This window comes from Rutidosis leptorrhynchoides, chromosome 9 (assembly GCF_046630445.1).
Source record: "Rutidosis leptorrhynchoides isolate AG116_Rl617_1_P2 chromosome 9, CSIRO_AGI_Rlap_v1, whole genome shotgun sequence".
Classification (NCBI taxonomy): Eukaryota; Viridiplantae; Streptophyta; class Magnoliopsida; order Asterales; family Asteraceae; genus Rutidosis; species Rutidosis leptorrhynchoides.
Window position 1 is genome coordinate 17294578 of NC_092341.1, and position 72089 is coordinate 17366666.

Genomic DNA, 72089 nt, shown 5'->3' on the forward strand with positions numbered 1-72089 from the left:
ACAAAGGACAATTAACCCATGGGCATAAAACTAAAATTAACACGTCAAACATCATGATTACGGAAGTTTAAATAAGCATAATTCTTTTATTTCATATTTAATTTCCTTTATTTTATATTTAATTGCACTTCTAATTATCGCACTTTTATTTATTGTTATTTAATCGCATTTTTAATTATCGTACTTTTTAATTATCGCACTTTTATTATTCGCAATTTCATTATCGTTATTTACTTTACGCTTTAATTTAAGTCTTGTATTTATTTTATATTTTACATTAGGTTTTAACTGCGACTAAAATCTTAAAATCGACAAACCGGTCATTAAACGGTAAAAACCCCCCTTTATAATAATAATATTACTTATATATATATTTGTATTTTTAATAAAAGTAAACTAATATAGTGTTGAGTTTTGTTTAAAGATTTCCCTGTGGAACGAACCGGACTTACTAAAAACTACACTACTGTACGATTAGGTACACTGCCTATAAGTGTTGTAGCAAGGTTTAAGTATATCCATTCTATAAATAAATAAATATCTTGTGTAAAATTGTATCGTATTTAATAGTTTTAAATAGTAAAATATAAACTATTTTATATACACCTCGCTTCACATCAAGTATTTTTGGCGCCGCTGCCGGGGACATTCGCCAAAGCGAAACGTTATAATTTTTAATTTTTAAGTTATAATTAGTTTTTGTAAAATTTATATTTTTAAAAAAATAAAAAAATATATAAAAAAAAAAGCTTTTAAAATCGAAAAAAAAAATATTTTAAGTATATTTTTAAGTTTTTCTTTTATTTTTACAAAATTATAAAGTATTTTAAGTTTATTTTTAAGTTTTTATTTTAATTATATATATATATTTTATTTAAATTTAAAACAGAAAAAAAAAAGAAAATAAAATATTAAATATTACGTGACCTGTCATTTGAACCAGTCCAATTGAACCAGTTCAGGGTATCCATGCGACTCGCATGACCCACCCTCTTAAATCATGCGACTCGCATGAGGGGTCTGACAGGGCCACAAACAAACCCTAAAAACGCATTTATTACGGAGTATAATATATTATTATTATTAATTAAACCATAATTTGATTTTATTATTATTAATTAAGTTTTTAGTTTAATTAATTTTAACTACTTTTAATTAGTTTTATTATATTTAAAACTTAATACTTTAATATAATTAATATAAAAATAATATTTTAATAAAAATTGTATTTTTTTATCACTTTTTATTTCTTTTAATATTTTGTCCCTTTTTAATCGTTGTAGCGTAATATTTATATTTTTCGCTCATATTTAATTTTAAACTTAGTTTTTGCTATAGTTATTTTTACTCCTAGATTTTTAGGCTTTGCCGTAGAACTCTCTTAAGTGCTTATTCCTTAGATTAAGTATTAGGTGCTTTAGAATTTTGCGACGCCTTTTTAAGTTTTAGTTTTTTTTTTTTTTAAGTTATTTCTATTTGGGATTTAGTTTTTCCTGTAAGCTTTAATATTTTTAGACCTTTTACTATGTACCAATTATCATTCCAATTAGTAATTTCAATTTGCGATTATAATTTTAAGTTAGTTGTAGTAATAAGGTTAGGTTAGTAAACTATTTTTAAGTTTTTATAAGTTTCTTTTATTTTTCCGTCACCTTTTATTTTTCAACCATTTTTCCTTTGTCGATTTTTTTTCGACGAACTCTTTTTCTCTCTTATTTCTCGCTATTCTAGTTTTTAGGACTTAGAATTTTTTCTACTTCTTATCTAAATTTCTTAAAATTACGAAAATTTATTTTAAGTGGTTAAATTGATAGACATCAAAATTTTCTGGTTCGTAGTAATAGTTGGATTTGTACGTGGACCGGGTTATTGGAGCCAAACAGTCCTCAATTATATTGAGACCAAACGAATCCTGCCCCTCTGCTGCATCTTTTGGCTATTCGAAACGTGGGCAAAATCAGAAAAGTCTATTGATTGGATAACTTATTATAATTTTTCTTTCCTTTTAAAAACTAATAGGATATTCAGTGAATGCACCGAGCAAGACGTTCATCACCTTTTGTACGTTCACCACCTGTAACTCGATCAAGACATCGTTTAACAAATATAACCGCCGTTGATTTTTCTTTAGAATCGTCATCCAGTAGACCAAGTACTTCAGTTCAAATTTCTGATAATCCATTTTTTTAACCCAACCTCACAATTGAGAATCCGGAAAATATTCAGGAACGGTTCATAGATCCTGAACCATTAAACTTTCCTCCGGAACCACCAATCATTCAAACAGAGATTGTTGAGGAACGAACTATTAAATCAGAATCATCTAGTGATACCGATTCAACAAATTCAATTATGGAGAATCTGGAACCTTTAAGTATGGAAGACCGAATGAGAGCTAAACGCACTGGCCAAGGTCACGCAATTACTCATCCAGACATTAATGCGCCAGATTATGAAATCAAAGGACAAATTCTACACATGGTGACTAATCAATGCCAATTTAGTGGTGCGCCGAAGGAAGATCCAAATGAACATCTACGTACCTTTAATAGGATCTGCAGACTATTTAAAATCCGAGAAGTGGAGGATGAACAGATATATCTCATGTTATTTCCCTGGACTTTAAAGGGAGAAGCCAAAGATTGGTTGGAATCGTTACCTGAAGGGGCGATTGATACATGGGATGTTTTAATTGACAAATTTCTTAAACAATTCTTTCCTGCATCAAAAGCCGTAAGACTTCAAGCAGAAATTGTTACGTTCACACAGAAGCCAAATGAAACTCTATATGAGGCGTGGACAAGATATGGAAAGTTGTTAAGAGGATGTCCGCAACATGGTTTAGACACCTGTCAAATAGTACAAATATTCTACCGAGGATGCGACATCACTACAAGAAAAGATATAGATATAGCAGCTGGTGGTTCTATTATGAAGAAAACCGAAACTGATGCTTACAAAATTATTGATAATACTGCTTCCCACTCACATGAGTGGCACCAAGAAAAATATATCATTAGATCATCTAAAGCAGCTAGAGCCGATTCTAGCCATGACTTAGATTCCATTTCCGCAAAGATAGATGCTTTCGAGAGACGAATGGAAAAGATGACTAAGGATATTCACTCTATACGAATTAGTTGTGAGCAGTGTGGAGGACCACATTTGACAAAAGATTGTCTCAGTATTGAATTAACAATGGAACAAAGAGAGAATATTTCATACATAAACCAAAGGCCTGGAAATAATTATCAGAATAATTATCAACCGCCAAGACCGATTTACAATCAAAACCAGAATTATAACCGAAATATTCCATACAACAACCAACAAGGTCCTAGCAATCAACAAGTATCCAATAATACTTATAATCAGCAAAGACCTAATTTTCAAAACAAACCACCACAACAAACCGATGATAAAAAGCCGAATTTAGAAGATATGATGACAAAGCTAGTTGAAACTCAAACGCAGTTTTTCACATCTCAAAAACAAACAAATGAACAAAATGCTCAAGCATTTAGAAATCAACAAGCTTCTATTCAAAATCTGGAACAAGAAGTAAGTAACCTAGCAAGGTTAATAGGTGAAAGAAAACCGGGAAGTCTACCTAGTGATACAAATGCTAACCCCCGGAATGAAACAGCTAAAGCCATTACCACAAGAAGTGGTACAACACTTAAATCACCTGAAATACCTGTAACTTCTGATGAAACTATTCCTACTCCACAAGAACCACAACCTGATCAAGATAAGGAAAAAGAACCGGTAGTTGAAAAGGTTAATGAAGATAACACAGTTAAGGATAAACCTTATGTTAAACCATACCAACCACCACTTCCTTACCCGAGTAAAATGAAGAAAGAAAAACTTGAAGCCGAGCAATCCAAATTTTTGGATATGTTTAAACAGATAAATGTAAATCTTCCTTTCATTGATGTGATTTCAGGAATGCCAAGATATGCTAAATTCTTGAAAGATCTAATCACGAATAGAAAGAAAATGGAAGAACTCTCAGCTGTTACTATGAATGCTAATTGTTCAGCAGTACTGTTGAATAAGATACCAGAAAAACTATCTGATCCAGGAAGTTTCACAATTCCATGTTTTCTGGGTAGTCTTAGTTCAATAGAAGCATTGGAAGACTTAGGTGCTAGTATAAATCTAATGCCGTATTCACTATACGCTAAACTAGACCTTGGAGAATTAAAACCAACCAGAATAAGCATACAACTAGCCGATAGATCAATAAAATATCCTAGAGGGATAATGGAAAACATGCTAGTTAAAGTTGGTACTTTAGTATTTCCAGTAGATTTTGTTGTTTTGGACATGGAAGAAGATTCTCAAGTTCCTCTCATATTAGGAAGACCATTCTTAAACACGGCTAAAGCAATGATAGACGTGTTCGGTAAGAAACTGACCCTAAGTATAGAGGATGAGAGTGTTACCTTTTCAGTGGATAGAACAATGCAACAACCACAATCTGCAGATGATACATGTTATTATATTCAAACTATAGATGCACATGCAGAATTATTAGAAGAATTTCCAGAATTACAAGGAACAGGAGAATGTTCTTTAGGAGAAGGTAATGAACCAATTGATGAAGCTGAAATGTTAGCTACACTTATAGCTAATGGATATGAACCAACAACAGAAGAAATTCAAATGCTAAAAGAAGAAGACAGATATCGATATAAATCATCGATAGAAGAACCTCCGAAATTAGAGTTAAAGCCACTTCCAAACCATTTGGAATACGCTTATTTACATGGTGAATCTGAATTACCTGTAATAATATCGTCTTCTCTTACTAAAAATGAGAAATCACAACTCATTTCTATGTTGAAAGCTCATAAACCAGCCATTGCATGGAAGATTCATGATATTAAAGGAATAAGTCCTTCGTATTGCACACATAAAATCCTTATGGAAGAAGGTCATAAAACTTATGTGCAACGCCAACGAAGACTAAATCCTAATATGCAAGATGTAGTTAAGAAAGAGATTATTAAACTGCTAGATGCAGGTTTGATATATCCAATTTCTGATAGTCCATGGGTAAGCCCAGTTCAATGCGTACCTAAGAAGGGTGGCATGACTGTCATCACAAATGAGAAAAATGAGCTTATTCCTACTAGGACTGTAACAGGATGGCGTGTATGTATTGATTATAGAAAATTAAATGACGCCACCAGAAAAGATCACTTTCCCTTACCTTTCATAGATCAAATGTTGGAAAGATTAGCCGGAAATACTTACTATTGTTTTCTAGATGGATTTTCCGGATATTTTCAAATTCCAATAGCACCCGAAGATCAAGAGAAAACCACATTCACGTGCCCTTATGGTACTTTTGCTTACAAACGCATGCCATTTGGACTTTGTAACGCCCCTGCAACCTTTCAAAGGTGTATGATGGCGATTTTTCATGACATGATAGAAGAATGCATGGAAGTTTTCATGGATGACTTTTCAGTCTTCGGTGATACATTTAAATCATGTCTAGTTAATCTGGAACGAATGCTAATTAGATGCGAAAAATCAAATCTAGTACTTAATTGGGAGAAATGCCATTTCATGGTTAAAGAAGGCATCGTTCTTGGACATAAAATTTCAAAAGAAGGAATTGAAGTGGATAGAGCTAAAGTAGATGTAATTGCTAAACTTCCACATCCCACAAATGTAAGAGGAGTTAGGAGTTTTCTAGGGCATGCCGGTTTTTACCGACGTTTCATAAAAGATTTTTCTAAAATTGCCACTCCTATGAATAAACTCCTAGAAAAGGATGCTCCATTCATCTTTTCAGATGAGTGTATCAAATCTTTTAATATTCTTAAAGAAAAACTCACTAATGCACCGATCATGATAACACCAAATTGGAGTCTACCATTTGAACTAATGTGCGATGCAAGTGATTTTGCAATGGGAGCCGTTTTAGGACAAAGGATTGAAAAACGATTTCAACCTATATATTATGCTAGTAAGACATTACAAGGAGCACAAACGAACTATACAACTACTGAAAAAGAACTCCTTGCTATTGTCTTTGCTTTTGACAAATTTCGATCATATCTCGTTCTAGCAAAAACGGTGGTCTATACCGACCATTCTGCTCTTAGATACCTATTTTCAAAACAAGATGCTAAACCAAGATTAATCCGTTGGATCTTACTCTTACAAGAGTTTGATATTGAAATCCGAGATAAAAAGGGAGCAGAAAATCTCGCCGCTGATCATCTTTCTCGTCTTGAAAATCCCGAATTAGAAGTTCTGAATGAATCGGCCATACAAGACAACTTTCCTGATGAATATCTATTGAAGATAGATTATAAAGAAATCCCATGGTTTGCAGACTATGCAAACTACTTAGTTTGTGGATTCCTTGAAAAAGGATTATCGTACCAAAGACGAAAGAAATTCTTCAGTGATATAAAACACTATTTCTGGGAAGATCCACATCTGTTTAAAAGTTGTCCCGATGGAATAATACGCCGATGTGTATTTGGAGATGAAGCTAGTAAAATTTTAAACCATTGTCACACAGGACCAACAGGAGGGCATTATGGGCCTCAACTAACAGCAAGAAAAGTTTATGAAGCTGGATTCTATTGGCCTACAATTTACAAAGACGCACACCTTCTTTGCAAATCCTGTGATGCATGTCAAAGGACCGGAAAAATAAGTCAACGTGATGAAATGCCACAAAATGTCATCCAAGTATGTGAAGTATTTGACATTTGGGGTATTGACTTTATGGGTCCATTTCCAAAATCTCATAATAATCTATATATACTCGTAGCCATTGATTATGTATCTAAATGGGCGGAAGCACAAGCTCTCCCAACTAACGATGCACGAGTTGTAGTCAACTTTTTAAAACGTCTTTTTGCAAGGTTTGGAACACCGAAAGCTTTAATAAGTGATCGGGGTACTCATTTCTGTAATAATCAACTTGAGAAAGTTCTTAAAAGATATGGAGTAACTCATAAAATATCCACCGCATATCATCCACAAACAAGTGGACAAGTTGAAAATACCAACCGAGCTTTAAAACGTATTCTAGAGAAAACCGTAGGAACAAATCCGAAGGAATGGTCCATTAAATTGGAAGATGCACTCTGGGCTTTTAGAACAGCCTACAAAACTCCAATTGGAACCACACCTTTTAGACTTGTTTATGGAAAAGCATGTCATCTTCCAGTAGAAATTGAACACAAAGCATTTTGGGTTTTGAAAACATGTAATCTTGATTTACATGAAGCCGGACGTCTACGATTAAGTCAACTAAACGAATTAGAAGAATTAAGACATGAAGCATACGAAAATTCGTTAATCTATAAAGAAAGAACGAAGAAATGGCATGATAAAAGAATCAGAAGTTCAAAAGAATTTAAAGAAGGAGACAGAGTTCTTCTTTTCAATTCACGATTCAAGCTATTTCCTGGAAAATTGAAATCAAGATGGTCTGGACCATTCATAGTAAAAAGAGTTTTCCCATACGGAACGATAGAATTGATAAATTCAAATGGGATTGAATTTAAAGTTAATGGTCACAGAGTTAAACATTACATACATGGTCCGATGGAAGTCGACAACAAAGTTAATCACAATTTCGACACCACAGCTAACTAAGTGTGGGGAGAATCAAGTCTTTAAAGGATAATATGTATTTCTGTTAGAGTTAGATTGTCTGTTTTCGTGTAGTTCTCGAAAATGGAACCCGAATGGTCTTTCCCTAGCAGACCCTAAAGAACTAGTCTTCTCCCCCCATTCTGAATTTTTATTTTTTTAGGTTTTTACGAAATGAAGACTGCCTGTGAACTAAACCATGGTCTAATGCTACACGCTTTGATCACTAAACGTAATAATGACATACTACCGAGCGAATTAGTATCAGTAATCAGAGAAAGAATGGACGGAGTTAGAAAAGGATCCAGATGCGAAGATAATAAGTTACAATTTGGTAAAGGAAAATCAAAATCCGCAGCGAAAAGAAGAGCACGACACCTAGAAAGATGTCACAAATGCGGAAAATGGTCACATGGAGGTAAATGTTCAAATAATCAAACCTATTCAAATACCGAATTTGTTACTTTATGCAGAGACGGACCGTTCATATGTTTAGAAGAAAAGACAATGAATGCTCGAGGTTACGCCTATGCAGCCATGGAAAACCAATTAAACCGACTATCTTATGAATATAATAGATCATATAACTAAGAAATCTATTTCACAGGTATGTCTGTACAGTTTTTATTTTTATTTTTATTTTTAACCTTTTGATAATAAACGCTAATTTGTTCGCTAAAAAGTATTAAATTGGTATTAAATAAAATTAGGTTTGGCGACCGAAATTATTGATATCATTCAAAAATTTATTACATCACTGCGAAATTTAACGTTTATTCTTAAGGTATAAATATCTTTAATCAATCAACCCAAAATATTTCAAAAATTCGTCATGAGTTAAATTAGGTCTTGGAACCGAAATTACTTTACCGAAAAGAGGGGCGCATATTTTTGATAATATTTGATTGATTAAAGTGGGATAAAAAGACAAAAAGATTTTTAAATTTATTTTTACCATGTTTTTAAAATTAATATTTAAATCTTAAGTTAATATTGTAACATTGTAAAAACAATATATTTAAAATTGTAAATATTTGAAAAATTAATATAAGTTTGGTGTGAATTTATAATATAAATTTTTAAAATAAGTTTGGTGTGAATTTATAATATGAATTTATAAATTAAGTCTGGTGTGAATTTTTAAAATATGAATTTTTAATTTTATGCATTTCAAATTTTAAGTTTGGTGTGATTTTTTTTTATATATATTAATTTTGAATTTTATAATTGTGTGAATTTAAAAACAAAAATTTACTCTATCTCATTAAGTTAAAAATATGATTTTTAAAATTCGTCGTAAGTTGAAGACTAGGTCTTTGAACCGAAATTGCTTTACCCGAAGGAGGGACGAGAACTTTTATTATCATTATTTTTAATCTTATTGATTTAAAGTATGCCAAAAACATTAAAAAAAAAAAAAAAAAAAAACCCAAAAATCTTAGCTTTTAAAACAATCGCTACAAAAAGACAAATTTTAAAATTTTGTCGAGGGACGGACTAGGGCATCGTCCCGAAACGACCTCGTCTTAAAAAGAAACAAAAATTTTAAAATTTTATTAAATTTTATGTTTTAAAAGCTTAAGGTTTTAAAAAAAAAAAAAAAAAAAAATATATATATATATATATATATACCTGGAAAATACCCCCATGCGAGTCGCATGGGGATGGGCAGGAAACCATGCGACTCGCATGGCTACAAAAAACTGGACAGGATCAAAATTCCAGTCGACCTGCTTCTTTCTCACAATAAACACACATACACAAACACGAAAACCTCCCAAACTCTCTCAATTTTTCACCAATTTTCACCAAATTTCTTGCAAAAATTTCACAATAATCATGCCTAGATTCAGTAGTCTCAACCCCTTCAGGAGAAAGGTAAAGATTTCACCCTTAATCTCTTTAAATTCGAATTTTTGTGTTCTTGAGCTAGAAATTTTATATTTTGATTTTGTTAAATTTAGGTGTAATTAGAGCTAAATTGTTGTTATATTATGCATGTATATCCTAGATAGAAGCTATTTAACATGAATTGAAGCTAAAAACTTCAAATTTTTAAGAATCTAGGGTTTGTGTTCTTGAGCAATTTGGGGCTTTTTGATATAAACAGGTTATGGCCGATTTTTGTCATGAATTGTTGCTAAATTAAGTAGTGTAACATGTTTAGGTAGTTAATTGATCCAAACTTTGAGCCTAAACATGTTTTTGAGAATTAAAGTGGACTTTTTAAGTCTAAAAATTCATGAACTTGGATAATTTGATATAAAGGCCATTTGAAACTTGTTTCATTGCTAGTAGTGATTATTTTGGCATGTTATTTGAGATAAATGCTTATGAACTTGATGTACATTTTTCGTATATGCTTATTTTGACAAAGTGTAGACTTGACAAAAATATGAAAAGGAGCACTAGTTTGATTTGAATGCCATGTAACAAGTGTTTAATTGTTATAATAATTATTGTTGACATGTTTAAGAGTTTAAATGTGATAAAACATGGTACACATTTTCGTATGTAAAAGTATATAATTGTTATTTTTAGGAAAATATGTATAAAATGTGTTATGAATTGAACATGTCATCATAATTGTTTCAAGTTATTATTTTGCTAACACTAATGCATATTTGGATGCACAAATTTTGTGTTTAATGTGTTTTGCAGAGAAATACAGATACGGACGGTGCATCATCATCCAGGCAACCAGAGCCCGAACCGGAAATGTTTCATGAACAAGAACAACATATGCAACAAGAAGAAGAAGAACATGAGGAGCAACATATTCCTTATCACGATCAAGATCAATTATTCATGAATCAGTTTCGTCAATTCGCTCCACATCAAATGATTCTGAGCTTAGACATTAATGAAGATCAGTTACACCCAAATCTAAGATTTGATCGATGTTGGATAGAGTATCCAGATTATCAAAAGAACATGCACATTCTCTACTTTAAGGTTGTTGAAATGCCAAGGGCAATTGACTGGATACCTTTGGAAACAGTAGACCTTGCCGAACCGATTCGGGAATTATTGGTGCAAAGGTATGGTAATTCTCAGTTTAACGATTGGATGCGCCTATTTTCAATTCGTAGAACCATATATAGGGAATGGTGTATAGAATTACTTAGTACTATTAAGTTAAACAGTGATGTTAGGAGGATAGATGATAGAAGCTTTATTAGATTTCTGTTAGGTGGACGCATGTACAGAATGTCCATGATAGATTTAGCTAGGGCCTTACAGATTTACACCCCTGCTGAACTTTTGAGCCCCGACTGTAATAGCCTGATTGCCCAAGGAGAAAGGGTAGATAGGGAATTTGATATTAACGCTGTCTGGAGGCGTATGTCCCACTTTAATGAATTTCACGCCAGTGGAAATCATACATACTTAGATATAGACAGAGCTGAACTCCGGGTGATTCATAGATTCTTAGCAAACACAATTACACAAAGGGGAAGAAATAAGGAGAAATTGACCGTAAACGATTTGTTCTACCTCAAGTGTATTAGAGACCCGAGGAGTTTCGTTAACATTCCCTATTGTGTTGGTTATTATCTCGCTAATGTAGTTTCGGGGATGAAATCGGGGAGTATTATAGGTGGTGGTATTTTCATTACTCTCATTGGAGAGTATGTAGGTGTAGATAAGCACCAAGGGGGTCCAATGAACGAAATAGAGGACGGAGGTGAAACTATAAGTTCAAACCTTTATCACGGTGCAAGGGTATTATTGATGAGACGTGGTCGGGTATATCGATACGAGGGACCTCAGCGACAGGTAGAGAGAGGTTCAGATGACGAGATGGAAGAGGCGAACAACATTATAGGAGTTGTTCGGGAGACTGCTCTTGATTTAGGCGTTCGTATGGAGGATGAATACATGACGAACTATGATAGGCATATGCAGTACGAGGCATGGCAACGTCGGAATGACTACGAGCATTCCCGGCAACGAGAGCATGGCCGATGGGATTATCATCAGCGCCAAATTATAAGCCAGTTGCAGCCTGGCGAGATGTATTATCCGACCCGACCCGCATACTATCCCTCACATCAGCCAGAAATGAGACCACCCTATGATTCATATGATTATGACGCAGCATACCAGTTCACCTATAATCAGCCATGGAACCCGGACGCGAACATGAATTGGGATCCATATCCTAATTTTCCTCCTAACCCACCTCCTGATCAGTAGAGATAAGTTGGTAATTTATATTTTTATTATTTTAAACACTTAACATTTTAATTACGTTTATGTAATGTTTGATATTTCTATTATTATTGTGTACTAATATTTTTCTTATAGTTTGAAAGTGGGATGCCAAAGTTCCATTTCAAACTGCATGTATGATTATATTTGTATTGTATGTATTTTATGTTATGTACACAACAGGGTAAAACAACGCATTTTCAAAGACTGGCATTAAGTTCAGCAAAAGCAACTAATTTTGACGACAAGATGCAAAATATATGAGAAATAACAACAAGACGGAATGAACAAATGATGTGCACCATTTATCATTCAGCAAACAAACGACAATATATTTGGAAACTTTGGTAAAAATTTAATCATTTTCACACAAATCACCCTCAATAATTTAAATTGTTACTGATTTCTTGCAAATGAGGGCATTGCAAGATCTTAAGTGTGGGAAGGGGTTAAATTCTTTCGGATTTTAAAATTTTTATATTAAACACTTGGTTACCATTAAAAATACTAGTAAAGCAGTAGTTGTATTAGAATCTAGTGCTCTCTGATAAAAAAAGAACAGCCCTAGTCTTATATACTGACTACCCAATTCTAGTAAAATTTTTCAAAATTTTCAATTAAATGAATTCAAAATCATGTTTATACATATTTATGAACGATAAAACTAGGTTTTAACACCGAAATTATTGTTATCTCAGAAAGAACATAAATTAAGAAACAAACTAAAATGTCAAAATTCATTTAAAATGGAATAGAGGACGATAAAAAGAAAAAAAAAAAAAAAAAGCCAAGTGTGGGAAAATTTACCAAGTTATCTTAAACATATGTCACATATATCTGTAACAAATAACTGAAAATACTTTTGCTTTGAACTAAACTAAACTGTTTTACCCAATGAAAGAAAAGAAGAGATGGATCTACACGATGAATCAATTCCATCATTAAAAGGAAGTAAAGTCTTCCGAAAAAGACACGCGCTTCTTGATTTAGGTCATGAAGTTGTCGTTCAGACCAGCTGTAGGTTGACGAAAAATCTAGAAAAGTCATCACTAAAATCAGCAGGAAATCCACGGACCTCAGCATTAAACAGGGTCGCCAAGTGGTCAGATTTATCCTAACCATGAGAAGGATTTATCTCGTACAATGGGGGGCACCGTGCAAATTAGCTTGATAAGACTAATGAATCAGATCCCCAGAAAGGATAATCTCTTTAAAGATTAAAAATCAGCTTTTAAGACTGATATTACTCAATCCTAGAGATTGACCTTAAAGATTGAGAATTACAAACTCATGGAATTCGATGATATCTAAACTCGAGCTTGAACGAGAAAATATTTTGATCAAAAATTATAAACCGATTTGTTTTCTGAAAACCCATTTTCAATGCGTTCATTACCATTGAACGTAAAATCCTAGGAATTCACCTGGAATTCATTAGGTCACCTGAACTAAATCGGGTGTCAACCGTAAGAACGGTGGTTGCATAGCATGGTCAAAGACAGGACCTTGTGCCAGACCGAAAAATTATAAGGGTGAGCTTTACTATTGCTCCTACCAAGGATAGTAATTGCGTCCGACACGTTATAGACCATAATCAAAAGCATGTCACGGGACATTGCCTTAACAGTTGCTTGTTCAACGCTTTCCTTTACAACCGGACGGTAGTTTACCGAAAGGTAATATACGGAATAAGTAAACTGGACGTGTTGCTTTCCTAATACAAGGTTAGCAAGTGGGTGACACAAAACCGCAAGTTTTGAGCTAAAATTTTCAAATCTGAAACCCACCAAACCCACAAAAATATTTTGCAAACACCGGTAAAGGGTTATTCCGGAAACTTATCTAGGGTAAAAACTAGATTTCGAAAGATCAAATGTTTTCATAAAGATCCAATTTCCTTAATGGATCTAAATTTTTATAGTCATGTGGGACTGTAAACCATATCGTTACTACCATTGTTTATACCGCCGTATAGAAATCACTGATGTACAAAGTGTGAAGAATAAAGAAGTGATTCTAGTATTTCAAGACAATATTGCTTGAGGACAAGCAACGCTCAAGTGTGGGAATATTTGATAATGCTAAAAACGAACATATATTTCATAGCATTATTCCTTAAGAAAGACAAGATTTTAGTTGGTAATGTTCGTTTTACAAGCGATATCCGTTTAAATTTTAAAAAGAGAAGATAAAAGGCAGATTCGACAAATTGAAGACAAAAAGGTCCAAAGAGCTAAAAAGTACAAGATACAATTAAAAAGGTTCAAAATATTGATGAGGAACGTCTCAAAATGACAAGAGTACAAGTTACAAGACGCAAAGTACACGATATAAAATAATACGCGAAGACGTCCGAAAATCCGGAACCGGGACCTGAGCCAAGAAGAAACGCCCGACGCAACGGACCAAAAATATCTAGTCTACTATGCACAAGAATATAATATAATATATATATAATTATATATAATTATATATTATATATTATTATTATTATATTACGTCGGCAAGAAGAAAACAAAGCAATTTGGCTGGATCCAGGGTGGCCATGCGACTCGCATGGCCAGAGGCACAAATCCATGCGAGTCGCATGGAGTGAAAATGTTGGTCAGGTCCTATATAAAGCCAGTTTTCTGCCGAGTAAAAGGGACATAATTTTAATCTCTCTCAATATATACGATATATATATATATAATTTATATTTTAATTTTAATTTTAATCCTAATAATAAGGGTATGTTAGCGAATGTTGTAAGGGTGTAAGTCGAAATTCTGTCCGTGTAACGCTACGCTATTTTTAATCATTGTAAGTTATGTTCAACCTTTTTATATTAATGTCTCGTAGCTAAGTTATTATTATGCTTATTTAAAACGAAGTAATCATGATGTTAGGCTAATTACTAAAATTGGGTAATTGGGCTTTGTACCATAATTGGGGTTTGGACAAAAGAACGACACTTGTGGAAACTAGACTATGGGCTATTAATGGGCTTTATATTTGTTTAACTAAATGAAAGTTTGTTAATGTTAATATAAAGATTTACAATTGGGCGTCCCTATAAATTACCATATACACTCAATCGGACACGATGGGCGGGGTATTTATATGTACGAGTAATCGTTCATTTAACCGGACACGGGAATGGATTAATAGCCACTAGAATAATTAAAACAGGGGTGAAATTACATTCAAGGGTAATTGGTGTAATTGTTAACAAAGTAGTAAAACCTTGGTTTACACGCAGTCGATAACCTGGTGTATTCATTAAACAAAGTATTAAAACCTTGTTACAATTCGAATCCCCAATTAGTTGGAATATTTAACTTCGGGTATAATAATAATTTGACAAGGACACTTGCAATTTATATTTATGACTGATGGACTGTTATGGACAAAAACCAGACGGACATATTGAATAATCCAGGACAAAGGACAATTAACCCATGGGCATAAAACTAAAATCAACACGTCAAACATCATGATTACGGAAGTTTAAATAAGCATAATTCTTTTATTTCATATTTAATTTCCTTTATTTTATATTTAATTGCACTTCTAATTATCGCACTTTTATTTATTGTTATTTAATCGCATTTTTAATTATCGTACTTTTTAATTATCGCACTTTTATTATTCGCAATTTCATTATCGTTATTTACTTTACGCTTTAATTTAAGTCTTGTATTTATTTTATATTTTACATTAGGTTTTAACTGCGACTAAAATCTTAAAATCGACAAACCGGTCATTAAACGGTAAAAACCCCCCTTTATAATAATAATATTACTTATATATATATTTGTATTTTTAATAAAAGTAAACTAATATAGTGTTGAGCTTTGTTTAAAGATTTCCCTGTGGAACGAACCGGACTTACTAAAAACTACACTACTGTACGATTAGGTACACTGCCTATAAGTGTTGTAGCAAGGTTTAAGTATATCCATTCTATAAATAAATAAATATCTTGTGTAAAATTGTATCGTATTTAATAGTTTTTCCTAGTAAAATATAAACTATTTTATATACACCTCGCTTCACATCACTTCCACGTGCATATCTAAAAATATCATAACTGGATGAGGTATATCTTGTTTGTAATAGTTATCAACATCCTGTTGTTCCGCATTCTCAGAAGGAGCAATGCGAGCTTGGGATGAAGATTCACCCCTTTCAGTCATTTTCCTTGAGTAATTCCTTGATAGCATCCTTCTCAACATGATTTTAGTAAAAAATGTGATGATTTTTGGTGAAAAATTTCGATTTTGGGAGTGTTTTTTTGGGTTTTATCGCAGTAAATTGAGTTGTGTGTGTTGGGGACTGATCTGTTCATTCAGTTATATTTTTTTCTGTATTTTACATACTCCGCGAGTCGCGGTGATTTTCCCCTTCAAACTCCGCGAGTCGCAGAGTTTAATTTTTTTTTATTTTTTTTTAAAAGGTTTATTTTTTTAATGTTTTTGGCATACTTTAATTCAATAAGATTAAAAATAATGATAATAAAAGTTCTCGTCCCTCCCTCGGGTAAAGCAATTTCAGTTCAAAGACCTAGTCTTCAACTCACGACGAATTTTAAAAATCATATTTTTAACTTAGCGAAATAAAGTAAATTTTTTGTTTTTAAATTCACACCAAACTTAAATTTAAAATGCATAAAATTAAAAATTCATATTATTAAAAATTAAAAATTCACACCAAACTTATATTATATTTTTGTTTTTATACATACAAACTTATATTAAAAATATTAATTTTTCAAATATTTACAATTTTAAATATATTAATTTTAAAAATTGCACAATATTAATTTAAGATTTATATATTAATTTTAAAAACATGGTAAAAATAAAATTAAAAATCTTTTTGTCTTTTATCCCACTTTAATCAATCAAATATTATCAAAAATATACGCCCCTCTTTTCGGTAAAGTAATTTCGGTTCATTGACCTAATTTAACTCATGACGAATTTTTGAAATATTTTGGGTTGATTGATTAAAGATATTTATACCTTAAGAATAAACGGTAAATTTCGCAGTGATGTAATAAATTTTTGAATGATATCAATAATTTCGGTCGCAAGACCTAATTTCATCGAATACCAATTTAATACTTTATAGCGAACAAATTAGCGTTTATTATCAAAAGGTTAAAAATAAAAATAAAAACTGTACAAACTTACCTGTGAAATATATTTCTTAGTGATATGCTCTAGCCCACTCATAAGATAGTCGGACTTACTGATTTTCCATGGCTACATAGGCGTAACCTCGAGCATTTAATGTTTTTTCTTCTAAACATATGAACGGTCCATCTCTGCATAAAGTAACAAATTCGGTGTTTGAATAGATTTGATTATTTGAACATTTACCTTCGTGTGACCATTTTCCGCATTTGTGACATTTTTCAAGGTGTCGTGCTCTCCTTTTCGCTGCGGATTTTGATTTTCTTTTACCAAATTGTAACTTATTATCTTCGCATCTGGATTCTTTTCTTACTCCGTCCAATTTACCTCTGATTAATGATACTATTTCACTCGGAAGTGTGTCATTATTACATTTAGTGATCAAAGCGTGTAGCATTAGACCATGGTTTAGTTCACAGGAAGTCTTCATTTCGAAAAACCTAAAAAAAAAAATAAAAATTCAGAATGGGGGGAGAAGACTAGTTCTTTAGGGTCTGCTAGGGAAAGACCATTCGGGTACCATTTTCGAGAACTACACGAAAACAGAAAATCTAACTCTAACAAAAATACATATTATCCTTTAAAGACTTGATTCTCCCCACACTTAGTTAGCTGTGGTATCGAAATTGTGATTAACTTCGTTGTTGACTTCCATCGGACTATCTATGTAGTGTTTAACTCTGTGATCATTAACTTTAAATTCAATCCCATTTGAATTTATTAATTCTACTGTTCCGTATGGGAAAACTCTTTTGACTATAAATGGTCCAGACCATCTTGATTTCAATTTTCCAGGAAATAGCTTGAATTGTGAATTGAAAAGAAGAACTTTATCTCCTTCTTTAAATTCTTTTGAACTTCTGATTCTTTTATCATGCCATTTCTTCGTTCTTTCCTTATAGATTAACGAATTTTCGTATGCTTCATCTCTTAATTCTTCTAATTCGTTTAATTGACTTAACCGTAGACGTCCAGCTTCATGTAAATCAAGATTACATGTCTTCAAAGCCCAAAATGCTTTGTGTTCAATTTCTACTGGAAGATGACATGCTTTTCCATAAACGAGTCTAAAAGGTGTGGTTTCAATTGGAGTTTTGTAGGCTATTCTAAAAGCCCAGAGTGCATCCTCCAACTTAATGGACCATTCCTTCGGATTTGATCCTACGGTTTTCTCTAAAATACGTTTTAAAGCTCGGTTGGTATTTTCAACTTGTCCACTTGTTTGTGGATGATATGCGGTGGAGATTTTATGAGTTACTCCATATCTTTTAAGAACTTTCTCAAGTTGAATATTACAAAAATGAGTTCCCCGATCACTTATTAAAGCTTTCGGTGTTCCAAACCTTGCAAAAAGACGTTTTAAAAAGTTGACTACAACATGTGCATCGTTAGTTGGGAGAGCTTGTGCTTCCGCCCATTTAGATACATAATCAATGGCTACGAGAATATATAGATTATTATGAGATTTTGGAAATGGACCCATAAAGTCAATACCCCAAATGTCAAATACTTCACATACTTGAATGACATTTTGTGGCATTTCATCACGTTGACTTATTTTTCCGGCCCTTTGACAAGCATCACAGGATTTGCAAAGAAGGTGCGCGTCTTTGTAAATTGTAGGCCAATAGAATCCAGTATCGTAGACTTTTCTTGCTGTGAGTTGAGGCCCATAATGCCCTCCTGTTGGTCCTGTGTGACAATGGTTTAAGATTTTACTAGCTTCATCTCCAAATACACATCGGCGTATTATTCCATCTGGACAACTTTTAAACAAATGTGGATCTTCCCAGAAATAGTGTTTTATATCACTGAAGAATTTCTTTCGTTTTTGGTACGACAATCCTTTTTCAAGGAATCCACATACTAAGTAGTTTGCATAGTCTGCAAACCATGGAATTTCATTATAATCTATCTTCAATAGATATTCATCAGGAAAGTTGTCTTGTATGGCCGATTCATTTAGAACTTCTAATTCAGGATTTTCAAGACGAGAAAGATGATCAGCGGCGAGATTTTATGCTCCTCTTTTATCTCGGATTTCAATATTGAATTCTTGTAAGAGTAAGATCCAACGGATTAATCTTGGTTTGGCATCTTGTTTCGAAAATAGGTATCTAAGAGCAGAATGGTCGGTATAGACCACCGTTTTAGCTAGAACGAGATATGAACGAAATTTGTCAAAAGCAGAGACAATAGCAAGGAGTTCTTTTTCAGTAGTTGTGTAGTTCGTTTGTGCTCCTAGTAACGTCTTACTAGCATAATATATAGGTTGAAATCGTTTTTCAATCCTTTGTCCTAAAACGGCTCCCATTGCAAAATCACTTGCATCGCACATAAGTTCAAACAGTAGATTCCAATTTGGTGTTATCATGATCGGCGCATTGGTGAGTTTTTCTTTAAGAATATTAAAATATTTAATGCATTCATCTGAAAAGATGAATGGAGCATCCTTTTCTAGGAGTTTATTCATAGGAGTGGCAATTTTAGAAAAATCTTTTATGAAACGTCAGTAAAAATCGGCATGCCCTAGAAAACTCCTAACTCCTCTAACATTGGTGGGATGTGGAAGTTTAGCGATTACATCTACTTTAGCTCTATCCACTTCGATTCCTTCCTTTGAAATTTTATGACCAAGAACAATGCCTTTCTTTAACCATGAAATGACATTTCTCCCAATTAAGTACTAGATTTGATTGTTCACATCTAATAAGCATTCGTTCAAGATTAGCTAGACATGATTCAAATGTATCACCGAAGACTGAAAAGTCATCCATGAAAACTTCCATGCATTCTTCTATCATGTCGTGAAAAATTGCCATCATGCACCTTTGAAAGGTTGCAGGGGCGTTACAAAGTCCAAATGGCATGCGTTTGTAAGAAAAAGTACCATAAGGGCACGTGAATGTGGTTTTTTCTTGGTCCTCGGGTGCTATTGGAATTTGAAAATATCCGGAAAAACCATCTAGAAAATAATAGTAACTGTTTTCGGCTAACCTTTTCAACATTTGATCAATGAAAGGTAAGGGAAAGTGATCTTTTTTGTGGCGTCATTTAATTTTCTATAATCAATACACACACGCCATCCTGTTACAGTCCTAGTAGGAATAAACTCATTTTTCTCATTTGTAATGACAGTCATGCCACCCTTCTTAGGCACGCATTGAACTGGGCTTACCCATGGACTATCAGAAATAGGATAAATTAAACCTGAATCTAGCAGTTTAATAATTTCTTTCTTAACAACATCTTGCATATTAGGATTTAGTCTTCGTTGGCATTGCACATACGTTTTATGACCTTCTTCCATAAGGATTTTATGTGTGCAATACGAAGGACTTATTCCTTTAATATCATGAATCTTCCATGCAATGGCTGGTTTATGAGCTTTCAACACAGAAATGAGTTGTGATTTCTCATTTTCAGTAAGAGAAGACGATATTATTACAGGTAATTCAGATTCACCATGTAAATAAGCGTATTCCAAATGGTTTGGAAGTGGCTTTAACTCTAATTTCGGAGGTTCTTCTATCGATGATTTGTATTGATATCTGTATTCTTCTTTTAGCATTTGAATTTCTTCTGTTGTTGGTTCATATCCATTAGCTATAAGTGTAGCTAACATTTCAGCTTCATCAATTGGTTCATTACCTTCTCCTAAAGAACATTCTCCTGTTCCTTGTAATTCTGGAAATTCTTCTAACAATTCTGCATGTGAATCTATAGTTTGAATATAATAACATGTATCATCTGCAGATTGCGGTTGTTGCATTGCTTTATCAACTGAAAAGGTAACACTCTCATCCTCTATACTTAGGGTCAGTTTCTTACCGAACACGTCTATCATTGCTTTAGCTGTGTTTAAGAATGGTCTTCCTAATATGAGAGGAACTTGAGAATCTTCTTCCATGTCCAGAACAACAAAATCTACTGGAAATACTAAAGTTCCAACTTTAACTAGCATGTTCTCCATTATCCCTCTGGGATATTTTATTGATCGATCGGCTAGTTGTATACTTATTCGTGTTGGTTTCAATTCTCCAAGGTCTAGTTTAGTGTATAGTGAATACGGCATTAAATTTATACTAGCACCTAAGTCTGTCAATGCTTCTATTGAACTAAGACTACCCAGAAAACATGGAATTGTGAAACTTCCTGGATCTGATAGTTTTTCTGGTATCTTATTCAATAGCACTGCTGAACAATTAGCATTCATAGTAACAGCCGAGAGTTCTTCCATTTTCTTTCTATTTGTGATTAGATATTTCAAGAATTTAGCATATCTAGGCATTCCTGAAATTACATCAATGAAAGGAAGATTTACATTTATCTGTTTAAACATATCCAAGAATTTGGATTGCTCGGCTTCAAGTTTCTCTTTCTTCATTTTACTCGGGTAAGGAAGTGGTGGTTGGTATAGTTTAACATAAGGTTTAGCTTTAACTGTGTTATCTTCATTAACCTTTTCAACTACCGGTTCTTTTTCCTTATTTTGTTCAGATTGTGGTTCTTGTGAAGTAGGAATAGCTTCATCAGAAGTTACAGGTATTTCAGGTGGTTTAAGTGTAATACCACTTCTTGTGGTAATGGCTTTAGCTGTTTCATTCCGGGGGTTAGCATTTGTATCACTAGGTAGACTTCCCGGTTTTCTTTCACCTATTAACCTTGCTAGGTTACTTACTTCTTGTTCCAAATTTTGAATAGAAGCTTGTTGATTTCTAAATGCTTGAGCATTTTGTTCATTAGTTTGTTTCTGAGATGTAAAAAACTGTGTTTGAGTTTCAACTAGCTTCGTCATCATATCTTCTAAATTTGGCTTTTTATCATCGGTTTGTGGTTTGTTTTGAAAATTAGGTCTTTGCTGATTGTAAGTATTATTGGATACTTGTTGATTACTAGGACCTTGTTGGTTGTTGTATGGAATATTTCGGTTATAATTCTGGTTTTGATTGTAAATTGGTCTTGGCGGTTGATAATTATTCTGATAACTATTTCCAGGCCTTTGGTTTATGTATGAAATATTCTCTCTTTGTTCCATTGTTAGTTCAATACTGAGACAATCTTATGTCAAATGTGGTCCTCCACACTGCTCACAACTAATTCGTATTGAGTGTATATCCTTAGTCATCTTTTCCATTCGTCTCTCGACAGCATCTATCTTTGCTGAAATGGAATCTAAGTCATGGCTAGAATCGGCTCTAGCTGCTTTAGATGATCTAACGATATCTTTTTCTTGGTGCCACTCATGTGAGTGGGAAGCAGTGTTATCAATAATTTTGTATGCATCAGTTTCAGTTTTCTTCATAATAGAAACACCAGCTGCTATATCTATGTCTTTCTTTGTAGTGATGCCGCATCCTTGGTAGAATATTTGTACTATTTGACAAGTGTCTAAACCATGTTGCGGACATCCTCTTAATAACTTTCCAAATCTTGTCCACGCCTCATATAGAGTTTCATTCGGTTTCTGTGCGAACGTAACAATTTCTCCTTGAAGTCTTACGGCTTTAGATTCCGGAAAGAATTGTTTAAGAAATTTTTCAACTATAACGTCCCATGTATCAATCGCCCCTTCAGGTAACGATTCCAACCAATCTTTGGCTTCTCCCTTTAAAGTCCAGGGAAATAACATGAGATATATCTGTTCATCTTCAACTTCTCTTATTTTAAATAGTGTGCAGATCCTATTAAAGGTACGAAGATGTTCATTTGGATCTTCCTTCGGCGCACTACTAAATTGGCATTGATTAGTCACCATATGTAGAATTTGTCCTTTGATTTCATAATCTGGCGCATTAATGTCTGGATGAGTAATTGCGTGACCTTGGCCAGTGCGTTTAGCTCTCATTCGGTCTTCCATACTTAGAGGTTCCAGATTTTCCATGATTGAATTTGTTGAATCTGAATCACTAGAGGATTCTGATTTAATGGTTCATTCTTCAACAATCTCTGTTTGAATGATTGGTGGTTCCGGAGAAAAAATTAATGGTTTATGATCTATGAATTGTCCCTGAATATTCTCCGGATTCTCAATTGTGAGGTCGGGTTCAAAAAATGGATTATTGAAAATTTGAATTGGAGTACTTAGTCGACTGGATGACGATTCTAAAGAAAAATCAACGGCGACAATATTTGCTAGATGTCTTGATCGAGTTACAGGTGGTGAACGTACAAAAGGTGGTGAACATCTTGCTCGGTGCATTCACTGAATATCCTATTAGTTTTTAAAAGGAAAGAAAAATTATATAAGTTATCCAATTAATAGACTTTTCTGATTTTGCCCACGTTTCGAATAGCCAAAAGATGCAGCAGAGGGGCAGGATTCGTTTGGTCTCAATATAATTGAGTACTGTTTGGCTCCAATAACCCGGTCCACGTACAAATCCAACTATTACTACGAACCAGAAAATTTTGATGTCTATCAATTTAACCTCTTAAAATAAATTTTCGTAATTTTAAGAAATTTAGATAAGAAGTAGAATAAAAATCTATGTCCTAAAACTAGAATGGCGAGAAATAAGAAAGAAAAAGATTGTGCGTCGAAAAAGGTCGAAAAAGAAAAGGGTTGAAAAATAAAAGGCGTTGAAAAATAAGAAAGAAAAAGAGTGACTTATAAAACTTAAAAACACTCGACTATCCCAACCTTATTACTATCACTAACTTAAAATTAAAATTACAAATTGAGATTACTAATTGGAGTGATAATTGATACATAGGTAAAAGGCGTCGAAAAATAAAAATAAGAAAGTAGCGCGTCGAAACTTAAAAAGGAATTAAAAACTAAAAAATTAAAAGTTGCGTCTAAAAATATTAAAGCTTAAAAGAAAAATTATATCCCAAATGGCAATAACTTAAAAAGGTACCAAAACTTAAAAAATGGCGTCGCAAAATTCTAAAGCACCTAAATCTTAGTCTAAAAAGAAAGCACTTAAGGGATTTTACGGCAAAGCCTAAAAATCTAGAAATAAAAATAAGCTACGGCAAAAACTAAATTTAACACTAACTACGAACAATAAAAATACAAATATTACGATTAAATAATTAAAAAGAAACAAATATAAAAAGAAGCTAAAAATGATAAGATTACAATTTTTATAGAAATATTATTTTTATATTTATTTTATAAAAGCCTTAATTTTTATATATATTAAAACTAATTATAATTAATTATACTAATTAAATTATAACTTAAACTAATTAATATTAATTAAAAACTTAAACTAAATTATAATAATAATAAAACTAATTAGGGTTAAAATAATAATAATAATTAATTACTCCGTATTAAATGCAGATTAGGGTTCTGGACACGCGTGTCAGGGTGGCTCCGCGAGTCGCGGGGAACCCAGGTCAAAAACTCCGCGGGTCGCGAAGGGTGCAGTTTCAGTTCAGAAACAGGTCAAGTTTCGACAGGTTTCGGTTTTTTTTTTTCTGTTTTAATAATTAAATAAAATATTTATATAAATTAAATAAAAACTTATGTTTTAAAAACTAAAATAAAAATAGAAATACTTTATAATTTTATAAAAATCTTAAAAATAGATTTATATATATATATTTTTTTCGGTTTTAATTTTTTATATTTTTGATATTTAAAAAAATGTATTTTTACAAAAAACTAAATAAAACTTAATAAAAATCTTTTTTTTTTATGTGTGGCGTTTCGCTTCGGCGTTCTCTGGCAGCGGCGCCAAAAATACTTGATGTTACAGCTAAGGGGTATAAAATACTATTAAATTTTACACGAAAATAACTATTGAATACGATACAATTTTACACAAGATATTTATTTATTTATAGAATGGATATACTTAAACCTTACTACAACACTTATAGTCAGTGTACCTAATCGTACAGTAGTGTAGTTTTTAGTAAGTCCGGTTCGTTCCACAGGGAAAAATCTTTAAACAAAGCTTAACGCTATATTAGTTTTAATTTATAAAAATACAAATATATAAATAAGTAATATTATTATTATAAAGGGGGGTTTTTACCATTTAATGACCGGTTTGTCGATTTTAAAACTTTAGTCGCAGTTAAAACCTAATGTAAAATATTAAAAATAAATATAACTTAATTTAAAGGGTAAAGTAAATAACGATAATGAAATTGCGATAATTAAAAAGTACGATAATTAAAAGTGCAATTAAATACAATGACAATAAATAAAAGTGCGATAATTAGAAGTGCAATTATATGTAAAATAAAGGAAATTAAATATGAAATAAAATAATTATGCTTATTTAAACTTCCGTAATCATGATGTTTGACGTGTTGATTTTAGTTTTATGCCCATGGGTTAATTGTCCTTTGTCCTGGATTATTCAATATGTCCGTCTGGTTTTTGTCCATAACAGTCCATCAGTCATAAATATAAAATGCGAGTATCCTCGTCAAATTATCCTTATACCCGAAGTCAAATATTCCAACTAATTGGGGACTTAAACTGTAACAAGGTTTTAATACTTTGTTTAATAATTACACCAGGATATCGACTGCGTGTAATCCAAGGTTTAATACTTTGTTAACAATTACGCCAAGTGTCCTTGTACATAATTTCACCCCTGTTTTAATAATTCCATAGACTATTAATTCATTCCCGTGTCCGGTTAAATGAACGATTATTCGTACATATAAATACCCCGCCCATCGTGTCCGATCGAGTGTATATGGTTATTTATAGGGACGTCCAATTGTAAATCTTTATATTAAAATTAACAAACTATCATTTAGTTAAACAAATATAAAGCCCATTAATAGCCCATAGTCTAATTTCCACAAGTGTCGTTCTTTTGTCCAAACCCCAATTATGGTACAAAGCCCAATTACCCAATTTTAGTAATTAGCCCAACATCATGATTACTTCGTTTTAAATAAGCATAATAATAACTTAGCTACGAGACATTAATGTAAAAAGGTTGAACATAACTTATAATGATTAAAAATAGCGTAGCGTTACACGGACAGAATTTTGACTTACACCCTTACAACATTCGCTAACATACCCTTATTATTAGAATTAAAATTAAAATTAAAATTAAAATATAAATATATATATATTACGTATGAATGAGGAGAAGAAAAAAGATGATTAAAAACGATCAAAATGCGTTGGCTTTTATAGGCAGTTTTGTCCAGGGTCTCTCCGCGACTCGCGGTCCTTTTGTATTACAAACTCCGCAACTCGCGGAGTTCGTAAAACCAGCTCACACAAGTTTGGATCCTAGTCTGCCGACGGTTTTAATATATAAATATAATATAAATATAATATATATAATTAATTATATATTATATTATATTTATATACATAGTTAACTTGTAATTTTTAGTCCGTTGCGTCGAGCGTTGAGAGTTGACTCTGGTCCCGGTTCCGGATTTTCGAACGTCTTTGCGTACAATTTAATATCTTGTACTTTACGTTTTGAATCTTGTACTCTTGTAATTCTGAGACGTTTCTTATCAATAATTGGAACCACTTTGATTGTATTTTGTACTTTTGAGCTTTTTGGTCGTTTGCGTCTTCAATTCGTCGAATCTATATTTTGTCTTCACCTTTTATTATTTAACCGAATATCACTTGTAAATAGAACAATTGCAACTAAAAGCTTGTCTTTCTTGAGGAATAATGCTATGAAATATATGTTCGTTTTTAGCATTATCAATACTCGTGAGGAGCCACCTCCCATTCATGAAATTTCAGGGGTTAGTGAATACGAAGACGTTTTTTCGGATGAATTACCGGGTGTTCGGGCCGAAAGACAAGTTGAATTTCGCATTGAGTTGGTTCCGGGAGCTACTCTCATTGCTAAAACTCCTTATCGTTTAGCACCGACAGAAATGCAAGAGTTGTTAAATCAAACCCAAGAGTTGCTTAAAAAGGGTTTTATTCGACCAAGTGCTTCGCCGTGGGGCGCTCCGGTTTTATTCGTGAAGAAGAAGGATGGTAGTATGCGGATGTGCATCGATTATCGGGAGTTGAACAAAGTGACGATAAAGAATCGCTATCCATTGCCTAGGATTGACGATTTGTTTGATCAACTCCAAGGTGCAACGTATTTCTCTAAAATCGACCTATGGTCCGGCTATCACCAAATGCGGGTCCGTGAGGAAGATATTGAGAAAACGGCTTTTCGAACACGTTATGGGCATTTTGAGTTTGTGGTAATGCATTTTGGTCTTACGAATGCACCGGCAGCATTCATGGATCTTATGAACCGAGTGTGCCAATCTATGTTGGACAAGTCGGTAATTGTGTTCATTGACGACATACTTGTTTATTCAAAGAGTATGAAGGAACATGAACATCATTTGCAGAGTGTGTTGAAGACGTTGCGGAAGGAGAAGTTGTATGCTAAATTCTCCAAATGTGAATTTTGGCTAAGGGAAGTTCAATTCCTTGGTCATATTGTGAACGAAGACGGTATTCAAGTAGATTCGGGGAAGATTGAGACGGTGAAGAGTTGGGGACAACCGACTACGCCTACAGAAATCCGAAGTTTTCTCGGATTAGCCGGTTATTATCGTCGGTTTATCCAAGACTTTTCTAAAATTGCTTCTCCATTGACGAAATTGACGAGAAAGAACGCGAGGTTTAATTGGGAGAACGAGCAAGAAATTGCTTTTCAATGGTTAAAAGAGAAGTTGTGTCAAGCTCCTGTTTTAGTATTGCCGGAAGGTGTAGAAGACATGACAGTTTATTGTGATGCTTCTTTAAATGGGATCGGGTGTGTTCTAATGCAAAGAGGTAAAGTCATCGCGTATGCCTCTCGACAATTAAAGGAACACGAAACGAGATATCCGACTCATGATCTTGAGTTGGCGGCGGTTGTTCATGCGTTGAAAATTTGGCGCCATTACTTGTATGGTGTCAAGTGTGAAGAGACCCGTCCTAATCCATCTGGACGAAGTCCATACCGATTATAAACGAATTACAACAGTTGATTACATCGCGAGGTATTTGACCTCTATATGATACATTTTACAAACATTGCATTCGTTTTTAAAAGACAAACTTTCTTTACATTGAAAGTTGACAGGCATGCATGCTATCTCATAATATATCCAAACTATAAACGACTTAATAATATTCTTGATGAACTCAACGACTCGAATGCAACGTCTTTTGAAATATGTCATGAATGATTCCAAGTAATATCTTTAAAATGAGCAAATGCACAGCGGAAGATTTCTTTCATACCTGAGAATAAACATGCTTTAAAGTGTCAACCAAAAGGTTGGTGAGTTCATTAGTTTAACATAAATAATCATTTTCATCATTTTAATAGACCACAAGATTTTCATTTCTCATAAATATACGTCCCATGCATAGAGACAAAAATATTATTCATATAGATTGAACACCTGGTAACCGACGTTAACTTAATGCATAGAATATCCCCAAAATAGAACCTCTCATCTGTATAATAATCTCGAAGTACTAAAGCATTCGTACCCCGAATGGGACTTGTCAAGGTCCATAGATCTATCTTTAGGATTCGTGTCAATCAGGGGCCATTTCCCTAAATTCTTAGGTTACCAGACTTGAAGGGCGATATTCAGTTTAATAATCCAACCATAGAATGTAATTTTAAGTACTTGTGTCTATTTCGTAAAACAGTTATAAAAGCAGCGCATGTATTCTCAGCCCAAAAATATAAAGGGTAAAAAAAGGCAAATGAAACTCACCTAATGTATTTTGTAGTAAAAATACATATGACTATATTGAACAATGCAGGGTTGGCCTCGGATTCACGAACCTATATCATTTATATATATATTAACACATATAATGGTAATCGAAAAAATTTATATATTATTAATGATTTAATTGTTATTCTAATTATGTGTTTCATTAATAATTTAATTAACTCTATTTATTTTATATACATTAGATAAAAATATTAATATAGTTATGTTATATGTAATAATTATATTTTACATATATAATAGTTGTTGTAATAGTAATAATAATACTAATGGTAGTATTAATAATACAAATAATGATAATAATAATAATAATAATAATAATAATAATAATAATATTATTATTAAAAATAATTGTTTAATGTAATAATGATGATGATAATAATAATAATGATAATAATAGTAATAACAATAATATATAAGTAATAAATATTACTACCTTTAACTAAAATAAGTGGACTTAATATGAGTCCAATAATATTAATACTTGAAGCCCAACTAGAATAACTCAATTAGTCCAACTAGCAAATTCATTTGTAAATCTACTTCATTAGTTAACAGCCCAACAGCAGTCCATTATCGGTTTTTAAGTAGCAGCCCAATTCAGTGTTTTTAATTTAACAGTCCAACAGGCCCAAGTTTTCAAGACATATTTTAAAAAAAATTCGCAGTCTCCTAAATTCGAACCCATGACCTCTCTTTAAACACAAACACCCCTAACCATTTAAGCTATTTTGTTTTTCTGAAATAACTCACACATTAATATTTTTTAACCATTAAATCGGTTTTCTGCTTTTTCTACAAACTTCGATCATCATCATTAATAACACAGTCCATTATCATGTTTTATCATTCGTTATAATCATCATCATAATCATGTTTCAGTGATCATCACCGCCATTATCCTCTATACATCAATCGAAATTTCTAATCATAATTATTATAATTTAATAACACTATGAATAATAATAATAAGAATAATTAATAATAGCTATAATAATAATTATACCTTTATTTAAACATCAAGTGGAGTGGTAGGGTTAGTAGGTGTCGCCCATAAAGCAAGAGAAAAGGAGCACGCACCAGCAATTTTAAAACCAAAACAACTTGACGAGTGGTCTTTGATTTTTATAGCTATTCGAAAACAATAAATCGGTGATCAAACAACAGTAATTGTAAGTTTTAATCCGGGTTTGATGGTGATAAGCGTGGTAGTGATGATTAAAAGGTAGCAGGTGAGGGTGGTTTTTGCAGAGATGGTGATCATGGTTCATCAGTTATAAGTAGTTAAAAGATGGAGAGATTGTGGGTGGGTTTCAAAGGTTCATAACTGAAATAGAAACAGAATTAACATGGCAGCAGGTTTTGCAGTTGTTGGGGTGGTTTGGGTTTGCGTTTTACTCGACCAAAACAGAAAAAAAAAATATAAGCAGCATAGTTCAAGGTGGATTTCGATGGTGGAGTTTGGCTGGTAGTTCATGGTGGTATGGTGAGGTGGTTGTGGGTTTGTTGGTGGGTTTGATGACGGGTTTTGGTGATGTTTTATGGTTCTCGAACAAAGCAGCAATTGAATAGTAATAAACCGAACCTAAACAAGTGTGTGCGTGTTTGTGGGTTTAAACAGAGGCAGCAAGCAGTAGTATGAGAGCAAAGGGTAATAGATAAATGGTCTTCGGTTAATAAACAGGTTCGAACAGTAGCAAAGATAGTTTTGATGAAGACGATGGTGATCGTTGTTAATAGTTATGGTGGTCTAGTGTTTTATGATTTGAATAGGGTGGTGTGTTATTGGGTGGATCGAGGTATCAGAAAACAGAAATAGGGACGGTAGGCTGGGTTCATCTCCATCATCATATTATAATCATCATTGTATCATAACCATCCGTTTATCATCGTTCGTTCAACATCATTAATTATCATATCCACTTTGTATCTAGCTAAAACACTTTGCTAACTGAGAAGGGATATATGTTATTTAATATGTCAACAGTAGTTGAGGATATAAACTAATCAAGTCGATCCACAAGTTCTAAGAAGAGAAGTTATCTTATGTAAACCGTTACGGGTCAAAGACGGTGTCCTACATAATGGTAGAAGGTTGAACGATAGCCTAGTCTTCCCTTGAAGATTATTATATGGAAGTATCAAATGGTCCAGTTGTAGTTTTGCTATGATATACCATTTGTTTATTGTTACCATTATAATCACTTACAAACAGTTTTCTGAATTAAAGATGCCAGAAGGTGATGTTTATGATGATATGAATGTTATATGGTAATAGATGAAAATGATGATAGTTGAAGGTGATATTCGGTTTGATGGGTACCGGATAAAAATATAAATAGTTGCATATGTACAAATTATTATTAATATGATGGTGGAAGGTGTTGGTTAGAAGCAGAATGAAAGATACAGAAAGAAGAAAGTGTGGATGGTGGGTTATCAAAAAGATGGTGATTGAATGCATGTATCATATAGATTATCTATATATATATATATATATATATATATATATATATATATATATATATATATATATATATATATATATATATATATATATATATATATATATATATATATATAATTTAATTATATTATAAGGCAAGTTGGGGATGAATCAAACTAGAACCCGTGACATATGTTTCCAAAGTGCATAGTAACAAATAGTTCAGCAGCCGGATTCTCTTGGATTATATTACCGACAGTTTTATTTCGAATAGTATATCGTGGTCCGTTGATAAAAAATGGCGCATAAAAGTACACGGAAAAATCCCAAATTTTTAAATTAAATATCTTTATTTATTTTAGTCATTATGGTATAAAATTCAGTCATCAACTATTAAATAAAAATTACATTAATTATTCACTCCCAACCCCAAGTAAAATATGCTAAATGTAAAAATTAACAATTAGCTCCTAAATATAATTTTAATAAGCCTACGATTTATATCACTCATTTTCGGATCACCGTTTATTTTTAAATAATATTAGTTCGTATTTTACTCATGTGATATCCATCGAATGGCAATTGAGTGTAACAGTCGTTTACTAAATAGATTCGAAATCACAAAATATATACTTAATATACTTTATTTATATAGATATGTTTTTAAATAATAATTATCTTAATATCATATTTTTATTTTATTTTATATTTACTAAGCTTTAATATAATATTTCAAATTATATTTCAATTTGTTATTATATATATATTCATATGTTTAAATATTTATGTATCTATTTACAAATAGTGGTTCGTAAATCGTCGGAACTAGTCGAAGGTCAAATGAATTCATGAGAACAATTCAAAATCTTTGAGACTCACGTTACAGAATTTGCCTATCGTATCGAAACCAAATAAGATTTAGGTTTAAATTTGGTCGGAAATTCCCGGGTCATCACAAAGTGTACGATTTATTCGGATCACTTGAGTTTGAAACACCTTTTCGATCAACGAGATTTAAATTATCGTCAACGTAGATGGATGGATGTGGTGAAAGACTATGATTGTGAAATACTTTATTATCCGGGTAAGGCAAGTGTGGTCGCGGATGTGTTAAGTCGGAAGAGTCAACATCCGGTGATACGAGTAGGATCGTTACGCATGATTATTACTAATGATTTTCTTGTAAAGCTTGGCGAGACTCAAATTGAAGCTTTTGTTAACAATAACCATGAGGAACGAATCGTGGGACAAACGGAGTCTATTACCTTAGGTCCACATGGTTTGTTATCTTTTCAGGGACGAGTGTGGGTGCCTAAAATGGGTTATAATCGACGAGTGCTACTTGATGAAGCACATAAGTCAAAGTATTCTATTCATCCGGGCGCGACGAAAATGTATTTTGATTTAAGGAAGGAGTATTGGTGGCCGGGCATGAAACGTGATGTTGTTAAGTATGTTGAGCAATGCGTCACGTGTTTGCAAGTTAAAGCTGAACACTAAAATCCGTATGGTAAATTACAACCGTTAGAAATCCCGAAGTGGAAATGGGAGCACATTACCATGTATTTCATCACAAAGTTACCTAAAACGGCGAGAACCCAATTTGATTCGATTTGGGTGATAGTTGATCGATTGATAAAAAGTGCTTTGTTTCTTCCCATTCGGGAAGCGATATCGAGACATGGGGTTCCTATATCTATTATTTCGGATCGAGATACCCGTTTTACATCTCGGTTTTGGGAAAAGTTTCATGAAGATATGGGTACACAATTGAAATTGAGCACGGCGTACCATCCTCAAACGGACGGTCAAACCGAACGTACGAATCAAACTTTGGAGGATATGTTGCATTATTGATTTCAGTGGTAGTTGGTATGAGCACTTAGTGGAATTCTCGTACAATAATAGTTATCTTACTAGTATTGGGATGCCACCCTATGAGGTGCTTTATGGGCGGAGGTGTCGAACTCCGATTTGTTGGGGCGAAGTGGGTCAAAGAGAAATCGGGAGCACCGATTTGGTTTTAGAGACAAATAGTAAGATTGAGATGATTCGGACTCACTTGAAAGCGGCTCAAGATAGACAAAAGTCGTATGCCGACAAATGTAGGCGATTGATTGAGTTCCAAGAGGGTGACATGGTGATGCTTAAGGTTTTGCCATGGAAAGGTATTATTCGGTTTCGAAAACGGGGAAAGTTTGCTGCTCGGTTTATTGGGCCATTTAAAATTTTAGCTCGTGTTGGTAAAGTCGCGTATCGTTTGGAATTACCTGAAGAGCTTGCGGGGATCCATAATACATTTCATGTTTCCCATCTCTGTAAGTGTCTTGTGAATGATTCATCTTGGGTACCTTTAGACGAGATTGAGTTAAACAATAAGTTAGAGTATGTTGAGGAGCCGATTGCTATACTCGATGAGAAGGTCAAGCGGTTGAGAAATAAAGAAGTGAGAACTTATAAAGTTTAATGGCGCTGCAGTAAAGGTTCCGAGTTCACTTGGGAGCCCGAAGAGTTTGTGTTGGTGTATCTTCCCTCTTGTCATGCGGCTTGGATTGCGAGGACGCAATCCGGTTCAAGTGGGGGAGAGTTGTAAGAACCAGTTTTCCTCAGTTGTTTGGGACGCCATCCAAATGTGTGGGACGCCGTCCAAGTGTGAAGGACTGGACGCCGTCCATTAATTTGGACGCCGTCCAGATGGGCTGGCAGACAAGCTGTTTTGCTTTTAAATATTCAAAGGGGGTAGTTTGGTCTTTTCACTTGTTGAACGAATTTAAGGCCACTAGATCAGATTGGAGTGAGTAATTACTCCATTTTCAACCACCACCTCCTATCCATTTAAATTCTAGAGAGAGAAAAAGGTGTTAGTGTGAGAAAGCTCAATCCAAAGAGGAAGAAGCTAGTTTCGGGCCAAAGTGCGTGTTTTAAAGTTGTTCATCTACTTCCTAGCTATGTTGTGATAGTGGTGGTAAGTCCTAAACCTAATTTCCTCATTTTAAGTTGTTATGGGTTAGGGTTTGGGCTATAGATGAACATAAAACCCATATTTGATAATTTTGGGTGTTCTTGGGTAAGATTGAGTCATGAAGACTCAATAGTAACTAACCTAGGGTTTCAAAGTGTAAATTGGTGTTTGTGAGTTCTAAATTGGTTAGTTAACTACTAGCACATCTAGATGTGAAGTAAGTGGATGTTATTTGGGTATTTGGTGACCAAATGGGTGTGTGAACCTTGAAATGGGTCAAATGGGTCTTTGATGACCTAAGTTGTCTAAATATGTGTGAAAATACGATAAGCTTGTGTTAATGAATAATTTAAGACCCGAAACTTGCTAGTGTTAGGGTTTTAGCGAAGTTGACCTAATATGATTATTAAGAGTGCAAATGGGTTGAAATTGCACAATGAGTCAAAAGGATACAAGGATGGCGAGTGAGTTGATCAACCAACTCGATTGTGTGATTGATTATATACATTATATATATAGGTACGTCGCATTGAAGGTTGCGAGTTTGATCATCTCACCGAAGACGTTAAGGTGAGTGGAATAATTATATATGTATGTATATGATTTATTTACTTGTGGGGTATGGGTTAAAGTTCGATGTTGACGATACCATATCCTAGAGTATATTTTTGGTTGATGAGGGTTAAAGTTCGATGTTGACGATACCTCATGTATGGATTTAAAGTTCGGTGTTGATGAAGCCATACACTATTGTAGTGATATTTGATGAGGGTTTAAGTTCGATGTTGACGATACCTCATATGTGGGATTAAGTTCGATGTTGACAATACCACATTTATTAGGACGAATGGGAATTAAGTTCGATGTTGACGATACCATTCGTTGGGCTAGCCTTGGGATTTGAGTACTAATGGATGTTGTGAACATCAATGTTTATGTATTCGTGTTGTAGCATGTTGTGTTGTTGTGTTATATGCTATTGTTGTACTAGCTTTGTTATCGTGGTTTTAGCGTTATACATTATAAAGGTATGCTAATTATGTTGCTAGTATGTATGCGGATTTTGGTGTAAGTGATTGCATGTAAGTAAGTTATATATGTATATGTATAATTATTGCATTCACTAAGCTTTAGCTTACCCTCTCGTTGTTTACCTTTTTAGGCTCCGGCGTGGACAAAGGAAAAGGTATTCGGTTGGATTAGTGGTCGCCCGCTTATTTTGATAGGGGATGCTTTTGGGTTAGCTTTTGGAAGTTCGGCCAAGATTTGGGTAGTTTAACCCCAAAAACCATGCTCTATGTGTCGTTTGGAATTTAAACTATGATGGTCGAAACTTGTATTTTGAACGAATTTCGTAAAACGGTACATTGTGGGTCCGGTGTTGTAAAACTCGTTTTGATGATGAAAATCTCGTAGTTTTACTTATTATAACACGTTGTGAAAGGGTTTTCATTTAAGAGTATCGGGAAGCGGGATTTCCGCTCGTGTAATTTGGAACCCGAGATCAAAATCTGACAGTTCATTGGGACGCCGTCCCAATTGTTTGGATGTCGTCCAAGTCTCCAGTACTGGACGCCGTCCAGGAATCTGGACGCCGTCCAGATGTACTTGTCCAGAATTTTTTTTTTTTTTGGTGTGTTTTTGATATAACGAGGTCGGGTCGTTACAATTTTTTATAAGTGGAAATGAAGAATATGTAAGATATTGTGTGAAAAAAAAATGAAAGAATGTATGTGTTTATATAGAAAAAAAAAAGAAAAAAAATTAAAATGTCAACGGATATATTTCAAACGGATATATTCCTCACCAATCACAGCAAGACACGTCACTCTCACGCCCTCACTCTTCTGCCATTTTTGAAGACAAACGCCCCTCGAGAAACGCCCACAAATGCTTCATTCCTGGCGTTTGTGGGACGTTTAAGGCCATATAGGCGACACTGGTGAAAGGACCCATTCATACCGATTATAAACGATTCACAATAGTTGATTTCATCGCGAGGTATTTGACCTCTAAATGATACATTTTACAAACATTGCATTCGTTTTTGAAAGACAAACTTTCATTACATCGAAAGTTGACGGCATGCATACCATTTCATAATATATCCAACTATAAATGACTTAATAATATTCTTGATGAACTCAACGACTCGAATGCAACGTCTTTTGAAATATGCCATGAATGACTCCAAGTAATATCTCTAAAATGAGCAAATGCACAGCGGAAGATTTCTTTCATACCTGAGAATAAACATGCTTTAAAGTGTCAACCAAAAGGTTAGTGAGTTCATAGGTTTATCATAAACAATAAAATTCATCATTTTGATAGCACAAGATTTAAATACAGTACACTTATCTCGTGTACCAAACCATTTTTCATAATGCTTAGCAAAGTAGGTTCGTATGCTTTTCTCCCCCGTAGGTTGCCTCGTGATTTTTAAATAACCGTACACATATCTCGTGCACAAAAATAATACACATAACCTGTGTATAAAAATCATTATCTCGATACATAACATTCAATTTGATTTCATTGCTCAACATGGTAACCGACCTTAACATATAATGCTCATCAATAATATCCCCAAAACAGAACATCTCGTCTGTATAATATATAAACTTCGAAGTACTAAAAACCACGCCCACTAGCTCTTTCATCTAGTGAATATTCTGGGTGGGGGTGTTAAACCCGGTAGCTACCTTTAGGATTTGCGTGAATTAGGGCCATACCCGTTTCTAATTCTTAGGTTACCAAGCAATAATAATCAGGGGAAAATATTCACAATAATTAGTGGCAATTATAACGTCTAACTAATTCAATAATAATCCACAGAACTTCTGTCTGCATAATAATTCATTCGAGGCTAGAGAGAACAAGTTTTGAGCTTTGATTCGTCGATTTTGGTTGAAATTTGAGGGTTTTGAGGTGAGGTGGTGGTGCGACGGTGAAGGGGACAGAGGGAGAAGAAGAAGCTCAAAAGAGAAAAAGAAGAGGAAAGGAAAGAAGAAAGGAAAAAGAAGTGGCCCGTGTGGCTTGCGGGCTTATTTCCCCGATCCGTCTTGCACTATTTTTAAGTTTTTATGATTTTAAAATTTAAAGGGTTTTAAGAAAAGATAAATGAAATAAAACCTCGGATTTTAATCCGGTTATTTTTATATTATTTTGTTTTTATATTTTCTAAGATATATCACTTAACATTTTACGCTCGTGCTTCTGTAAATCTCCGATATCGTCCATAAGTTTAACCAAAGCCCTTTTTACTTTCTTAGTATTTGAAATTCCGTCCCTTGGCCCAGTATCTCTATAATTTAGTTCAAAAAGAAGTTTTGCCACTGTGTCTTGAAATAAAAGATCTTCCGCACAGTCAGGATCACCGATAGTAAATTTAAAGTTTGAAGATATTTCTCGAATGATCTTCCTTTGCGGGTTTGTAAACGGAAATTTTGTCATAGTGAGGATTTGCACGAGTTCCGAATATACTTCCTTTCTTTTTGCGAAGAAATTCTGATGTATTCTTTTCTCGGTAGAATCCGGAAAAGCTTCAATTAATCTTTTGATGAGAAATGAGGCTGGATCAAAGTAAAAGAAATCTCGGTTTCCGTAGGTTGAAATAGGGTTAGGTGTCTTGCTTTCAATCTAAAATTCTAATTCAGAGATCATTGTCGAGACGTAACGGTTTATATGAATTGGAGAAATTTCCTTATTGGTGAAATGAGGGAGAAAAGCGACGAATGACTCTAAATTTAATTTGAAATTAATTTTTGCATCCCGATACTTGACGAAAAGGTCATCCCCACATTCTTTTAACAGTTTGTGAAGAGAACGAGTCTGAGAACGCAGCTCTTTTAACAGATTGATTTGAAATGTTGAAAATGGGAAGTCTGAGGAATAGAGGTGCCTAACGAATTCTCTATAGACGTCTAACCTTCTGCTAGGATTTAACAGATTTCCAATAAACGGGGCTTTTGTTTTATCAGGGTTTCGTATCTCTTTAGGATTAAATTCGAACAAGTCTGGATAGTTGAAAATAGTTGGATATTCTTCCCTTATCTCATCTTCCATTATCAGGAGTTTGTTAAGACTGAGCCTCCCTTTTGGATCGTGAAGAGGGTCGAATCCTGGTGTATTTGAGTAAAACTTGTCCAAAAGCAATGAAATCTGTAAGTCAGATGAAATTATCCGGCTTCTTGGACTACAAGAATCAAGAACTAAGTCTTGATGAGATTCATCAGGGTTTAGATTTGTTTTAGGTTTATAAAGAAAAACTTCTCCGGTTTCCGAAGTCGTGGGAGAGCAACTGCCATTCGCACTTTCTTCGTAGACGGTTAAGTTTGAACTGGAAACTACAAAAATTAAAACCATAATTAATATTTTTGTTTTTATAATTTGAAAAGGGTTTACTGTAATTGCGACTTTAAATCCTATACCGACAAACTCTCTGCTTGTTAAGCATGTGTGATTCTTGTCAATTTATCTTTTGAAACAAGTGGCCAGGCAGACAACGGAGAGGCAGGATCCTTTTGGTTCCAATATAATTGGAGACTGTTCGGAAAATCCAATAACCAAGTCCGTGTATAATTGTATTTCTTAGACACCACTCAAGAATCTCAGATATCTTGATAGAATCAGCAATTACCTTAACAGACAGAAAATAAGTCCCCGGCAGCGGCGCCAAAAACTCTACTTACTCTCGTGATATGGCCGAAACGGACCATTTTATTTTCGCAGTGTCTTCAGGCCGCTGCACGTCATAATCAGCTACCACGAGGGCAAGTAGTGGGTTGTTTTATCATTTATATTTAGCTGGGGTTCCAAGTTATGACTCACCTACTTGTCTTCCTTTTAACGAGTAAGTGGTAAATATAACTCAGGTACGTATTTTTGTATGTTTTTTCAGTAATGTGGGACAAAAGTGCCTATATAGTTAACCCTAGTGACAAGAGGTGATAGATTTAAGATTAACTAGATAAAATAATAATTAGCCAATAAAAGTAAAGATAGGTATGAAGAATAGAATTCTGAAGGGGAATTATCGCAAGAGTTTAACTTCCTAGGATAAACACTAAACCTCAATCAGCTGGGCTGTGAACCTAACTGATTTGTCACTAAGAGTTTAGGCTTTGAAGATTCTGGCTAAGACAGGTATCCCTACTCCCAACGTTAACCTGAAAGGTTTGAACGACCTTGTGGATGGAATCCTAGGTACATGAACAAAGTGGTTTACCCAATAAAGGAACGTCTCAGCTTTTCTTAATCCTAGTTGGTCTGACTAAAGCAATATCCTAACACTAAATCACTATGCTATGCCTCAACATTAACAGATGTGCAATCTTAGATATCCTAAGGTACTGTTAATTGGGATAGAAGTCTCTCCTTTTGTGATCACTTATTCAACCCCGGATCATCTTACAATATCTCAAGAACATTGCTTCTGACGCGAATCATGCTTCTGAGTAAGCTAGTGTTCACTGAACTCTCTATTGCTAACTCTAACCACAATCTAAATGGGCAGCTCTTCTATGATGAACAAATGGTTGTTCATACGTAGGTACTATATCCCTAATGTGACGTTAAGCACACATAACTACTTACCTCATATCCTAGGGTTGATCAGGTCCTAATACTAGGTTATAGCCACGTGAATAAGCAGAAAGGGTGATCCGTAAATTAAACTTCTAAACCGTCAAGGTTTTAGCATAACCATATGATAAGTTTCAGATAAAATATTCAACACATAATAAACAATTGTAACAGATAGATAATCATGTAAGATGAAAGTAACTCAAGATAATAACTTTATTAAATTAAGGAAAGCGTTCACCGTTTACAGACGAGATCTGGACCATTACAAGTGCTGACAACCTCTAGCCAGCTCCTATTACAATCTTCGGCGTTCGCCTCCGGGTACTTAATTTCCCGCTCGGAGATGAGAAGGCCTTGAAAGCTCTAGTGGGAGAAAGTGTATTGTAGTGAGAGAGTGAAGAGAGGTGTGTGTTGGAATGAATGACAAAGACCCTTTAGATAGACTTGAAAATTGCCAAATACGCCTGGCAGGCCGTTTGGCAGGCCGTATGGCAGGCCGTATTGCTGGCAGGCCGTTTGGTGGCTCGTGTGGTGGAACGTATCTGGCAGGCCGTTTCCATACTGGCAGGCCGTATGGCAGGCCGTATGGCAGGCCGTATGGCAGGCCGTATGGCTTGCTGGTCAGCCTTGATTTCCTGGATCGTAACTTGATTTCTTGTCTTTCACCGTTTTCGCTCTAGAATCTCGTTTTAGCTCCGTTTCTCTTGATTCTTTTTGCATTGTCTTTGTAATTACTTTACCTACAATTTTAACCGAAAAAGCGATTATTTTGCCGACAAAGCTTTGAACTTTATGCTTTTGGGACTCAATATCGGGGGTAAAAACGTGACTTTTTTGCCGATATCAAATATCACACACTTAGACTTTGCTTGTCCTCAAGCAAACTTCCGAACTTAAAACAGTAAGGACGTTAATTCGCAGAGATCAAGCTGTTTTGTTCCGCAAGACGGAAAAGCAGAGACTTGGCTTTTATTCTTTTTGCTATTCTCGAATCTTTTCCCGCAAGCATGAGAGGAGGTTACATAACTGAGGCTATCTCACTCGGGTCACTCATTTCACTAAAGTGTTTAGGGTATCCTAAAGTTATAAGAAATGAAGTCACTCTTAGCCAGTCATGCTTACATTCTTCATCATAGGCTTGATCAAGACTCAAATCTCCATCACTTATTTGCGAGAATTTTCAGTTATCGACTCAGCTTGAATTTGTGAAGAGATGGGGGTTTGGAAGTTTCTAGAGTACGAAGGGTTTTGATAGATAGGAGTTTTCTTTTTCGAAAGATTGATTTCACAATCCCTTTAGCTTTTATCAGGAATTTCTTGGTGAGCATCCTTCTTTTTGACTGCCAGGAGTTCTTTTCTCAAATCTTTGCTGGTTCTGCTCCCTTTCTCAGAGCCTTTATTCGTAGAGACTTTGCTCTAGTTTTTTTTTTTTTTTTTTTTTTTTGAAAGAATCTTTTGCTTTTCTCTTCGAGGTCCCCTTTTGGGCGATCTTCTTTGATATTTGGCTTGGATGCTTGCATTTTTCTAGTGCAATTTTGGAGGTTTTCCCGAAAAGAGTGATTTAGTCGGGATTTATTTATTTATGAAGCGGATAGAGTAAGTAAAAAGAAAAAGGTGAAATGGATTTGTGGAGCGAAAATGAAAACGAAGGTGTGTAGCGGGGGTTGTTTTTGTCTTCACAAATAGCTGAGGTTTTCACTTAGTCATCCTCGTCAAAATGTGTGATTCCGAAATGTAGATCAAGAGCAAGTTCTGATTCCGAGATGTTAACATTGGCGCGCTCAATGGAAATATAGTGAAGCACAAAAAATGAGTGCTTATAAAGCCTTACTTAGGGGTGCCACACAACAATTATAGCAGGTCGAATTGCGCCTTTTGTTATGCAATGCTCTATTGGGAGAATTGATTTTGATTTTTCGCAAAAAGTTTTCAACCTTGTTTTACCCTTTTTGTCTATTTTGTAGCAAAAACTTTTTGATCTTTTATAGAATTTTATCATCCTTAGCGTTTTATAAATCGAAAAGTTTTAAATTTTGTGAAAAACTTGAGGATTTTACAAGAATCGTTATGTGAAACATTTGCTATCCCACACTTTAAAATAACATTGTCCTCAATGTTAAGGATACGGAGTATCCCACACTTTAGTTTTTAAAAGAGGCGTTTGTGTTATTAAAAGTTTATGTCAGTGGGGTTGCAAATCCCACACTTAGTTTTTAAAGTGGTATAGTAATTGCGTATATTCTATTTGAAAAGGTGATGAAGGCGTAGTGCTCCCCTATGGTTTCAAGATGTGCAATCGGATGGCGCGCTGATTATGGATTCTTCAATTCTCGTGCCGGCGTCATCCTTGTTCAAGTCGTCTTTGCTCCAGTATCCATTTCGTACGGTCTCGATCGTCGTTTGCTTTGTGATGTTTATTCATGCAATATTTATTCTAAAAGCACCCATACATACTAAAACATAAAAGTAGTTATGCCTGAAACCGGGCGTACAGAAATATAAGATAATGTAATGTAATGTAGCATCAGTAATAAAAGGTACGAATGTTCCAAAATATAATCATGATTACGGCTGAGGTGCTGAATATGTGGGAGAGTAGATCACGCTGGTACGGGCCCTGGTTGGGTTCCTCAATCTAGATTGACCCTCGCTGGTCATTTCCTCGTCTGTGGTAAACTGGTCTGCCAACTCTACTGTATTCATACCCGAGGATATCCTAAATTCTATCTCATTCGATCTAGCGATTAACCCAGTTAACGACGACGTGCTCGTATGAACCATCGGCCCTGCCTGCCAACCCATTCTATCCTGTAAATCTCTACCTCTTCCCCACTGCTGGTTCACATCCATACTATCGATATCATGCGTAACCCCTGCAGTCGTATGCTGCTCCAACGCCTGTTCCCACCTAGGGTCCTGACCAACAGTAGACGTGTTAACGTTGAACAACTCTTCAACAAAATTCTCGGGCCCTGTAGTCTGTGGAGGTGGCGGTGTAGGTGTAGATGTAATGACTGTATGCTGCGTGTAGTGATGAGTAGGTGGAGGTGTGGGTCCTAAAAACTGATGGCTCGGGCCTGCTCCCCTAGGATCACGGTGGGCCTGCATTACCGGATACTCATGTGGGTATGGTGGGATGTCGAACTGCCTCCCCGCATAATGCGCAAAGTGATCCAAATTCTCAAGGATCGCGTGATTGGAAAACCAACTCTCATGCCCATGTAAATCTCCCATATGGTACTGGTAGCCGTACGGTGGATATCGTGGATGATCACCCTCGCTAACTGAAGAGTGACGGCGAGTGTCAGTGGGCCGTTCATGGGCTGTGGGGTCCTCCTCATCCCTAGGTTCCTGGGAACCTCGTCTCCTACTACCATCCCGTGTCCGAGTGTCAGGTCTGAATCCCTGAACTCTCACCCCTGGTACCGTCCGCTCTTCGGAACCGGGTATCTCTGGGTTCGCCTGGATGATCAACTGCTCACCCTCAATGCGAATATACTTCCAGTAGCTCAATAACTTATACCTAATCTCCTCTGATACGACCCCAATCGTATAGTTAAACCGTGCAACATCCTCCAAAACACGCATGCTCTTGAGCAACTTAGTCACAACACTCCCTAAAACCGGCACAACCGTGCTTGCCGAATTCTTCTCGCTGGTGATGGCCTGAGCTAGGAGATGCGCCACCTGTAGATTCTGGTTGTTCATTATGGCGTGCATCAGGCGCATGTCTCTGATTGTAACAGCACCACCAAATCTGGCTTTAGGATGGAGGGTTTTGGTGATTAGGTGGTGGAGGATTCGGAGTACGGGGTTGGCGAATTTTGACGCCTTTTTACTTGACTGCCATGGCCTGTTATTTGTGGTGTGCTCTTGCCAGAAAGTCTGATGATCCATGTAATTCAAGGTGGTCAATCCATCCCTGAATATTGGTCGGTGAGTTGTGACGATTTGTATAACTCTAGGTGTCTCGCAAACCGTACGAGAGTCAAGTGATGCATTCGGTTTTGATGTCGAAAGTGGATGAATTCTTGATTATTATAATCTGCCGGATCAACCGTTGAATCAAAACTCCATGTAGCCATAAATTCTGCATATGGCTCGTTATATGTTGTTTCGTTTAACTCAAACAACATTTTCCAGGCCTGGTGCGTTCTACCCGCGGCTTGGAAAGTCAACATTCTTCCGAGATCATCAACCCAACCACACTGTTCTAATATCGTCCAGTTGATGTATTTATTTCCCGCTTTTTCTCGGTTAACCCAAACTCTCATGAAGGGCTCATTTTCTTCTGGGTTATCCTGCCCACGAAAAAAATGGGGCAACTCGACATCATTTCGACGATTGGCCATCTGCAAAAATAAAGTAAAATAGGTTATGCTCCAAAAATTAAGATTTAAAATCCAAAAATGCCTATATTTTTCGAAAAATATTTGAAATGAGGGCTTTAAAAATGGGTTTTTCCAAAATCCTATTATAGCCAAAATTACCACAAACAACATTTAAATGAACTATAATCTTACTTTTGAGCAAAATTCAAAGTGTACCCGTGATTACAATAAATAATGCAATAAATAATAATTATAGTCATTTAGTCGTAATAAGCAATTTTTAACCAAATGTGATGATTTTTAAGCATACAATGATCCTAACAACCATTTTTAATTACCTTAAATATTTTTAAACATCAAACTTGAGCTATAACATGTTAAAGTCAAAGATTAGAGCCGTTTGACCGAAAAATATTCATTTTGTTCAAAACGTACAAAATAAGGAAAATCAAGGATTAACCTACATTTTCACGAGCAAATCAATGATTCCGCCATTTGAACTAGTTCTAAGGCAAACCTAAGTTTTAAAAACGTTTTAACTATAGGAAAAACCGTAGTCCTAATTACGTGTAGTTTGACCAAAATACCAAATTCAAGCAAACAAGCCTTCTTTGTTCCAAATTCAGTTTCTAAACGTTCCTAATGAATCACTAATCCTAACTAAGCTAGCAAAACATCAAATTTCCAAGAATTTCACCAAATTTTACCCTAAAACCTCAAGTAACTAGTCTAGAGCCAAAAACTATCCAAAATATCTCAATCAAGCCTAAAAACTAACACAAAGTAATCACATTATCTATCTAAGCATAAAGGAATCCAAAATTGAGTCAAAAACAAAGTTTTTCTAAAAAGTCAAAAATTTGACCCTAAGAGAAAATTCGAATTTTCATCAACAAACAGTACCTTTTGTGCGAAATTGATAATGGAATCGCGTTTAGGAGGCTAGAGAGAACAAGTTTTGAGCTTTGATTCGTCGATTTTGGTTGAAATTTGAGGGTTTTGAGGTGAGGTGGTGGTGCGACGGTGAAGGGGATAGAGGGAGAAGAAGAAGCTCAAAAGAGAAAAAGAAGAGGAAAGGAAAGAAGAAAGGAAAAAGAAGTGGCCCGTGTGGCTTGCGGGCATATTTCCCCGATCCGTCTTGCACTATTTTTAATTTTTTATGATTTTAAAATTTAAAGGGTTTTAAGAAAAGATAAATGAAATAAAACCTCGGATTTTAATCCGGTTATTTTTATATTATTTTGTTTTTATATTTTCTAAGATATATTACTAACTAAAATAAGAAAAGACAACTAAAAAAAATTTAAAATATTTTATTTTTATTAAATTACACAGGTTCTACAACTAAATTCCAGAAATGACGCGGAAAGAAAGACAAGTTTAAAGCTTCTTTGACCATCCAGAGTAAATCAGCGGAGTGTATTGAAAATATTTCGAAATCACTTAACATTTTACGCTCGTGCTTCTGTAAATCTCCGATATCGTCCATAAGTTTAACCAAAGCCCTTTTTACTTTCTTAGTATTTGAAATTCCGTCCCTTGGCCCAGTATCTCTATAATTTAGTTCAAAAAGAAGTTTTGCCACTGTGTCTTGAAATAAAAGATCTTCCGCGCAGTCAGGATCACCGATAGTAAATTTAAAGTTTGAAGATATTTCTCGAATGATCTTCCTTTGCAGGTTTGTAAACGGAAATTTTGACATAGTGAGGATTTGCACGAGTTCCGAATATACTTCCTTTCTTTTTGCGAAGAAATTCTGATGTATTCTTTCCTCGGTAGAATTCGGAAAAGCTTCAATTAATCTTTTGATGAGAAATGAGGCTGGATCAAAGTAAAAGAAATCTCGGTTTCCGTAGGTTGAAATAGGGTTAGGTGTCTTGCTTTCAATCCAAAACTCTAATTCAGAAATCATTGTCGAGACGTAACGGTTTATATGAATTGGAGAAATTTCCTTATTGGTGAAATGAGGGAGAAAAGCGATGAATGACTCTAAATTTAATTTGAAATTAATTTCTGCATCCCGATACTTGACGAAAAGGTCATCCCCACATTCTTTTAACAGTTTGTGAAGAGAACGAGTCTGAGAAAGCAGCTCTTTTAACAGATTGATTTGAAATGTTGAAAATGGGAAGTCTAAGGAATAGAGGTGCCTAACGAATTCTCTATAGACGTCTAACCTTCTGCTAGGATTTAACAGATTTCCAATAAACGGAGCTTTTGTTTTATCAGGGTTTCGTATCTCTTTAGGATTAAATTCGAACAAGTCTGAATAGTTGAAAATAGTTGGATATTCTTCCCTTATCTCATCTTCCATTATCAGGAGTTTGTTAAGACTGAGCCTCCCTTTTGGATCATGAAGAGGGTCGAATCCTGGTGTATTTGAGTAAAACTTGTCCAAAAGCAATGAAATCTGTAAGTCAGATGAAATTATCCAGCTTCTTGGACTACAAGAATCAAGAACTAAGTCTTGATGAGATTCATCAGGGTTTAGATTTGTTTTAGGTTTATAAAGAAAAACTTCTCCGGTTTCCGAAGTCGTGGGAGAGCAACTGCCATTCGCACTTTCTTCGTAGACGGTTAAGTTTGAACTGGAAACTACAAAAATTAAAACCATAATTAATATTTTTGTTTTTATAATTTGAAAAGGGTTTACTGTAATGGCGACTTTAAATCCTATACCGACAAACTCTCTGCTTGTTAAGCATGTGTGATTCTTGTCAATTTATCTTTTGAAACAAGTGTCCAGGCAGACAACGGAGAGGCAGGATCCTTTTAGTTCCAATATAATTGGACACTGTTCGAAAAATCCAATAACCAAGTCCGTGTATAATTGTCTTTCTTAGACACCACTCAAGAATCTCAGATATCTTGATAGAATCAGCAATTACCTTAACAGACAAAAAATAAGTCCCCGGCAGCGGCGCCAAAAACTCTACTTACTCTCGTGATATGGCCAAAACGGACGGTTTTATTTTTGCAGTGTCGTCAGGCCGCGGCACGTCAGAATCAGCTACCACGAGGGCAAGTAGTAGGTTGTTTTATCATTTATATTTAGCTGGGGTTCCAAGCTATGACTCACCTACTTGTCTTCCTTTTAACGAGTAAGTGGTAAAGATAACTCAGGTACGTATTTTTGTATGTTTGTTCAGTAATGTGGGACAAAAGTGCCTATATAGTTAACCCTAGTGACAAGAGGTGATAGATTTAAGATTAACTAGATAAAATAGTAATTAGACAATAAAAGTAAAGATAGGTATGAAGAATAGAATTCTGAAGGGGAATTATCGCAAGAGTTTAACTTCCTAGGATAAACACTAAACCTCAATCAGCTGGGCTGTGAACCTAACTGATTTGTCACTAAGAGTTTAGGCTTTGAAGATTCTGGCTAAGACAGGTATCCCTACTCCCAACGTTAACCTGAAAGGTTTGAACGACCTTGTGGATGGAATCCTAGGTACATGAACAAAGTGGTTTACCCAATAAAGGAACGTCTCAGCTTTTCTTAATCCTAGTTGGTCTGACTAAAGCAATATCCTACCACTAAATCACTATGATATGCCTCAACATTAACAGATGTGCAATCTTAGATATCCTAAGGTACTGTTAATTGGGATATAAGCCTCTCCTTTATTCAACCCCTGATCATCTTACAATATCTCAAGAACATTGCTTCTGATGCGAATCATGCTTCTGAGTAAGCTAGTGTTCACTGAACTCTCTATTGCTAACTCTAACCACAATCTAAATGGGCAGCTCTTCTATGATGAACAAATGGTTGTTCATACGTAGGTACTATATCCCTAATGTGACGTTAAGCACACATAACTACTTACCTCGTATCCTAGGGTTGATCAGGTCCTAATACTAGGTTATAGCCACGTGAATAAGCAGAAAGGGTGATCCGTAAATTAAACTTCTAAACCGTCAAGGTTTTAGCATAACCATATGATAAGTTCCAGATAAAATATTCAACACATAATAAACAATTGTAACAGATAGATAATCATGTAAGATGAAAGCAACTCAAGATAATAACTTTATTAAATTAAGGAAAGCGTTCACCGTTTACAGACAAGATCTGGACCATTACAAGTGCTGACAACCTCTAGCCCGCTCCTATTACAATCTTCGGCGTTCGCCTCCAGGTACTTAATTTCCCGCTCGGAGGTGAGAAGGCCTTGAAAGCTCTAGTGGGAGAAAGTGTATTGTAGTGAGAGAGTGAAGAGAGGTGTGTGTTGGAATGAATGACAAAGACCCTTTAAATAGACTTGAAAATTGCCAAATACGCCTGGCAGGCCATTTGGCAGGCCGTATGGCGGGCCGTATTTGGCAGGCCGTATTGCTGGCAAGCCGTTTGGTGGCTCGTGTGGTGGCACATATCTGGCAGGCCGTTTCCATACTGGCAGGCCGTATGGCAGGCCGTGTGGCAGGCCGTATGGCAGGCCGTATGGCTTGCTGGTCAGCCTTGATTTCCTGGATCGTAACTTGATTTCTTGTCTTTCACCGTTTTCGCTCTAGAATCTTCGTTTTAGCTCTGTTTCTCTTGATTCATTTTGCATTGTCTTTGTAATTACTTTACCTACAAGTTTAACTGAAAAAGTGATTATTTTGCCGAGAAAGCTTTGAACTTTATGCTTTTGTTTCATGACCCGTCCTAATCCATCTGGACGAATACATTACATTTGGTTACATCGCGAGGTACTTGACCTCCATATGATACATTTTACAAACATTGCATTCGTTTTTAAAAGACAAACTTTCTTTACATTGAAAGTAGACGACATGCATACCATTTCATAATATATCCAATTATAATTGACTTAATAATAATCTTGATGAACTCAACGACTCGAATGCAACGTCTTTTGAAATATGTCATGAATGACTCCAAGTAATATCTCTAAAATGAGCAAATGCACAGCGGAAGATTTCTTTCATACCTGAGAATAAACATGCTTTCAAATGTCAACCAAAAGGTTGGTGAGTTCATTAGTTAATCATAACAATCATTTTCATTAATTTAATATACCACAAGATTTTCATTTTTCCACAAACATCATCTCATATCAGGCATTTCGCAAGCTGCATAGAGATAAAAATCATTCATATGGTGAACGCTTGATAACCGAACTAACAGGATGCATATAGAATATCCCCATCACTCCGGGACTCTCATCGGACATGATAATCGAAGTACTAAAGCATTCGTAACCCGAATGGGACGTGTCAAGGTCCATAGATCTATCTTTAGGATTCGCGTCAATTAGGGGCCATTTCCCTAATTCTTAGGCTACCAAGCTAAAAAGGGGCATATTTGATTTCGATAATCCAACCATAGAATGTAGTTTCGATTACTTGTGTCTATTTCGTAAAACATTTATAAAGTAGCGCATGTATTCTCCGTCCCAAAAATATATATAAAAAAGGAGTAAATGAAACTCACTATAATGTATTTTGTAGTAAAAATACATATGACGTCATGGAACAAATGTAGGGTTGGCCTTGGATTCACGAACCTATATCATTTATATATATTAATACACATATTTGCAATCGAACAATTGTATATATATATGAATTTTGTAGTTATGTTATATTTATATTAATAATATGTATATATCTTTATATTTTCATTTTGTATATAAAAATATAAATTTTATTATGTTATATGTATTAAGTATGTTTTTATATGCATTTCTTTTGTTTGGAAAATAATATTTATAATAATATTAGAATAAGTATAATAATAATAGTAATAGTAATAATATTTTTTTAACACCTATAATAATGATAATGATAATAGTACTAACTTTTATCGAAAATGATAGTTTTAATAAACATGATAATTTTTGTAATAAGGATACTACTACTAATAATAATAATCAATATATTAGTAATAATAGTAATGATAATAAAGATAATACTTATTAATATTAATGATTAAGTTTTATGACTATAACTTATAACATTTCTTTTTGTCAAGTTTAAATAATAATAACATCGTTCTTATTACTTAATATTTTAATTATATTATTAAGCGTAATCGTAATCGAAGTCATTTTACCTTTATATGTCCTACACGTTTTCATGAGCGTATCAAGTTTATATCTATACGTAACCATACTATATAATTATATCATTTGTCATGTCATACTTAATTATAAACATAATCATACTTATTTTATCCATAATACAATAATTATAATTATCGTAACCATTATATTATTTATATCAATAGTAATAAATATAATACCTATATTAGTATTAGTAATGATTATCATGTTACTAGTACTCAAACTTGTCATTTTTAATTATAACAATTATAAGTAATACTTAATATTAATATTAGTATTAATGCTATCATATTAGTCACAATAACAATTTCTAACAATAACAACAACAACAACAACAACAACAACAACAACAACAACAACAACAACAACAACAACAATAATAATAATAATAATAATAATAATAATAATAATAATAATAATAATAATAATAATAATAATAATAATAATAATAATAATAATAATAATAATAATAATAATAAATAATAAGAATGAAATAGGTTACAACCTTTGAAGAGAAAGAAACAAGTTTCAAAAAAAATAAGTCGCTCCCCGGACTCGAACCCGTGACCTCTCGTACGCCCGAACGACACCCTAACCAGTTAGGTTATGCCAGTTTTTCTGTTTTATACCCACTGCTATATTATATAACCCAAAATTTCGTAACCTTCATCTTCTTCATGAGTTATATTGATCCAACAATCATCAATAACTCAAATAACAAATTTATAGTTTGAATTAAGAATTATAAACAATAATACAACCATAAAGTGTGATCTTGAAATAAAAAAAAAACAAAAAAAACAGAAACAGCATTGTTGCTGCTATTGCAAGTTTTTAAAAAAAAAACAAATTTGATTTTTGATTTTTAAACGTTTTTAGATCATGGTTCCTTCATGAAATGTTTTCCAAATCGCTTCTATAAACTTTCTCAATCATCAATTTAACTTGAAACTCAAACACGAACTCGAATTTTGCTGAAGAACTCGACTGTTGACTTTTTCAAGATAACTTTGACTCCAAAATTCTAAATCAATAAGATGAGTTGGAACCTCAAACTTTGCAGAAAGTTTTCTTAAATAATTGCTAACAAAACTACATTTTTAGATTTTTAAAATTTTTACGAAATCGAGTCTTGACGAAATTGAAGCAAGAACAGGGAAATTGACTGTGTTCTTCGACTATTTTGATTTAATTCGTTGAATTTGGAGCTGTAAGTGGCAATTGTAATTGTAAACTGATAAAGGGACTCGTTTTTGGTTTCCTTTATAATTGGATTACATCTGGTTTTATATCAAAATCAACGACAGCAGCATAATTCTGTAAAAATAAAAAATAAAAAAATATATAAAAGGTGAAATAGATCGTTAACTGCTTTTGGATATATATGATATGGAAATTGTTCTATTACATATTCTAAAGACAGAATCCAAATTTACCTACAGAATGACAATGATATTAATGGAGTACGTATTCATTTATTTATTTATATTTTTGTTTTTTTATAAAACGTAATTATATATACTGTAATTATTTATATAATTTGTATATCTGTTTTCTATAATTGTATATCTGAAATCTATATATGTCGATGTATATATCTGGTTTTATATATATAAAGCAGATTTTATGTACTTGTATATATTTATTTATCTGTATATTAATTAATCTTATTAATTAGCAATTTTAACTATAATAATAATAATACTCTTAATATAATAATAACAATATTAATAAAATTGATAATAATAATTATAAAATTTATCATAATAAGATTATTAATAATTTTAATATTAATTATAATAATGCTAATGGTATTAATAATATATATATATATATATATATATATATATATATATATATATATATATATATATATATATATATGTATATATATATATATATATTAAATTTCATATAAAAAAATACAAATGATGATACTAATATTGAAAGTGGTAATAATATTACCTTAGTATCTATATTTTAAATTTATAATTCAATCTAATATCTTAATTATGTAATCTGATATATTGTATAACACATATACTGAATATTTAATATTTACACATTCTATACATATATTAGTATATAACAGTGTTTGCTTATTAGTTATATTATGTAAATATGAATACATTAATAATGTTCTATATATATAATTATTATATATCTAGTTACTATATTATATTATTTCGTAATAAAAGTAAGTATTATAGATTTTAACACATATCATTTATATCTCTTATATATATAATAATAATAATTATGTATAGAAATCGTATATGTTTATATATATATATATATAGATTCTTCTTAATAATAACCTTATTATATTATATTATTTTTCATATTTAATTCTACTGTTTAATTTGTATTTAATTTATTTAACATTATTATTTATACACATATACTTATATTTATATATACATATTTATAAACAACAATTGTTCATGAATCGTCGAGATTAGTCAAAGGTCAAATGAACACAGTTCAAAGTTTTTGAGACTTCAAATTACAGACTTTGCTTATCGTGTCAGAACATATATAGAATAAGTTTAAATTTAATCGAAAATTCCCGGGTCATCACAGTACCTACCCGTTAAAGAAATTTTGTCCCGAAATTTGAGTGATGTTGCCATGGCTAACAATAAGAATGTTTTCGTGATGAATATGAGTTGATAAATAGAGTTTTATCAGTATTGAGTAATATAGATAAAACGATTTGATTATGTAAAGCGTACGAGTGAAGCTGTTACAAAGATTGAGATAGAGCTTTAACTTTTTGATGTAGTCACGGTAGATTTCCAGAATTCCAGGGATTTAAAGAAAATCTTCAAAATCTAAGAGATTTGATTCTTCGGCGAATAAAGAGATTAAGATCTCTATAATTAAATACGGTGATCTGCCTCGATTTTTCTATCAGATATTTCACTATAAATTAACTTCTTTCGTTCCGTCACTTTTACCATTCCTATACTCAATTCCCAAATTCAAAAGATTGTAAGAAATGCTTAACCTAGTCCTGATCCTTGCCTTTATCCTTACTATCACAACAATCATCCTCCTTTCCAACTCCCACCAGAGGAATCTGTTTTCTTTTACCTCGCCCTTGGGGTTACAGTGTTTTTAATTCTTCCGTGTCTTTATGTTGCGATAAACATTGATATACACGGTTTGTAGTTTATGTGTTGTTATTGGGCTTTATATCTTCCCTTATACTTCGAAATCCTTGCTTCTGCTTTCTATAATCATTGTCATCCCCAGTTAATACTCCCCCCTATTTGCTGCGATTTATACTCAAATTTCTATTTCGGAGCTTTGTCCCTTCGTTTCTTCTTCTTGCGATTGGGCACCTCTTGTAATGGTCCAGAATTCGTAGATATAAGTTTTAGAATGAACAATGTTAATGTCCTAAGAAAGAAACGATAATAGCACAATTTGACTTATCAAATTACCAGAATTCAAGGAAAGATAGGATTATCAAGAAAATATGTTCTTGATATGTTTATAGACTAGACAGAACGTAGGAGTCGTGTAACATGGCACATGATGACGTTATGATCTGTGAATCATCACGTTCCATTTAGAAACTCAGCATGACTTAATGTAATATAATCACGTTGATCAAGTGTCATTATATTATACTAACTCATGCACCAGTTCCCAACATTACTTCAATAACATTCATATTTTAAGCTCGAAAGTTTACAGAATATAGAAACTAACAGTTTCTATATGATGTAACACTGATAGCATGAAGAGATTAATGATTTTAGATAAGAATAGTTATAAAAATATCTTCAGAAATATGGAGGATATTTATAATGAAAAATACGATGATATCTTAGAATTTCTAATATCGAAGGATGGTGAAGAAAATTTGTACGCAAAATTTTGGAGTCAGAAGCAAGGTATTCGCTAAAGATTTCATCAGAAACGGAATCATCAGGATTCTTAATGTACAAGTTTAGTCCTTGTGATTTGATCAGAGACTCCTTCGTAGTTTGCTCAATCAGTTTTTCAATTTCAAACTTTTTCTGAGCTTTGCCAACATACAATTCTTTATCAACTTTTGATGATTAAGGTCGTTTACGGTTGTCTACGGTTTCTACTGCTTCATTCAGCTTTTTCAACATTCAGAGTATTGATTTGTAGACTGAGTGCTTTTCAGAATTTCAGAATGAAAGATCATAATTCTAAGAGATAGAGGTTATACATATAACTGTTGATGTAGATATGTTGTGAGTTTTCAAAGTACTGATTGGTGATTCCCGGTAATTGGTATGGTAGTTCTCGTTACAAGATGCAGATGAGTATATGATAGGGTTTCAATGAATAAATATAATGATTTATCAGAGAGATTTAAGTCAAGAAGCAACGAGGTTGCTGGTACATCTGCTGGTAATATGATGGAATATAAAAGGTTCTCTGGTAATAATAAAAGAGCACGCATATATATCAAGATTATAATAAAGTTGCTTCGAACGAAAAGTCGATGTTGACTTGTTGGAGCTGTGACAAAATTTGCTACTTTGAAAGGGATTTCCAAATTATTACCCACAGTTATTTTGGGTAATAATAACACTAAGGAATTAGCATAGCTACGTGTTAAACGTTTACTCAAGTTCTGAGTGTTTTCAGGTGCATGACTATATGCATCAACCTTTTCTTTCGTAGATGGAGTGCGGTTGATTCATCCTCTCGATTGAGGTGTTTTCAAGAATCATGAAAGGTTTGTACGTAGATTGTAATCGTCAAGATACAAATGAGGTTTAAGATGAAATCAAGTGGCAAACTTGAAGAATTATTTAGTTTCATATATTATAATCAATATTTTAATTCATTTTAATTGTCCAACATTATTAGTCCACAGTCGATAGTCCACAGTTAACAATTCAATAATTCATATATATATATAATATTCGAATTAATTAATACGTATCGTGACCCGCGTACATGTCTCAAACTCGATCACAACTCAAACTATATATATTATTGTAGAATCAACCTCAACCCTGTATAGCGAAGTCTAACATTACAGCATATAGAGTGTCTATGGTGATTCGAAATAATATATATAGATGCGTCGATATGATATGTCAAAACCTTGTATACGTGTCCCGATATTTAAATGCGTAAATAACAGTATTTAAATGACGATAAATAAAGTGCGTAAAATAAATAACAGAAATTAAATGACAATAAATAAAATTGCGAGAATTAAAATTGCGATAAATAAAATGCGATAAATAAATTGCGATAAATAAATGGTAATACGGAATTAACAGTTAGCTAGAAACAGTTAGCGTGGATTCTTAACAAAATTTCTCATAGTTAATTTGTTTGTTTCTAACAAATTTTATTTTGTCCAATGTTTTCTTCATAATGCCACTTGTTGGATTCTGATATATCAAAATCCAAATATAAAATTGAATGAAAATGATTATTCTGTGGTGAACGGATTCGTATATCTGTGGATGTAAGTAAGATAGTAAATGACCGTTGAATCAGATTCGAAGAATGTACAGTGTAACTTATTAATGTGAAATCTAAATATTCCTCGGGTATTACCTACCCGTTAAAATATTTTCATCATTAACAGTCTGTACTAAAGAATTTCCAATTACAATCTTTATGAAAATATATATACATATATATTTTCTTCAGAGGTAATTATGGATTTAATGAGTCAATATGATATTAAACTCATTTGATTTTCGGTTTGAGCTAGAATAAATAATCTCTAAAACCTTTAGAAACCACATATTCTTCGCAGAATATTTCTTCAGTGAAGTTATGAATTAATACTTCATCGTTCATTGTTGTTGGTACTCCTTGGTATCTATGATGCGTATGACGTTGATGTTCGTGTGATAGATTGTGAAGTTAAGGTTTGCGATGCGGTTGTTGTTGGTGGTAGTAATGGTACTGTTGGCATTGATGATGGTGATACTGGTTATGCTGCTGGTACTGCTACTGGTGTTTGTAACCTTTGCACCATATTCTCCAAAGCCACTACCCGAGCGCGAAGCTCGTTGACTTCTTCTATTACACCAGGGTGATTGTCGGTTCGTACTAGCAGATAAATAAAATCTAAAATTTGATGTAATATATAATCGTGATGAGATACTCTGGAAATGAGAGAGAAAATGGTGTTTCAAACAGGTTCGTCGATAAGTGCTTCAAGTTCTTCGTCAAGAGGGCAATGTGGTGTATGGAAAGGATCGCCTTCTTCTTGTCTCCAATGATTGAGGAGGCTACGAACCCATTCCCAATTCATCCAGAATAGGTGATGACTGCTTGGTTGATCCATTCCGGTCACACTGCTTTCAGAGCTTGAGTGAGATTTCATTTCGGAATCTGAGTGACTTGAACTGATGACAAATTCCATTTCGTACGATTGGATACAGGATTTTTCGATATAAAATGATTTTTCTGGCTATCGGGTGATATTCCATTTACATAGGATATCTATATATATAGATCAAAAGATTTCGTAGATTACGGAGGAATTTGCGGGATATGTCAGACAAAGTTTAAAGTAACAGATACGATAAGATATGATTTAGCAGATACGCTAAGATATGAATTTTTTTGTCTATACACTACTCATGCAATTAATGTAGCAAGACGTGTCTAGACTAATAATGATAAGCAGGTAATTTCCTAAGGATGATAAGCAAATGATTTCTGACTAGAATTGATAAGCAAAACTTTTGACATAAAGACACGGTCGAAGTCCAGACTCACTAATGCATCCTAACGACTTATCAGTTAGACACACTAATGCATGACCTGGTTCGCTAAGACCACAGCTCTGATACCAACTTTCATGACCCGTCATAATCTATCTGGACGAATACATTACATTTGGTTACATCGCGAGGTACTTGACCTCTATATGATACATTTTACAAACATTGCATTCGTTTTTAAAAGACAAACTTTCTTTACATTGAAAGAAGATGACATGCATACCATTTCATAATATATCCAACTATAATTGACTTAATAATAATCTTGATGAACTCAACGACTCGAATGCAACATCTTTTGAAATATGTCATGAATGACTCCAAGTAATATCTCTAAAATGGCAAATGCACAGCGGAAGATTTCTTTCATACCTGAGAATAAACATGCTTTTAAGTGTCAACCAAAAGGTTGGTGAGTTCATTAGTTTATCATAACAATCATTTTCATTAATTTAATAGACCACAAGATTTTCATTTTTCCATAAACATCATCTCATATCAGGCATTTCGCAAACTGCATAGAGATAAAAATCATTCATATGGTGAATGCTTGATAATCAAACTAACAGGATGCATATAGAATATCCCCATCACTCCGGGACTCTCATCGGACATGATAATCGAAGTACTAAAGCATTCGTAACCCGAATGGGACGTGTTAAGGTCCATAGATCTATCTTTAGGATTCGCGTCAATTAGGGGCCATTTCCCTAATTCTTAGGCTACCAAGCTAAAAAGGGGCATATTCGATTTTGATAATCCAACCATAGAATGTAGTTTCGATTACTTGTGTCTATTTCGTAAAACATTTATAAAGCAGCGCATGTATTCTCAGTCCAAAAAATATATATAAAAAGGGAGTAAATGAAACTCACTATAATGTATTTTGTAGTAAAAATACATATGACGTCATGGAACAAATGTAGGGTTGGCCTTGGATTCACGAACCTATATCATTTATATATATTAATACACATATTTGCAATCGAACAATTGTATATATATATGAATTTAGTAGTTATGTTATATTTATATTAATAATATGTATATATCTTTATATTTTCATTTTGTATATAAAAATATAAATTTTATTATGTTATATGTATTAAGTATGTTTTTATATGCATTTTTTTTGTTTGCAAAATAATATTTATAATAATATTAGAATAAGTATAATAATAATAGTAATAATATTTTTTTTAACACCTATAATAATGATAATGATAATAGTACTAACTTTTATTGAAAATGATAGTTTTAATAAACATGATAATTTTTGTAATAAGGATACTACTACTAATAATAATAATCAATATATTAGTAATAATAGTAATGATAATAAAGATAATACTTATTAATATTAACGATTAAGTTTTATGACTATAACTTATAACATTTCTTTTTGTCAAGTTTAAATAATAATAACATCGTTCTTATTACTTAATATTTTAATTATATTATTAAGCGTAATCGTAATCGAAGTCATTCTACCTTTATATGTCCTACACGTTTTCATGAGTGTATCAAGTTTATATCTATACGTAACCATACTATATAATTATATCATTTGTCATGTCATACTTAATTATAAACATAATCATACTTATTTTATCCATAATACAATAATTATAATTATCCTAACCATTATATTATTTATATCAATAACAATAAATATAATACCTATATTAGTATTAGTAATGATTATCATGTTACTAGTACTCAAACTTGTCATTTTTAATTATAACAATTATAAGTAATACTTAATATTAATATTAGTATTAATGCTATCATATTAGTCACAATAACAATTTCTAACAATAACAACAACAACAATAACAACAATAATAATAATAATAATAATAATAATAATAATAATAATAATAATATTAATAATAATAATAATAATAATAATAATAATAATAATATTAATAATAATAATAATAATAATAATAATAATAATAATAATAATAATAATAATAATAATAATAATAATCAATAAAAATAATAAGAATGAAATAGGTTATAACCTTTGAAGAGAAAGAAACAAGTTTCAAAAAAAATAAGTCGCTCCCCGGACTCTAACCCGTGACCTCTCGTACGCCTGAACGACACCCTAATCAGTTGGGCTGAGCCAGTTTTTCTGTTTTATACCCACTGCTATATTATATAACCCGAAATTTCGTAACCTTCATCTTCTTCATGAGTTATATTGATCCAACAATCATCAATAACTCAAATAACGAATTTATAGTTTGACTTAAGACTTATAAACAATAATACAACCATAAAGTGTGATCTTGAAATAAAAAAATAAAATAAAAACGAAAAAAAAAACAGAAACAGCATTGTTGATGCTGTCGCAAGTTTTTTAAAAAAAAAAAAACAAATTTGATTTTTGATTCTTAAACGTTTTTAGATCATGGTTCCTTCATGAAATGTTTTCCAAATCACTTCTATAAACTTTCCCAATCATCAATTTAACTTGAAACGCAAACACGAACTCGAATTTTGCTGAAGAACTCGACTGTTGACTTTTTCAAGATAACTTTGACTCCAAAATTCTAAATCAATAAGATGAGTTGGAACCTCAAACTTTGCAGAAAGTTTTCTTAAATAATTGCTAACAAAACTACATTTTTAGATTTTTAAAAATTTTACGAAATCGAGTCTTGACGAAATTGAAGCAAGAACAGGGAAATTGACTGTGTTCTTCGACTATTTTGATTTAATTCGTTTAATTTGGAGCTGTAAGTGGCAATTGTAATTGTAAACTGATAAAGGGACTCATTTTTGGTTTCCTTTATAATTGGATTACATGTGGTTTTATATCAAAATCAACGACAGCAGCATAATTCAGTAAAAATAAAAAAATAAAAAAAATATAAAAGGTGAAATAGATCGTTAACTGCTTTTGGATATATATGATATGGAAATCATTCTATTACAGATTCTAAAGACAGAATCCAAATTTACCTACAGAATGACAATGATATTAATGGAGTACGTATTCATTTATTTATTTATATTTTTGTTTTTTTTTATAAAACGTAATTATATATATACTGTAATTATTTATATAATTTGTATATCTGTTTTCTATATTTGTATATCTGAAATCTGTATATGTCGATGTATATATCTGGTTTTATATATATAAAGCAGATTTTATGTACTTGTATATATTTATTTATCTGTATATTAATTAATCTTATTAATTAGCAATTTTAACTATAATAATAATACTCTTAATATAATAATAACGATATTAATAAAATTGATAATAATAATTATAAAATTTATCATAATAAGATTATTAATAATTTTAATATTAATTTTAATAATGCTAATGGTATTAATATTAATATTTATATATATATATATATATATATATATATATATATATTAAATTTCATATAAAAAAATACAAATGATGATACTAATATTGAAAGTGGTAATAATATTACCTTAGTATCTATAATTTAAATTTATTATTCAATCTAATATCTTAATTATGTAATCTGATATATTGTATAACACATATACTGAATATTTAATATTTACACATTCTATACATATATTAGTATATAACAGTGTTTGCTTATTAGTTATATTATGTAAATATGAATACATTAATAATGTTCTATATATATAATTATTATATATCTAGTTACTATATTATATTATTTCGTAATAAAAGTAACTATTATAGATTTTAACACATATCATTTATATCTCTTATATATATAATAATAATAATTATGTATAGAAATCGTATATGTTTATATATATAGATTCTTCTTAATAATAACCTTATTATATTATATTATTTTTCATATTTAATTCTACTATTTAATTTGTATTTAATTTATTTAACATTATTATTTATACACATATACTTATATTTATATATACATATTTATTAACAACAATTGTTCGTGAATCGTCGAGATTAGTCAAAGGTCAAATTAACACAGTTCAAAGATTTTGAGACTTCAAATTACAGACTTTGCTTATCGTGTCGGAACATATATAGAATAAGTTTAAATTTGATCGAAAATTCCCGGGTCATCAAATTTTGGGACTCAATATCGGGGGTAAAAATGTGACTTTTTAGCCGATATCAGAGCAAATGAACTCACGATACAATATTTTGTAGTAAAAATATGCATACGATGACACTGAACAATGCAGAGTTGGCCTTGGATTCACGAACCTATATCAATTGTATATCTATTAACACATATAATCGTAATCGAACAAATTTATATATATATATATATATATATATATATATATATATATATATATATATATATATATATATATATATATATATAATTTATTAGTTATATCATTTTTATATTAATAACTTATATGTTTCATATATTCATTTTATATATTTTAAAAATATTAATTTTGTTATGTTACATGTATTAAATATATTTTTATATATATTTATATATATATATATATATATATATATATATATATATATATATATATATATATATATATATATATATATATATATATATATATATATATATATCAATTGTTTGTTACAATAGTAATTATAATACTAGAATAATATTAGTAATGATAAAAATAATAATAATGATAATACTAAAAATAATAATAATGATAACAATATTAATGATAAAAAAAATGATAGTTTTAATAATAAAGGCAATCTTATTAAAATTGAAAATTTTAATACAAATGATGAATTTAATACTTCTAATAATAAGAATGATAGTAATAATAGTAATAGTAATAATTATTATAATATTTATAATAATAATACTTTTACTAATAATGATAATAATAATGATATTAATAATAATAATACTTATAATAATAATAATAATGATAATAATAATACTATTAATAATAATGATATAATGATAATAAAAATCTTAATACTAATAATGCTTAATAATAATACTTGTTAATAAATTTATTAATGTTAATAATAGTAATATTAATAATAATGATAATAATAATTATAAAGGTGATAGTAATACTAATAATAATAATAATAATAATAATAATAATAACAATAATAATAATAATAATAATAATAATAATAATAATAATAATAATAATAATAATAATAATAATAATAATAATATTAATAATAATAATAATAATAATAATAATAATAATAATAATAATAATAATAATAATAATAATAATAATAATAATAATAATAATAATAATAATAATAATAATAATAATAATAAGACTAACTTTGAAAACAAGCTTTTAAAAATAAAGCGCCACTGTCAGGGTTCGAACTCGAGACCTCTCGGTTAAACACAAACACTCCAAACCCTTCCTCTGCTTGTTCATTTCTGATTTATATCACAGCCTAAATCTATTTAACCATTTATTTCGTTTCCATCACCATTATTTATTCAAGCATTTCGGCCCAACAGAAGAACTAGGTATTGGCCCAACAACTTAAACAAAGTTCACGGCCCAAAACAACAAAGAACATAATGATCCAACTAAGCAATTTCACAAGTTCAATATCATAAACCCAATTAATGTTTCGTAATATGGTTGGATATTAAACAGAATCGATTTGCTATCCCTATCGTGGTAGGTTCCGGTTGTTAGGGAAAGAGGAGACAGAAACAACCACGCATCATCAACAAATTATCCAATTACTTTCATCATTATCGTAAAAAAAAAATCTCATTACTGTTATTATCTTTCATCACCATGATCATCGTGACATCATCGTTTATCATCATCATCTTCGAAACAGAGGGTACGGCTACAGTAGTAGTAAACGAAACAGAAGTAACAGAAACTTTGAGTAGGAAAACAAGTGACGGGTACCGGTTTGTGGTTGTGATCAAAGTGGAGTGGTGATGGTTTGTTGTGGGTTGGGACTCGTGATCGACGGCTCCTGGTTTTGAACCCAAACGGAAAACAGATGCAGCAAAAGCTCGAACAATCATAATACTTAAATGGATTTTGGTTTTTGGTCTGATTCGAATAAGGAATAGAAACGAACAGGAGTTTTTGAGCAAAACAAAAAGTAAGTAGAAGGGTTCTATGGTGATGGTTCTTGACTATAAATAACAAAAAAATGGCGTTTTATTTTGTTGAAAGAGTATGTATATATATATATATATATATATATATATATATATATATATATATATAGTAAGTAGCAGCAACGAATAATAGTTGATGATGTTTGGGTCTGGTTTGTATCGGATAGAACAGAAGCAGTTAGTAAGTTGGGTGGGTTGATCGATGATGAATGATGGTGATGGTTTGGTATTGGTGGTTATTGATGGTGGTGACTTTAGTGATGGTGGCCGATGGTGTATCTTGGTGGGTTCTTAATTAAGGTGCCAAAGTTGTAATTTTGGGCGATGGTTTTAATATAAAATAGGTGCAGCCGTAGCTCGATAAGTTTGCAGTAGCAACAGCTGAATCTTCTTAGATGTTATTGATGTTTGTCGGCTGTTTATAACCGAAACATAAATAGATAGTATGCAACAGTAACAGATTCAAGATAATGGTGGTGTTTTGTGATGTTTGAACACAGAAATAGAAGTGGTTCGTGTTGGTGTTGATTTAAGACCAAAGATTGTGAAGGTGTGGTTGTAGGTGGTTCATGGTGATTTCATGGTGGTGGTTGCCGGAGATCAAGGTGGTGGACTAGGTGGTAACTGTAAATGAGTTTTTGTGTTGGTCATCTAATATGTAATGTGTATGCATGATATATATGTGCACACGAGAAAGTTAGAACATAGAAATAATAATAATATAATAATAATAATAATAATAATTAAATAATAATTAAAAATCACAAACGTGTTTAACAAATAGTACAGCAGCCATATTTCTTAAATTTATGTGCCGACAGTTTTCACAGACTGTGTATCATCCACTATTTGAAATTAGTGGCGGATAAAAGTCCTCCGAAAAATCCTAAATTTTTACAGTAATTATAATTATTTATTTTAGTCATCATGGTATAAAAATTGATCATTAAAAAAAAAATTAACTCACTGTCCACGCTCGATCCCTGGTAAAATATGAAAAGTGTTGAAATTTATTAATTAGCTTCTAATTATATTTTTAATAAGCCTAAAATTTAGATAACTCATTTTCGGATCATCGTTTATTCTTAAAATCATATAAGTTTGAATTCAACTTTTTCAAACAACCAACGAGTGCTACAATCGTTTATTAAATGAATTCGAAATCATATATATATATATATATATATATATATATATATATATATATATATATATATATATATATATATATATATATATATATATACATACATACATATGTTTTAAATAATAGTTATCATAATATCATATTTTTATTTTATTTTACATAATTAATTTTAATAACAATGACATATAATACTTCAAATTATATTTCAAATTATTATTTATATCTATATACACACGTATCTATTTACAATTAATTGTTCGTGAATCGTCGAGAATGGTCGAAGGTTAATTGAACACATGAACATAGTTTTCAAAGTTTTTGAGATTTCAACATTACAGACTTTGCTTGCTGAAATGACCCGTCCATATTACTATAAACGCGGTACGTTCTCATTGGTCCCATAGCGAGGTATTTGACCTCTATATGATACGTTTTAGAAAATATTGCATTCGTTTCATAAAAAGCACATCATTATTATACATAATGCATGTTTTAAACAAGTGGGCGATTATTTAAGAAATAATCCTCAAAATACACCGGTTTCCAAATACTACACACGTGACGTAACAGTCGAATATAATACATGACAAAGGTTTTATTGAATGTAACACTTTATTTAAATAAAATTATGAGACTCCATACACAGCTTGCTCAGATAATGCAACAGCGGAAGACTTTCTTAAGGACCTGAGAATAAATATGCGTAAACAGTCAACACAAAGGTTGGTGAGATATATAGGTTTATCATTGATATAAATATAGACCACAAGATTTCATAGTTATAAATATATGTACACTCGCAAGTGTATAAAAGTATTCTATAAGTTGTTGAGCGCTTCGGTAACCATACTTAACCATTAATGTGGCATATTCCCTTTATTATGAAATCTCTCTACACTGTACCAAATGTAGTAAAAACGGAGTACTATGCAACCGTTTACGATACTAGAGCGACTAGCCCGGTTGGGGTTGTCAAACCCGATAGATCTATCAATAGGATTCGTGTATACATGTTCTTACAACATGTAAATATTAGTTACCAAGCTATTAGGGAAGATATGCAAAGTGGTACAACTCAACGTAGAATATATTTTAATTACTTGTGTCTATAGCGTAAAACATAAAATGCATGTATTCTCATCCCAAAATATTTGTAGAGTTTAAAAATGGGACTATATACTCACAGTAGTAAAAATATATTAATAATAAGTTTTCAACTTATTAAAAATATGACCGTCGTCCTTGGATTCACGAACCTATAACAATAATAACGATTCAGATAATAATACGACATATGAATAAAATAAAGCAAGTTCATAGAATACTTATATAATAGTTTTTAACATTTTATGTTAGTAGTCCATTGTTAGTAGTCCTTTGTTAGTAGTCCAAAATAGTCCGAAAAGTCCAACAGTCCAATAATCGGTGTATATATATATATATATATATATATATATATATAATCTTAGAATTATCCCACGGCGTATTGTATACGTATTGTCTTTGCATCAACTCAGAGACGTATTGTATACGTATTGTCTTAGAATTAATTAAGACGTATTGTGTACGTATTGTCTTAGGATTTATCAAAACGTATTGTATACTTATTGCGTTAGGACGTACCAAGAATATTATTATACATATATACAATCACAGAATTAACCAAGATTATAATATTTTGTTATACTACTGATAACATGTCCAAGTATATATAGGATATAGAAAAAGTTAACAAGGATATGGTTAATATAGTTTTTATAATATAAATTTCGTCCATACAACGTTAATTTTAGCAGATTTTGTTTTGCTCGCCAAATATTCATTACAACTCCGTTTAAAGTGAATCAAATTGCTATGGATTCATTAAGAAGTAAATTTTACAAAACCAATTCGAAAAGTTCATCCCAAGTAGTAATGTTTAGAGCTTTACCCTCTTTTTGTGTCGGTGGACAGATTTGGAAAAATCCCGGCATCCAACCAATATATGATTTTTGATAAAATACTTCCACTTTGTCTAAAATCATGAAAAAAAATACTGGAAGTCTTATTTACATATATTAACATATTTCTAAAGTCTTAGTCTCGAACTCAAAGTCTAAGATAGGTTTTTAATTCTCAACCCAAAACAGCCCGCTTTTTACCGAATGGAGATTAAAGGATATATGTTAAGTTTCAAGGTGTTCTTCATATGTACAAGTTATAAGTTCTTATATTAACTTAATATAACATCATAATACATATAAATAAGTGTTATTAGAGTTAAGTTAGAAAGATTAGATTAGTTTTTCAAAGAAGCTTGGTGTTCACCAAAACAAGTTCTAGTTTTTAAAAGTTTTATAAGTATAATAAGATAGCAACTATACAAGGAATTGAACAAGGATTTTGAGAAGTATTTTACCTTGATTATGAAGAGGAAAGTTGCTGAGATTAAAGTATGATATGAGAGCATTCAAGTGTGTGTTTTTAATTTAAGAAAATGTGAAGTAAAAATGAGTTAAAATGGCCCTTATTTATAAGCTTATAATTTTGGCTTTTAGTAAAAATATCTAAGATAAGTTAAATTGTATTAAGTCATGCATGACATATTAAATTGATTAGGTCATGGATGACATATTACATAAATAATTGCAGATTTCTATTGGTATATACCAATAGTAAATACTTCTAGAAGCTGTGTATAATACGGGTAAAAATACCGTATGAATGCGAGTATAATTCTTTGAGAAAATTGAACGGAAATACGAGTATAGCTATCCTTTATATGTATTGGTATATTATAAAGTGTATTCAATACTTGTAAGGATGTATTTACACTCGTAATACATTATATGTAAATACATTTTAACATAAGTTAATTACGTCGTTTAAATAGTAATATATATATTGTTTGAAAACTCTTTAAATTAGTAGTATGAAAATATATATATAATACTTTGTTAATATACTTAATGAGATATTTAATTATCATATTTTCAAGTTAAATATATATAAATCCGTATATATATACAATAATTAAACAATTAAACAATTAAATCAAGTTATGACGTTCGTGAATCGTCGGAATAAAAGGGTGACCAAAAGCTTGTGTAAAACTCTTTTCGGAGGTTCAAGATTTATTAAAATTCATTGCTTATCAAGTCGGAATTATATAAAGATTAAGTTTAAATTTGGTCGGAAATTTCCGGGTCGTCACACTTATCGTGTCGGAAACATATAAAGATTAAGTTTAAATTTGGTCGAAAATTTCCGGGTCGTCACAGTACCTACCCGTTAAAGAAATTTCGTCCCCGAAATTTGATCGAGGTCGTCATGGATAACAATAAGAATATTTTTATGACTCACATGGTATCAGAGCCAGGCCCCGGACCAAACGTGCACAGCGGGGACGCTGTGTCCCATTAGGGGGAGGATTGTAACATCGGTCTCATGTCGGTTGGAGAGGGGAACGAATCATGCCTTATAAGGGTGTGGAGACCTTTTCTAGCATGACAAGTTTTGGGACCACAAGCGCAGCAGATCTCATGAGAACTCTGCAGCTAAGCGTGCTCGGACGAGTGCACTACCAGGATGGGTGACCTCCTGGGAAAGTGTTCGTCGTCTTTGGTCGCGAAGAAAAATCCGTGCGCCTACGGGCAAAGCGGACAATATCATGCTACGGGGAACGTGTTACCTGGGATGTTACAACTTGGGAGGATCACGGTGCGATATCCATGGTCTTATAGTCTTATAGAAAGCGTTATTTAATTATTAAATTTAATACGACTAAGTTAGCAACTACTATTATACAGGGGCGGATTTGAGCATGTTCTAAGTGTGTCATAGAACAGGGCCCATAATCCGAAGGGGTCCAAGAAAAACCCAACATATATTATATTTAGTGATCCACCGCAAGTCCATTAATTGTTTGATATTAACTTTTTTGCAACCGCTAATTTGCAACCGCTATTTTGAAATATTGTGGTACTCATGATATTATTAGTTTTATAGAAACTGTTATAAATATGAAAAATTTTACAATACAAAAGGCCTAAATCGTATTTGCTTAACCGGGCCCATATTTTTAACGGGACTTATATTATGTTTGCAGTACGTTTTTATACATGGGGTCATACGTCATGAACATGTATGCCTCGGACACTGGCGAGTTTACATATATGGGTGTGGGGTCAAAGGACCCCACTATTTTTTAATTTCTTATTATTAATTACTATTAAAATTTTACAGGACACCACTAAATTTAAAGATAGGACCCCATATGTTTTTGAAATCAATGGTATTTTTCAAGTAAATAGTCATATTTGAAGAAATTTTTTTCATAAAGTACTACACAAATTTTATACGAACCCATTGCGATTTGATCCTAGATTCGCCACTGGCCTCGGAGTACTAGAGTAGTTTAAATTTGTAATTTGCCAATAATATCGTATACCATTGAAATTCATATAACCTCTTTTAAATTCAAAAATAAATAAAGATGCTAGCTTCATATACACACTGGTATGAGTCTGGTCATGTGCCTAACCTTTCAAGTGGTTAGAATATGTGTGAAATACATGCATGTGTTAATATTGTATGGATTAGGTGTAAAATTACTCATAAATTATAAGCAGAATGAGCAAAGATCAACGATATTTTCAGGCAATAACATGAGAGTAAAGTTTATTAATCGTATTAATTTATTTTCTCTCTCACTTATTCTCTCTCTTATTTTTGGGCCAGCTTATCCTTTAAACAAAATTGTTTAAAAATCATGTAAACCTATCATTTCTCACACTGTGTTCTCAAGTTTTTTTTTCCTGGTAAAAAAGAATAGAATAAAAAGGGAAAGAGTGAACAAATATGGAAAGGACTCTGATATAAAGAAATTCATTTGATTCTAGAATTCTAAGGAAAGTAAAGAAAAATACTATTTTATATATGGTTGGTTTCAAAAACTAGCATATATAAGTTATTATTAAAGAGGTATTGTAAGTCTTCTTTTTTTAACGGCGATATCGACATCGAATGCTCTCATTTATCACCCACACACGCGTTAAGAGAAAACTCAACTCGCGACGATGTTGGCAGTACCATCGAAGGTTGGAAAAACCCCCAGAGACCTTCCCAAATCGCGTTGATGTTGACAGTACCATCAAATGTTGATAACTCCCTGCTTGGAGTGAGAATTGAACTTGGATTTGCAGTACTCCAAGTTGTATCCCATCCTCATACCACTCAAACCAAGCTTCAGTGATTATTGTAAGTCTTTGATACGTACATTATGTTAAATAATGTGAAATAATACGGTTACTATGGTCATATGACTCATATAGATCGTTACACAACATATAAATTGTTTTCATTCCTAATCCGCTTAAATATGGACGGAAAAGATTCACATTGACTCATTGAGAACTCCTTAATCACTCATTATCATTCTTTTTCATCCTTAAAAAGACCTCGATAATGCTTTCCACTAAAAAACTCGAGAATATGAAAATGGTAACTTATTTTTATAAACCATAAAAGATTCGACATCATATCATAACTGATCCAAAATAAACATGACTTAATCAGCATGCATAAAATCAGAAAATATAGTTAACGTCGCCTATCATATAACTCTAACGTATATGCAAACAATGCAAGTACACGAGTGTATATTTGGAGTTTCATAATTGGCATGTACGAGAACACGTTTCACATCGTTCTCAAGCCATCGAGGCGTATGTACTAACAAAAACCCTAACAAGTGGGATCCTTAAAAATGATAGGACTTGGATCATGATCCAAGGATTGCGAAGGTGCACAATAATGCAATAAGTGACCACAATGAATTGTAACACTCCAAATATGAAGTGACATTTTACCTTCTACCTTAGTATTTTTGTATTTGTATCTATGTGTTGAGTTTCCTTTTTCTTTTTCAGTTTTTGCCTTATGTCGTTTTGGTAACTTTGTCACATTTTAATTTCCCTTTCCACAATGTAACATCCCCTTATACCTATTCTGTCGTTTTATCATTTTACCATAAGCAAAAGAAAATATAAATGGGAAGCATGTCAAACTATGAGTCACAATAGTCGAAAGCTCTTCATATAAGAATTAGGTTTTTTCAGTTCTAGCTATTATGGGAATTGTGAGTATTTCTACTCATATATACGGTTTAAACTAATTATTCTTTAATCGTTTCGATCATTTTCTCTGGGCGACTTTAGGTGTGATTGTGCAGGGTCCAAGGACCCCAGTATTTTGAGAAATTTTTATACAATGTATTCTTCAAATTGTGTAGGACACCACAAAATATAACGATAGGACTCCATATATTTTTAATATGTATGATTCTTTAGAGGTAAAGAAACACTAAAGTACCCTTCAAATATAATTAGCTATGGAAAAAAATTTTCATCCTATTGAATTTTCATCCTAGATTCGCTACCAGGTATACTTATAAAACCGTTAAAACATAAGACTTCATGTGGGTAATTTCAGAACCTCAACTACTAGATTAAGATTATATTGAGATGATTTCGAAAGTTCTTCATATTGTGTTTATATTTTATATATTTTTATTCAAATAATAATATAATAATAATAACTTGAATAAAAAATGGGTAAAGAACATTTTCCATTCAACCCAATATCTGTATTGACAAAAAGATACTCAAGCACATGTATACAACATGGGTGATGATTCGTACACCACCAATTTTTAGCCGTACACCACCAAACATGCTTTACAGTGTTGTACAGTACAACATCATAATGCATGTTTGGTGGTGTACGGATAAAAACTGGTGGTGTACGGATCACTCCCCATACAACATAGGACATACATTTAAGCTAAAAATCTTGTAAACACGAAACTAAAAGAAGACGAAAATTTTGACCTTTAACTTATGGTGTGAAAGGCTATTTGGTTGACTGTTTGAACTTTGACCGAAACCCATTTATAACTGGGCCAGAAACAAGGTTATGTTAATCACACATTAAGTCCTGTTAATCGCACATTAAGCCCATAATTAAAAGGACAGGTGTAATTATTGAAGGACTAATTGGAAAAACATCAAAGTATGTGATGGCTGAAAGTCAAACAGTTAAGAAATACACCAAATTTTGCATCCTAGGAGGACCACAAAACTCTTCTTGATTTGGGTGCCCATTGTCATGACAATAAGAATGGGGCAAAGGCCAAAGCAAAATTAATAATACTAGCTGCAGTTTAATTATATCAAAATTATTACTGTATTATTAATGATTGCAGTTAACAAGCGTTAGATTTAGGTGAAGTCTGTACTTTATCTTGTAAAATGTATTTTATTGTGAAAATATCATCAACAATTTAATTAGTCGATAATAACTAATAGTAATAACTAGTGGTAAGCGCTTGCGTTGCGTCGGATTTGTGAGTTATCGATAATATGCGTTTAGGTAGACGTTTTGTGAAAATTTTAATCATTGATTTTGTTAATGGTATATTTACATTACAAACGTTTTACCCTGTTATAATTACATTATTACGTAATATGTGTTCTTTGGCAGTGATACAAAATATGAGAAGTTGTTGAGTTATAAGTGTTTTTGAGCTGCAAGTCAAGTCAAGAGTAAAAAGAAAAAAGTTTATGTTTTAGTAGGTATGTTTATGGGAAATTCCCCAAAATACACTTTTTTAAAAAGTTTTATTCCAAAATACACTTTTAGAAAAAAAATTGTCTATTTACACCGTTAAGTCGACCACCCATTGGGTCGACTACCTCTATACCTGGTCGACCACACCAAATTTAAATGTGGTCGACCACCGTTTATAACTAGCAAGGTCGACTTTTGTTGGATATCGGTCGACTACTATATTCGACCCCAAAAAACACGGGTGACTTTAATGATGGTCGAGTATACAAAAAGACACTGAAATAGCGAGTTGGGATAACAAAATTCAAATTTCAACTCTAACATTGCAGATCGTAACCTGATTCATCAACCCTCATTCATTGCAGATTCAATCAAGAGATCA